Genomic DNA, 72,089 nt, shown 5'->3' with positions numbered 1-72,089 from the left:
CACTTTGGCAGACTTCTTCTCAATTCGTTCAAAGACGACTGCTACCACTCGCAATGTTCGACCCATGGCCCAATAAACTGGTAGTCTAAGAAGCGAATATTATCGTTCATTTTGGTAGAAAATCACCCCAAACTGTCACAGGATTAAGTCAAAATTTAAGGTATTTTGACAGATCGGGGAAATCATCTGCCCTTTTCGGACAAACTTATTGTTAGGCCATGGTTCAACCTATTATGTCCATGTTATCGGCGTACGGGAATAACATAATAACAATTCTGTTCAATTCTGTTTGCATGTCGTATGACCTTTTCCAGCAGGATGTTAAACAGATCACACGACAAACTGTCACCTTGTCTGAATCCTCGTTCGGTATTAAAGGGCTCCTAGAGAGGTATACAGTAGTGCTGTTTAAATTCAGAGGACGTAATAACAGTCTCATAAGAATACAATTCGCGAATTTCGGGATCGATGGATAGAACATTTGCGGAAGAATGTGTAATTGTTGTACCATATCACCCGGAGATCGAAGAAGTTATAGAAATAGGTCGAACGAATGTTGTCAAGGAGAGTCAAATTATAAAAAGCGTCCTCCCAGACACAGTAACAACTATTCGCATAATTACTAAGGAATTTGTCTTAACGTCAAGGAAATTCTGTCAGCCAGGCTAAAAGAGTGTGGATATTGTGTCATATCTCAGGATCGGTGTATAGTACGTGGCTATGGTGCAATGGTGTATAGAATACATTTGTGAGCGTATCTGAGAATTCACCACAAAAAATGACTGTCGAAAAGAGCAAAAATATATCATGTGTTAACCACATCTTTGAAATAGGGTTTACGGCTATTTTGGACATCTATCCTATTGTGCCATATTCCCAGGAGAAGGAGAAAGTTATTTTTTTAAAGCTATTGATGATCCCATCGAACTTATGGCTAGTTCAGTTGAGAAATCCAGAAGGAGAATTATATTCCATAATCGTTTTCATTTGACGTAATTTCGTTGTTTCTTGACCTCATATTACAATTCATTTTATATTCCAATTATCGATACAAAGTATTTGGTGTACTGCCAATGGAATTTGAACTCCCCTTTTTCAATGAAATAATTTTCGATTTCATACAAATTGACGTTATTCTAATCTCAAATATCAATTTTATAATATAGACGATTGAAATTGACGATTGTCGGAATGAGCTGCTATCAGCTAGACAGCATCGTATATATTTTATTTATTTATTTATTTTTTTTTTTTGTAAATTATATAAATTTTGCAAAAATTCAAATAACAATTTTGCGTCATAACATTTAGGTGTGTTGAATTTAATCAGCAATTAATGGGTGGTCGGTCGTTGGTGGTCGTCTTGCTTCTTCAGCTTATCATAAATCAGATAATCGTTATTCGAAGTCCATTCACTTTTATAATTTCAATATTTGTGTGAGACTTTTTATTTAATATATATTTTGTTTTTGTCGACCTATTTATTTGTAAGAAAAGGTAATTATAATTAAATGACGTATATACGGTATTTTGTTAAACGCATTAAGAAATAATCTGTCATTGACTAAGAATTAGTCATTATATGATTGTAAAATAAATTGAGGGCAATACAATCATGGGCTTTGTTGAGACATAAGACTACGCAAAAATGATTGTAAATTGTTCGTAATAGGAGTTAATATGTGATTCATGATTTTCTTGCACAATGGCGCCCAACGTGGGGACCTAAGGAATTCCGTCAAAAGTTGTTTTGGCATATTGCAGATGATAGAGAAATTTTTTGTCTAAAAACAAAATGTCCTCATCATTCACTTTAACAGTGGCGCCCAACGTAAGAACAATTATATCTACAAATATTTGGCCCCCATCTGTAAATTTATCGACTACTTTGCAGCCAGTGGCGGACTTTGTACCCCACAATGCATATAGCTTTTTTGCTAACATTTTTTGTTAACATTTGTTTTGGAATATTGCGGATGATAGAGACATTTTTTTGTTTAGAAATCAAATGTCCTCATCATTAACTTTAACAATGGCGCCCAACGTGAGAAAATTTATATCTACAAATATATATATATATATCGAATACTTTGCAGCCAGTGGCGGACTTTGTACTACACAATGCATATAGCTTTTTTGCCGGCGTTTAACAAATTAAACGATATGAAAATATGTATGTAAATAGTTTGATAATGGCAAATACAACGTTGGAATCTAAGTGGTGCTAACAAGCATATTCACACCACTCACTTAAAAAACAATTGTAGTCATTTATTTGCTCACTAGCTGCTGTTACGCAAAACCGAACATTCAATGTAAGAGTATTTTATTACATCGGTATATTAAGGGGGTTTCCGCAAGAGGAGAATACATTTTCCAATTAAAACGAAATTTAAAAATGGCGCCCAACGTTGGGATACAAGATTGTCCCTCAAAAAAAAAAATTCTTAAAAAAATCCACTCCTTGTCTGGGCCTTGAGAAAATATACTTACTTAGCTGGCTTGAGACAGAACTTTCGTTCTATAAGCCGAGCTTAGAAAAGTTTTCAGGCGCGTCGATCTTTTGCGCACTTTTTCCAAATTGAAACCCCATTTTTCGGCAATGTTGTCTTCGACTTGATCTTTCCATCGTATTCGTGGCCTTCCCCTTCTGTGTGAACCATCAGCTGGTTCGCTTTTATATGCCTTCTGGGCTGGGGCATCTTCATCCATTCTCACAACATGACCTAGCCAACGTAGACGCTGCAGCTCAATACGCCTAACTATGTCAATGTCCGAGAATAGCTGGTACAACTCATGGTTCATTCGACGGCGATATTCACCGTTAACGCAGATCGGCCCATAGATCTTTCGGAGAATTTTTCTCTCAAACACTCCAAAAGCTGTCTCATCTGCTTGCGTAAGTACCTATGCTTCACATCCACATAACTGAATATTCTTTAAAAAATCCACGCCTTGTATGGGTCTTGAAAAAATATTCTTTAGGAAAATCTACTCCTTGTCTGGGACTTGAAAAAATATTCTTTAAGAAAAACCACGCCTTCAAGAAGCCTTGAAAAAGTATTCTTTAAGAAAATCCACGCCTTACAGAAGCCTTGAAAAATATTCTTTAAGAAAATCCACGCCTTGTCTGGGCCTTGAAAAAATATTCTGTAAGAAAATCCACGCCCTGTCTGGATTTTGAAAAAATATTCTTTAAGAAAATCTACGCCTTGTCTGGGCCTTGAAAAAATATTCTTTAAGAAAATCCACGCCTTGTCTGGGCCTTGAAAAAATATTCTTTAAGAAAATCCACGCCTTCTCTGGGCCTTGAAAAAATATTCTTTAAGAAAATCCACGCCCTGTCTGGATTTTGAAAAAATATTCTTTAAGAAAATCTACGCCTTGTCTGGGCCTTGAAAAAATATTCTTTAAGAAAATCCACGCCTTGTCTGGGCCTTGAAAAAATATTCTTTAAGAAAATCCACGCCTTCTCTGGGCCTTGAAAAAATATTCTTTAAGAAAATCCACGCCTTCTCTGGGCCTTGAAAAAATATTCTTTAAGAAAATCCACGCCTTGTCTGGGCCTTGAAAAAATATTCTTTAAGAAAATACTCGCCTTGTCTGGGCCTTGAAAAAATATTCTTTAAGAAAATCCACGCCTTGTCTGGGCCTTGAAAAAATATTCTTTAAGAAAATCCACGTTTTGTCTGGGCCTTGAAAAAATATTCTTTAAAAAATCCACGAGAGATTTCTTCTCTCAGATGTGTCTTCTCTCCTTTTTATTTTTTTTTTTTTTTTTAAGAAATTTCTAGATTTTCCTCTTTTTGTTTTTTTTTTCTCAAAATCTTTCACAGATTTCTTGTTTTAATATTTTTCAAAATATATGTATGTACTTATATATTCGAATAGATGCGTAGTCTCATATGGAGGCCAAAACTGTGGGTGTGTTTCTCCAACGAAGAAGAGCAGCAACTTGTTGTTGTTATTTTTCAAATCAACAGGTTTCTAGTTTTCATACAAGTTTTTAAAATTTGTATTTCTTATTTTTTACTTGTAACCCAAAACAAAAACAACAACTGATTTCCCTATAAAAAGTTGTTTTTTAAACTCATTGTAACTTCCATGTAAGTCAGTTGATTGTTTGTGTTTTTGTCCACTTCTTCTTCTCCCCTTGTTTCTTTTTTCTTTTATTACCATAAACAAAATGAAAATCAGGTTGACCAAGTCAAGAAATCTTGTTGTCGGCCATCGTGGCCGCCATGGTATCCAAAACGCAACATAACACAACTGGGCACGTACACCCAATGCAATGCACTTTCAATGGTGCTTCTTCTTCTTCTCTACACAAATCACAACATGAAGAGTTATAATGAGAGAGGGGCAGAGAATGAGAGCTGTGAACATAGTCTGACAGACCCCCCAAACAAATAGTGGTGGACACCGTTATTATTCGTATACTCTTTTCAATGTATTTTAATTACTGTGTGTGTGAGAGAGGGAGGCCTGCCCCTTCTCAATTGCCTGACCACTTCTTTATTATTATCAGCACGAATGTTAAGAAAAATTCCGATAAGAATAAACTTTGGTTGGGTAATTGTGAACCCAAAAAAACTATGTTGAATATTTTGTTTTATTGCTTGTTGCAGAACCGGCCTCCCAAATATGGAGTTGTGGATTTTGACTTACCTCCAAACTTCCTTTCAAAATATAAACTTGTTGCAGTGCGTTTATATATGGGCCAAATAACAAACATTACTGTTGTTTGTGTTTTCTTTCTTTTAATTATTACAGAGAATTGCTGCATTCACTCTCTCATATGAGCGCACATAGTCCCTCTCTCTGTTGCTCAGCTGTGTTATTTTCTGTGTGTATGAGAAGAAACTAGTATTTTAGTTTATCTCCACCGCCGTAATAGATTTGGCCCCCAAAAAAGAAAAATAACAAATGTGTGGATTGAGTTGTTGTTGTTGCTTTGCTGCAACACAGTGGCTCCATAAAACATAACAACAATTATTGAGAGAATAGTAGAAGAAATATCACTACTATGTATCAAATGCCTATATCTTCGGTAATAGTGGGCGTATTGAGGTGAAACAAAAAGTATTTTGAAGCATAGAAAGATCGTATTGAATCAGAACTTTTTTGGTATTAATGATGTTTGTGTTAAGGTCTCAATATACAAGGATTTAAAAAAATATGTTTTAATGTATCAATGGGCGTTGATTTTTAAGAACAATTTTTTAATGTCTCAATAATAGTAGATTTTTTGAAGAATATTTCTGAAATACTATATAAGAGGGGATTTTTTAAAGAATATTTCTAGATTATATTAAAAAGCGTGGATTTTTTATGAAATATTTTTGAAGATCTGAAAGTTTTCTTAATTGTAGATTTTTTAACACTAGAAAGCCGAAGGCAGTCATTTTGACAGCTTTCCAATTTCAAGTAAAAAAGCAACTGTGCATTTAATGACAATTTTTTTTAAAATTTGGTGACTTTTTGTATCTCATAGAATTACGTTTATTATAAACAAATCACCAAATTTAAAATAAAAGTGTCATTAAATGTACAGTTGCTTTTTTACTTGAAATTGGAAAGCGGTCAAAATGACCGCCTTCCGCTTTCTAGTGTTAAAGAATATTTTTTGAAGATCTTTTTAGTCGTGATTTTTTAAGAATATTTTCTCAATAAGCGAGGATTTTTTACAGAATATGTTTCGAAGGTCTCAATAAGGGTGGATTTTTTACAGAATATTTTTAAAGGCCTCTATAAGCGTGGATTTTTTAGAGAATATTTTTTTAAGGCCTCAATATGGGTGGATTTTTTAGACAAAATTTATTTGAAGGCCTCTACAAGCGTGTGGAAAATATTTTTTGAAGTTCTAAATGTGAGTGGATCTGTTAAATAATATTTTGAAGATATATTTTAAAGGTCTTAATATGCGTGAATGTTTTACAAAATATTTGTTGAAGTTCTAAATATGCGTAGATCTGTTAAAGAATATTTTGAATATATATATATATATATATTAGAAGGTTTCAAATTCAAAATATGCATGGATCAATCTTTCAATGTTCTGCAAGGCCTTTGTTTAATAAAAGTATTCTGAGCTTGGGCAATATTTCGCAATATTTGCACCCTCTTGGCCGACCAGAGGTCAACAAATATTACTAATACTCAGCACAGCCCTTTTAATTACTTGTCCAGATTCCCTTCACCGTGGGTTGTGTAGTGATGTTCGGCTTTCAATTGTGGCCTATAGATCGAATCGAAAAAAAAAAAACACAAAACATATGTAAATATTTAAGTGTAACTCCCACATCCAAGTACATACAACAATATATTTGGTATCAATTTGAAGGCAAACCACACCTCTTGGATATACTATCAACTTCTCGGCTCTATGTCCTTCAGGGGTAAATCTATACGCTATAGAATACAAATTTTGTCATTTTTCACACAAAAGTCAGGGTCCATTTGACCCGCTAAATATTGACCGATCTTTGAGTCATAACTGCGGCCTGTGGAGCGACCAGAAAAACCGCCAAAAATTAGGTATTCGGTCCATTTCATCCCCTAAATATTAACTGATCTTTACCAAAAACAATAGGGGTCTTCATTGGACATTGCAAAATGTCGTGAAGATTAATCCATAGCTGTGGCCTGTATCGTGTTTACAAAATATAATGGACAGACGGACGGACACACATGTCTAGATCGACTCAGCTAGTCGAGATATGACCAATATTTCGCGGCGTTTCAAACTCTTGGGGCTGCACAAAGCCATAATACACTGACAACATAGTTGTGTAGGGTATGAAAATATTCTTTCAATCTTCTGCAAATCCTGGATTTTTTTAAAGAATATATTTTAAGCTTCTGCAAGGTGCAGATTTTTTAAAGAATATTTTTCCATTGTCTATAAAGCCGTTGATTTTTAAGGAATATTTTTCAAGGTCCAGAATATTTTTCAAGTGGTCTTTTTAAAGAAAAAAACTTTTTCGTGGGCCAGCAAGTGCTGGTTAAAAAAAATATTTTTTCAAGGTTCTGCAACGCGTGAATTAAATATTTTCTAAATTCTTTGTTTTTACTGTCCGGACCCACTGTACCACCAACGGTGCTGCTGCTGGTGATGATGATAATGAGAAAGAGCGCAATAATAATACCAATGTGACGACAACACCAACCAGCTGGTTAACTGGCCCCGCTGACTGGCAAGCAGCGGCTTGCTTGCTTACCGCTGCCTTCGTTTCGCTTTGTTTTTGTTTTATTTCCTCTGCTCCTCCTCAACACACAACCAGACGAAAAATCAATGAGTTTGAGACTTTTGTAGACCACCACGTCTGATATTTGAATCAGTTGGCTTTCGAGTGGCGTTCGTCGTGGATCAAACGCTTGCAAAGAAACGGATAGAAAACGAAGCGGAAAAGACTTCAAAAAATAAAACCGGAAAAAAAGAAATATTCAAACAAACAAAAAAAATTCATTGAAATTTTCGTGTTTTGTTTTCAACATTTTTTCCCAAACATTGACGTTAATTTGCTGTTAAAAAAGAGGGGTGAACAAAAGTAAAAGTGATTAAAACCCACAACGAGAGAAGAAAAATCGTTAATTTTGAAACAGAAACAAAAAACAGAAGAAGAAATCCCGAGAAGATTTTATAGATTTACTTTGCTGAAGGAAACACAAATTTTGGTTGTGAAACACTTTTTTAAGGTATGTCTATGAGTGTGTGTGGAAATATTTGTAATGTATTTTCTTCTTCTTCTTATTCCATTTCTAATTAAGGTTAGTTAATTCATTTAATAATAAAAAAATATTGTAAGCAAAAATACAACGGAATAGGAACCAGCCAGCAGGTTACAAAGTCCACTAGTATCGCTCTCGGCTACACTTCAAATGAATTGAAAAAATGTAAATGAAAAAAAAAACACAAAAACAATTGAGGAAATATTTTTTGCGTAATTCCAATATCTGTAGGGTACTTTTTTTTCGTATTCACAGTAATTAATATTGCTTATATTTTCAATTAATACCTAAATTAAATTCTGTTACAGAAACACAACAGGGGGCAATTTTGTAAATCAACTAAAAGTTCAAGATACAAATTTGGATTTATTAGGTCAGCCAACATGTTCATATGGAAATTGGTGGTTAGGAATTGAAAGCCTCAATGGAAAATTCGCGCCTTCGAGGTGATCGGAAAAAAATTCTAAAAAACTCACGGTTTTGTGAGGTTTTCGAAATGACGTTTTTCAAGAAGTCCTCATATATTGAGACTTTTTAAACAGATATTTTTAAAGGATTTTTAAAAAAATTTTGTACAAAATTTTTATTCAAGATCCATACATACAAACAACATGTGTATGTAAAGGAGATATCAGTGGAAACCGCTTTACATGAGGTAGTACACTACTATGAGGGCACCTTCGCTGAGAAGCGGTATGCATTGACATTGAAGGAGCCTTCAACAATGTCAGCACTAATACGCTTATCCAATCCTTAGATACCTTTCAAGTTAACCGGACATTCATAGACTGAATTAACTATATGCTAAGGACTCGATGGATTAGCTGTTGCATACATGACATAACAATCAGAGACAAATTAGGTCAGTAGAGTTGGGCAATCTAGTTCACTTAGCGGATCGATCTTTCTCGTTCCTTTTTTTAAAAGGAACTAGTTCCTTAATGTAGTTCCTTTGTTCCATATAGTTCCTTTACTCTATACAGTTCCTTTGCTCTTTATAGTTCCTTTGCTCCAAATACTGCCTTTGCTCCATATAGCTCCGAATCCTACATAGTTCCTTTGCATCTCTCTCATCGTTGTTTTTGTTTTTTTTCGTTTTTTTTTTTTGATATAGTTCCTTTGCTCCATATAGTTCCTTTGCTTCATATAGTTCCGACTCCTCTTCTCTTTCATCGTTCTTATTTTTTTTTTTTGTTTTTTCCATATATACTTCCTTTGCTCCATATAGTTCATTTGATCCATGTAGTTCCTTTACAGTTCCATACAGTTCCTTTGCTCTTTATAGTTCCTTTGAATCTCTCTCTTTCATCGTAATTTTGTTCTTTTTTTTCGCTCACATAGTTCCGTGCTGATTTGTTAATAAACTCAACGAGATAAGAAAAAAAGAACGAGAAAAAAAGGAAAAGAAAAAAGAACGAGATCAAAAAGGAACGAGATAAGAAAAAGGAACTATATTAATTAAAGAGCTGGAACTAGTTCCGATCGTTCCTTTCTCGGAATAGTTCTAATGAACTAGTTCGTTCCGAAACTACCCAACTCTATAGGTCAGGGAACACTACAGGGATGGATTTTGTTACCGCTCTTGTGGGTAAAGAAGAGCCCATCTTTCAAAACAAAACGATAGCCATATCAAACAAATTTAAGTATCTGGGAGTAATTCTTGACAAGAAACTAAAATGGAAAGAGCACATACAGCAAAGGGCTGACAAGGAGGTCCATAGATGCTGATCTTTCTGTCGAAGAACCGTAGGCTCTAAATGGGATTATTTCAATCCAAATATAATACACTGGATCTATAAGAGCGTTATTAAATGGACTCTTAAGGAACATAACCGATGAAGGGTTTGAACCAGTCTGTTATGTAGATGACGTTATAATACTTCCTAGGGGAAGGAATCCTAATTTACTATACAGGAAAGCCGAAGCGGTTGCTAAAAATCGACTACGATTGGGTAAAGCCGAGGGGCTTGAACGTAAATCCAGACAAAACGGAGATATGTCTTTTTACTAGAAAGACCAAAATAGGTCAGTATGAAGAGCCCATCTTCCAAAACAAAACGATAGCCATATCAAACAAATTTAAGTATCTGGGAGTAATTCTTGACAAGAAACTTAAATGGAAAGACCACATACAGCAAAGGGCTGACAAGGAAGTCCATAGATGCTGATCTTTCTGTAGAAGAACCGTAGGCTCTAAATGGGCTTATTTCAATCCAAATATAATACACTGGATCTATAAGAGCGTTATTAAATGGACTCTTAAGGAACTTAACCGATGAAGGGTTTGAACCAGTCTGTTATGTAGATGACGTTATAATACTTCCTAGGGGAAGGAATCCTAATTTACCATAAAGGAAAGCCGAAGCGGTTGCCAAAAATCGACTACGATTGGGTAAAGCCGAGGGGCTTGAACGTAAATCCAGACAAAACGGAGATATGTCTTTTCACTAGAAAAACAAAAATAGGTCAGTATGAAGAAGAGCCCATCTTCCAAAACAAAACGATAGCCATATCAAACATAGCGAAGTATCTGGGAGTAATTCTTGACAAGAACCTTAAATGGAAAGACCACATACAGCAAAGGGCTGACAAGGAGGTCCATAGATGCTGGTCTTTCTGTAGAAGAACCGTAGACTCCAAATGGAGTTTCAATCCAAAGATAATACATTGGATATATAAGAGCGTTATTAGACCAATTCTAACATACGTGTCTGTTGTCTGGTGGACAGCAATGGACAAAAAATGTAACGTAAAAGCATTGCAGAAAGTTCAAAGAAGGTGTTGCCTAGGAAAATGTGGAGCAATGCGTACCAACACCAACTATGGCCTTGGAGAGAATATTATATATACATACAATAGACATCCAAATAAAATATGAAGCGGCGGTTGCAGCTTTAAGACTCAAGGCAATGGACGACTTTAAAATGATGTAACTACAACTTTGTAAATAATGACAGAATGTTATCGATCTTATCGATAACGATAAATACATTTTGTAACCTAGAAAAGGGTATAAAAGAGCGAAGGAAATACAAGAAGTTGATCTTTAAGCAATCTCCATTCAAACACGATTCATCGTATCCATCTGATAAAATTGATCTGAGCCGTTTTGCAGTCCAACATAGCCAACGTTTCAATTGACGCCCTACGTGGATTTTTCATTGGCGCCCAACATGGGGCCTGATTCATTAACGCCCAACCAGGTCCTTTTTTCATTGACGCACTATGAGAGGTATTTTTCATTGACGCCCAACGAGAGGCCTGCTTCATTGACAGTCAAAGACAGGTCTTTTTATATATATGTATATATATTTTTTTTTTCCTGGCCCCTTCGTAATGTTACTGAGGTATTGTAGACTTCTAAGAGCCTCTAGGGTTCCGACCCATTTCTCAGATTAGAAAATAACTCCCGAACAAGTGAAGACAATACCTCCCGAAAAATGATTAATATCTTAATTACTTTTGTACGCCTTAGGAACATTTACATATTTCCCAAGGTATTTCTATTGTTATCAGATTTCTTCCCACATTGCTTTCAATTAAAAAAAAAAACATCTTCAAACAAAATTTGTTTTCAGTATTTACCGGCGATTCTAAACATAAAAATAATTTTGGCAAATACGAAACAAGAAAACTTAAAAATAATACCATCAGCTTCCACAAATACTCGCTGACCTACATTGGACGAGCGGGCACACACAATTTGTTGCTGTAGCTCGACGATTTTTTTTTTTTTTTGCATACACCCCACTCGCAAATGCCAAGAAATAAAAAAAAATAATCGCAAACACCATTCATTTTGGGGTGTCTAGTGATAATATTATCAGAAAACAAAAATGCTTATCTCCTGTGTAGTGTAGTCGAGACCCCCCAAAAATTAAATGACTTCATTTTTTATGTTGTTGTTATTGTTCTTTATTCCCGAAATTATCAGAAATTTCGCAAGCTAACACATGTGACCACACTGAATTTCGTAGATTTTTGGATTTCTTTGCAAAAAAAAGCTAATGGGGCCGGTCGCCCGCCCGTCAACATACTGCTGAACCGATTTTGCCATAATTATCAAAATACGCAAAACACTTTTTTTGCACAACAAATAAATAACAAAAATCGGACTTTGAACTCCTACAACGAAGGCGACTGTGCGGTGTCTGCTGTGCGGAAGGTTGTTTTTGTATGAGAAAATGCCATTCACAAGTTTTAGTAGACGCGGCATTTTGAGTTCTCTTCCAAATTTGTGTGTTTTTTTATCTCTCTGCCCCCATGGCATAATTTCCAGCTATCACGACGTTTAGCTAGTATGACTACTACTGGCATGTGTGTCAAGATGTTTTTGTGAAGAGTTTTTTTTTTTTTGCAAGTCCGAAGAAACAATAGAAATTGTTTTTGATAATTTGATATCGGAAGAGATTATAAAGAGGTGACAAATGTAGTGGTGTTGGATCTACTACTACGCAGTCTTTAACTTTACGTTCAAGGTCAGGCACAAAATGTACCCAAAATTTAGATAATCTATATCTATTTTGGTGGGTATTATAGAAATTGTATGATTTGGGAATGTTCTACAACAGACTTTCTAGATTTTAGAAAAGATATTCTCGGTTCTGTCTAAAACAAATTTAGGTGAATGGATATGTCTTCATACTGGTCTTTATAAAAAACCAATCGTTCCGAGCCAAACAAAGCAACGAAGACATATAGGAAATTAACAAAGGCGACAAAGTTATGTTCAAAAGAAATCCTTCGTCGTTTTGGTATCTTGCAGAAATCACTGAAAGCTCAAATGTGAACCAAAATCATATTTTGTTAGGAATGAAGAAGGAAGGTTGTATCGTAGAAATGAAGAACATATCAGAGTAAGAAATTAAACTTCAACATCGACCAATAATAACATTGAAAATGAATCAGACAACATACAGCAGTATCCTAATTTTAGAAATGGTATCGAAAATTGTAATAACAGTCTAAATTCCATATTACAAAATAATTTTAAAAGCCCACGCCAATATGGCTTGGCTTTTAAAATTTAATTTAAAAAAATCCACGCCCATATGGCTGGGCTTTTCAAAAATTAATTTAAAAAAATCCACGCCCATATGGCGGGGCTTTTCAAAAATTAATTTTAAAAAATCCACGCCCATATGGCTGGGTTTTTAAAAACTAGTTTAAAAAAATCCACGCTCATGTGGCTGGGTTTTTAAAAACTAATTTTAAAAAATCCACGCCCATGTGGCTTGGTTTTTTATTTGAAAAAATCCCCACCTCTGGCTGCAATTTTAAGAAATCCACGCCCATATGGCTAGGCTTTTAACTACTTACTTAGCTGGCTTGTGTCAGAACTTTCGTTCCATAAGCTGAGCTTAAAAAGTATTTCTAGGCGCGTCGGTCTTTTGCGCAGTTTTTTTTCAGTTTTCGCTTTTATATGCCTTTTGGACTGTGGCATCTTCATCCATTCTCATAACATGACCTAGTCGCTGCAGCTCAATACGTCTAACAATGTCGATGTCCGAGAATAGCTGGTGCAGCTCATGGTTCATTCGACTGCGATATTTACCGTCAACGCAGATCGGCCCATAGATCTTTTTGGAGAATTTTTCTCTCAAACACTCCTCATCTGCTTGCGCAAGAACCCATGCTTCAGATCTATATAATAGCACGGGCAGCGTCTTGTAGAGTGTGAGTTTGGTCCGGCGGGAGGTGGCGTTGGCCGAATTTCAAAACTGATGTCATTAGTTTTGTTTATAGCGGTACCAAGGTATATACAGTAAACCCCGCTTAATTGCCTCAGTTAACATTTCAAGATTTTTGAGTAATTATCCGTGGAAGGTAATTAAGCGAGCACGGTTATTTACCTCGCTAGGGTAATTATTTGTGGACCCCGGTTAAATACCCAGCAATGGTAAATATCGGTGGACACTTATGTTTTGTTTTTTCTTTCTTTTTTGCTTGAGATACTAATTGGAGCTTTAGTTTGATAGACACAGATGTATTTCTGGGAGACATTTCACAAAAACTTTCAAAACAATAGATTTTATGTGCACATGTGTGGCAAGTGCACTAGCAAATGTAAGTCATTTTAAGTGAAGTTGCCATATTTAAAAAATACATTGGGTAATTACATGGGACAGGTTTAAAGGAACGGTTACTTTGGGGTAGGTTATTTAGGGTCAAATAAATGAAATGGGTAATTTAAAGGGGGTAATTAAACGTGCGATTTTATAAGGGATTGTACTGAAAATAACTATGTATTCTGAAATCGGATTAATTAACCGTGGAAGGTAATTAAGCGTGGAAGGTAATTAAGCGTGGAAGGTAATTAAGCGTGGAGGTAATTAAGCGGGGAATACTGTAAAATCTTTGACCACCTCGTATCTGTAGTTCTCAAGTTCCACAGATGGTCCGAGACTACTGGACGTCGTGCACGTTGATACCATCAGCTTGGTCTTCTCGCCGTTTACTGCCAGACCCACTTTGGCAGACTCCTTCCCAATTTGTTCAAAGGTGGCTGTTACCGCTCTCAATGTTCGACCCATTATGTCGATGAGTGTCATTTCTGTTATGAGCTTTCCCAACAGGATGTTAAAAAGGTCACACGATAAATTTTTACCTTGCCTGAATCCTCATTCGGTATTAAAGGGCTCCGAGAGGTCCTTTCCGAATTTAACTGCTGATCTTGTTATCCTGCATAGCCGTATTAATTTTGCAGGAATACCAACCGTAGACATGGCTTTAAACCAGAGCTCCGATTTGCTCGATTTTACTCGCGAGTGAAAAATACTCCCGAGTGGGAGTACGAGTTTTTTAAGGAGTATACTCTTCACTCTTTTATTTTGTTTGGGAGTGCTCGCGAGTACTCCTTATAGAAGAAAAAGAGTGAGTTAAAACGTTCGAAATAGAGTAAGAGTTCACTCTAAGAGTGAAATCGAGTGGACAATTAAATTTGATTTTTTGGTTGTTTGTATGTGCGTAGTAGCAAACTGTTAATGTTGTTGATCTTTTGTGTGATGTGGGGACATAGATCATATACATCATTACACATGTGACGAGATGCAAACCAAACATCACAAAACAAACAAAGAACACAAACAACATCAAACGGAATAACGGTATCAAAAAAAAAAAAATAATAAATACAGTATTTGTCGTTTAATTGCACATCAAAATTTGCACAAATTTTTGTTCAATAAATCGAGGAACCAATTGTCCGAACCCGTTTACTATGAAATGAAATATCGAAAAATACATAATAAAAGAGTACTCGACAAGAGTGGAATCTGCTCGATTTAGAATTTCACACCCACTCGAATACGAGCGAAGCACTTGCGCTCTTATTTGAGTGGAAGAGAAAAATAGAGTATACTCGTTTTACTTTTTCTAGTCGCAGGAGTACTCCCGCTCGAATTCGAGCAAGTTTAACTCTTTACTCGAATTCGAGCGAGCATTTCGGAGCTCTGCTTTAAACACCTCTAAACGGATAGCGCTGTCAAATGCGGCTTTATAGTCGACGAATAGGTGACATGTGCCGATGTGGGTTTCGTGGATCTTTTCCAGGATTTGGCGCAGAGTGTCTGAAGCCGCGTTGGTATGGTCCAATAATGTCGTTAACCATTGGCTTCAGTCATTCACACATCACGCTGGATAGCACTTTATATGCGACGGGGAGGATATTTATACCTCTATAGTTGGCACATATCGTCTTGTCTCCTTTTTTGTCCATGTCCATGTAAAAATTAATTTAAAAAAATCCAAGAAATTTTGAGTTCCAGATATAGGTTAGGGGCCTTTTTTTCAATATGTATACAGGGAATATTTTTGGGTGTAATATGTAACTTTCTATTACCGGCATATTTTTTGGTTCATTTTATCATTTTCTTTAATCTTTAACAAAACTAATGATGATAAAAAATGATAGTCATATAACAAAGGTTGTCACTCCTCTACCCATCACTTGAACTTTGGATCTCCATGTCACACAATTTAATAGATTTCTGATTTGTTTTTCCAAAAACAACAACAAAATATTGATTTATTTGATTGCTTATTTTTTTTTTTTTTTTGAAGTGTTTACCCACATTTATATTTGTTAAATATTTTCTTATTGAAAAAATAGTGTTTATTGTTATCGCAATAGTTTGAAAACAAATTCGAAATACAATTCAATGAAAAAATACGTACAATCATATACAACATGTGTATGGAGAGGAGATCAATTGAATTTGATAAGGGGGCGAAGAAAATAATTACAAAACAATGAAAAAAATGAAAAAAAAACAAATATAACAATAAAAAATAATACATAATAGTTTTGATTTTAGATTCTATATATATAATTTTATAACACTTTATTACCACGAAAATTTTGCTAATAAATAACAAATTATTTATGATACTATTGATTATCATTATAATTGTAGGTTATATGGCAATTTGAAAACAAAAAATGGTGGTCAAATTTCTCCAAACACCACTCACTCACATTGAAATAAATATTGTAATTTGATGGGGTTCCATGACATTGAAAATAATCACCGTAATTTTTTTATTTCAATTTTTTCTTATAATAAAAAATTACGTTAAAATTAATAATAGTAATTTTATAATACCATTTTGAATAAAAAAAAATTTTATTCAAAAAATTATAAATGAAAATTACCTCACATTATTTAGACATTTCAATTTGTGTGTGTGTGTGTGTGTGTGTTTTTATACCCTACACAACTATGTTGTCAGGGTATTATAGCTTTGTGCAGTCCAAGAGTTTGTAACGCCGCAAAATATAGGTTCTAGACCCACCTTCAAGTATACCGATCATCATATCTCGACTAGCTGAGTCGAACTAGACATGTGTGTCCGTCCGTCCGTCTGTCCACTAAAATTTATAAATACGATACAGGCCACAGTTATGGGTTCTGGCCAATGAAGAACCCTATTTTTTATAAAGATCGGTTAATGGAACAAAAACTTTATGTTTGTCTGATTTTCTGGTCGCTCCAGAGGCCGCAATTATGTCTCAAACATCGGGAATTTTTAAATAGAGAAGAGGATTGTGCCAAAGAATAACCATGCCTGTTTTGATAAAGATTGGTCAATATTTAGCGGGTCGAATGGACCCCGACTTTTGTGTGAAAAATTACAAAATTCGTATATATTTGCCCCTGAAAGACATAGACCCGAGATGTTGATAGTATATCCGAGAGAAGTGGTTGAATTAATTTTCTATTTGGTTTTAATTCGAACCTACACTAATTCAAAAATGTCCCTAAAAATTTTTAAGTGAAAATCTCACAAATTTTTGATGATATGGCCGATTTATGGTGCTAGCATCAAGTGACAACAAGAGGGCTTCTCAAACTTAAAATGCATTTTTCTCCAAACAGCGTTTTTGCGAATGGCGGGCACGATAACTCAAAAACTAATGATCCGATCCGATCCCTTAAATATTTACAGTTGCTTACGTATTCAAATAGAGGGCAAAAATGTAGCGCTGATCACTTTGAAATTTGCCATGAGGATCCAATTATGGTCAAGGACAATACCGGTGATGATCAGAAAATAATATTGGGATGAGGTGAACGGAAAACTTAATTTTTTGTGTTTTTTCGAGTCGAACTATAGGCCACAGTTGAAAGCCGAACATCACAACACAACCCATGGTGAAGGGAATCTGGACAAGTAATTAGAAGGGCTGTACTGAATATTAGTAATATTTTTTTACCTCTAGTCAGTCCAGAGGGTGCAAATATCGAGAAATACTGCCCAAGCTCAGAATATAGAACCACACAAAGTTAGATTTTCGTAGAAATTGTGTAGGGTATCATATGGTCGGCCCCGTCCGACTATACTGCTCCACTCACTGATTTTATGATACCTTTTTGAATAAAAAAATATGATTTTATTCAAAAAAATGTAACTTAAAAAATTACCCCACATTATTAAATGTGTGTGTGTGTGTGTGTTTTATTATTCCGACAATGTCAAAAAATACATAATATCTAGATCTAGTTTAGCGGCAGCATACAATAAACACCATACAGACATTATGTTTGACCTACATGTATTAAAACATGTTATGGTTTCTCCTTAATGATATATTTAACCGGTTTCGTTGTTGCATGCATAAACAGAAGATTAAAAAATATTAATAATAAAATAAAAGATTAAAAAAAACAAATATGCTATGGACCTTTTAAAACTATTTTTTTAATCACGTCTTAGCTGGCCCTTAAAAATTTGTTTTTAACAGATTTAATCAAATGTTAGATCTTAAAAAAGAAAAATCTCCGCCCAAAACTGGACTTTAAAAATGTTTTTTTTTTAATTCATTTTAAAAAATCCACGCCCATAACTCGACCTTAAGGGGACCCCCCCCCATTTTCGGGGTCAAAATTTTTGTTGATATAATTCGAATCTACACCGATTTAAGAATGCCTCTACAAAATTTCAAGTGAAAATCTCAAGAACTCTTGAAGATATTGCCGATTTATTGTGTCAGTGAAAATCTTCCTTATTTTTTAATTTGTTTTTTGGTAAAAAATCGGCGATTTTCCAAAAATATTTTTTCAAAGGTCCACCATTTTGTTAATTTTAGATCGAATTCAATAATCCTAGTTCATACGAGAGCCAGACATGTACTCTTTCTAACACCGTTGGAATTTTCGGATTCCGATGTTCCAGTGAGGAGTTATCATGCCCGCCATCAAAAATAAGGACTTTTCTTTAATTACAAAAAACAACAACAAAACAATAACAAACATTTTTTGTAAATTATTTTTCTTCTCTTTTAAATCTTCAGTTATATACGTGCAAAGTTACAAACCTTAACAAACATTTTTATTCATTTACCAGCCCATTGAAAATCTTGAAAAAGTTATAATCGAGAATGGGGGGGGGGGGGGGGGGGGGGGGGGGGGTTCCCTTAAAAAAAATTTAAAAAAATCCTCGCCTGTGACTAGACCTTTAAAAAATAATTTTAAATTGTCCCCGCCTATATGACTGGACTATAAAAAATATTTTTAAAATTCATTTAAAATTTTATTTTAAATTGTACATTTAAAAAAATAGTTTACACCTAGGGATGTACCTTGCCTGGACATTTTAGTTTATGGTTTTCTTTTTCATTTTTTTTTCGTCAGACTTTTTTTACCTTCTTGGAGGGCCAACAACTGAATTCAGCCTTCGAAATTGTTTGCGAATATTTGTGTGTTTTTCCCCATTGGAATTTTCATGTTTTTTTCTCTTCTTCGGCTTGTTTTGTTACTATTTACCGCAAGGCCAGGCTTGTAAACAAACGAAAACCACTGAAATCGAATATCTGGATAAACAAACCCTGAAACGAAAAAGAAAATTAAAAAAAAAAAAAAACAAAACGTAAACAAATGACGTAGTAATGGAGGAGGGCGACGGTGTCACGAATTGATTAATGATTTTTTCAATTTCAATTTTCAATACAAATTATCTAGGGGCCCAAAAAATATTTATTTTTATTTATTTTTTTTTTTTTTTTGGGAGAGGTTTCGAATTTAATCTTACAAATAATTTGTATGTATGTGTGTCATAAGGTATGCAATTACATTTCCCATGACACTTTAATTTGATTGATTAATTTTCTTACGTTAAATAAAAATTTGCTTTTCAACGAGTTCGGTTTTCAATTTTTATATTTTTTGTTTCGTGTTTTTATGTGCATATATGTATAATATAAATATATTTAAAGAAGAAAAAAAAAAAACAAGTGGGTTTAAAAAATCGTTTTTGTTTATATTCCGTCTATATGCAAAAAAAAATGCCAATAAATTATTTTTTCGTGTGATGTTTTTTTTTTTATTTTGCAAAAATCTGTTTTTTTGGACTTTGGATTCAGTCAAAAAATATGCATCTATTTTATCTTTTTTTAAGATGGTGCTATAATATTTGAAACAAAAGAATGAAAATGTTATTGCTAAAATTAGCACCTCTCTATAGAAAAATCTTAAAATTGATTTAAATGTCTCAAAAATTAAATTAATTTATAAATTTTGTTTTCAAAAAATCACTGGACCTTAAAAAAAACAATTTTTAAAAAATCCAAGCATGTGGCAGGACCTTAAAAATTTTATTTAAAAAAATCCACACTTATATGGCTTTACCTTAAAAAAATAATTTTGTTTTTGCAAAATATTGAGGATGAATCTCAGTTTGTTGTTTTTATAAAAACAACAACTATTTATTTGTGGGAAATGTATGGCATTGTTAAAGGAACAAATAATTTCAAAAAATCCACATCTATGGTTGTTCCCATGGCAATAATTATTCACGACTGGACCTATGAAAAGAAAATTAAAAAAAAATCCATCCCTATGGCTGGACCTTTTACATTTAATTTCAAAAAATCCACGCCCATGACTGGTATTTTAATTATTCTTTTAAATCCACAACCATAACTGGACCTTAAAATGTATTTTTAATCCAGCCCCTATGGCTGGACCTTTAGAAATTAATTTCAAAAAATCCACGCCTATGACTGGGCTTTAAATAAATTAAAAAAAAAATCATTACAAAATAATTTTAATATTTTCACGCCTCTGGCAATCCATAAAAGAATATTTTTAAAATACTAAGGCCTCTAATAGTTCTTTAAAAATGTATTTTTTAAACCAGTGAGCGGAGCAGTATAGTCGGACGGGCCGAACATACGATACCCTACACAACTTCCACGAAAATATAACATTCTGTGTTTCCATTTTCTGAGAATGGGCAATATTTCGGTATATTTGCACCCCCTTGACCGACTAGAGGTCAAGAAATATTACTACTATTCAGTAAGTCCCTTCAATAGGGGTCTTCATTGTCCAGAACTCAACCTACATGCAAAATTTCGTGAAGATTGATCCATAACTGTGGCCTGTATCGTGTTTACAAATTATAATGGACAGGCGGGCGGACAGACACACATGTCTAGATCGGTTCAGCTAGACGAGATGTGACGATGGGTATACTTAAAGGTGGGTCTAGGACCAATATTTCGCGGCGTTACAAACTTTTGGTACAGGGTATTATGTCTTGGTGCATATGTTTGTAACAGGCAAAAGGAAACGAAATAGACCCATGGTTCCTTTTGAGAATATCCATAGAATCACTTTTTGAGTCGATTTATGCATGTCCGTCCGTATGTTAAGTTGTAAACACAGTATAGGTTGCATTTATGATCCGATTTGGATGAAATTTGGCATAGATCACTTATTTGGCCCAAGGACGAACCTTATTGATGTTGGGAAAAATCAGTTCAGTTTTAAATATAGCTCCCATATATATTTTCGTCCGATTTATGGCAAATGGGGCACCAAAGTCCCTATATATCTTTCGATTTGCACGAAATTTGGCACATTCTAGGCCTAGAATGATGTGAGTTAAGTTTCCTGAAAATCGGTTCAGATTGTGATAATAGCTCCCATATATTTTCGTCCGATTTAATGTATATGGTCCACTAAAGTCCCTATATGTGTTTCGATTTGCACGAAACTTGGCAACGCGTAATGAATTAGGCCTAGAATGATGTGCGTTAAATTTCATGAAAATCGGGTCAGATTTAGATCTTCTATTTAGATATAGCTTCTATGCATTCAAAAATGTTATGTCCTCCTATATTTTAACTCCTCAATCAAATTCAACTCCCTTCCTACATATCTCTCCAATAAATCAATAAAAATCATGCGGACAGTTTTGTTTTTTTGCACAGACATCTGCAATCAGATATTTGCAATAAAAAATAATAACAAAAAGTGTCCAACATACATTCAAAATCAATTTATTATTTTTTTTCTTTTATCATATCGCCAAAATTAATAATAATTTTTTGTTTTATTAACTGGTGGTCCCATGACTAATAAAAAAAATATAATTCTGCTGTCTGGCCCACATTCAGATTGTAACTGACGCAGTTTTATATATCAATCAGTTAAATACCCCTTTGAGAAACAATAAAATTTGAAAAAAAAACTCAAATCAAATCAATTTTATGTTAATTTTATTAAGGCGTAATAAACAAATAACACATTAACTTTATAATTTCAATTTGGGTTAAAATCGATTACGAAGGTTTATTGTCCTAATGGCGATTAGACTATATGCGATGGTAAAAATAATCGTAATGGGGTGGAGAGGAAAAATATTTTCTTTAAAAAATTATATTAACATAAAACCAGGATCTAAAAGTCCCTTACAAAAAAAAATTTTTAAAGTATCGAATGCTACCTGAATTAAAAAAAAAATTAAATCTAAGCTAAGTCGTTAAAACATTTTTTTTCTAAATATTCAAGCCTGTATTCCTCTTAACAAAAATGCAAATGTCCTTACGGAAAATTTTTCAAATTTAGTCCAATTTTTTATTTTTGTAAATTTTTGAAAAAAATTGTAAAATATTATTTTATTAATTTTTCATTACTTTCCATCTTTACAGATTTCTTCTCTTTTTTCCCGCCATAAATCACCCCGAAAGAAGGCCATAGAATCCATTTGAATTTGTTTGAGTGTGGGTTATTTAAGCCGGCACTATGGCTGAAGCCCATCAAGCCGTTGCCTTTTCATTTGCCATTACCCATGAGGGTTTTGACATCAACTACGATCAAGAGGTTTTAAATCTTATCTGGACCTCAGGCTATAGGTCATGGAAGAAACGTCTAGCAAGAGCCAGGGTAAGTTGGTCATATTCTCCTCGATATTCATAAGAAACCATTCTAATCAATTGCCTCTTCCTTTCAGAATGGCATACGCAATGGTGTCTATCCAGCCCATATACACAGTCTCTGGCTAATCACAGCCATTGCACTGGGTCTGCATTTTGCTGGGTTTCAAACACCCTTCAATATAGTTAATCGCATACTAGTACATTTACCTGCAAACACAATAAATTGGCAAGTGACAGCTTGCTTTTTAGCCTCCCTAGTTATATGGCTGGGTATATGCTTTACAATGCGCTATACACTGAAGCTACTGCTAATGTACAAGGGTTGGATGTATGAATCTCGAGCGCCGGGTAGTAAAGTGTCATTACGTACCAGACTATGGGCCGGTGCCGTTAAGGTATTCTCCAGCTGGAATAAACCGGGTCTATACAGTTTTCAAGGTTCATTGCCAAGGTTGACACTGCCATCGGTAAAGGACACCATGCAGCGTTACTTGCGCTCAGTACGCCCACTTTTAGATGATGAACAGTATCAACGCATGGAACGTTTGGCTAATGAATTTGAAAATACCATTGGCAAGAAGTTGCAGTGGTATTTGATTTTGAAAAGTTGGTGGTCCACCAATTACGTGTCGGATTGGTGGGAGGAATATGTTTATCTACGCGGTCGCAGTCCCCTGATGATTAACAGTAATTTCTATGGTACCGATGCCATATTCATGGATTTGACCCATAATCAAGCTGCCCGCGCTGCCAACATTGTATATTTGTTGTTGAACTTTAGACGTTTGATTGAGAGACAAGAATTGCAACCGGTAAGAGAATTTTTGAAATCGTATTTAATTTTGCTTGTCTAATTTGATAATTTCTTCTACATCAGATCATGGTTCAAGGCATTGTCCCCCTGTGCTCCTGGCAATATGAAAGAACCTTTAATACTGTTCGCGTCCCTGGTTTGGAAACCGATCGCATTGTCCATTACAAAGACTCCAATCACATTGTGGTGCTACACAAAGGCTGCTATTACAAGGTGTTGATTTACTACAAGGGACGTCTGCTGAGACCCTGTGAAATTCAAATGTAAGTCGAAAACTCAAAACCCACAAATAAATTCAAACAAATTATACCACTTTGTGACTATTTAAACTGAAAATGTATTTCTTCATTATATTTCTAGACAAATGGAAGAAATCCTAAACAGCAAAGCCACCCCATTGCCAGGTGAAGAACATTTGGCAGCACTGACCGCCTGGAATCGTTCCAAATGGGCTGAAGCTCGTAATACCTATTTTTCACGTGGCGTCAATCGTGTCTCCCTGAATACTGTCGAATCGGCTGCATTTGTTGTATCCTTAGATGAAGTGCCATTTGAATTTGATTTAAATCGTCCAGAACTGTTGGATAACTTTGGTAAAACCCTGCTACATGGTAATGGATATAATCGTTGGTTCGACAAAAGTTTCACAGTGTGTGTGGGCACTAATGGCCGTGTTGGTTTCAATGCTGAACATACGTGGTAAGTTCGAGAAGGAGATTTTTTGTAATGTTTCCTTAAAAATTTCAGGAAGGATTCTGTGTTAAAAAAAAGAGAAATATAGAAAATTCCTGCAGTAATTAATGTAGACCTGGACTACGACATAAGGCCAAGTGGTGTTCCATTGTCAGAAAAAGAATAGTAAATGTTTGTAGAAAGCCTAAATGTGGACAATAGAATAGCTCAAGGATTTCTGTAGACTTTAGAAGACCTCAAGGTATTGTATTGTATTCAGAAGTCCTTAGACTTTAGGTCTTATATAGTCTTTGGAAGACCTCTAGATCTTCTATGCTCTTTAGAGGACTTCTAGATATCACATTGATGTTAGCAGACCTCTAGGTCTTCTTTAGACTTTAGAAGACCTCTAGGTCTAAAGGTCTGTAGACTTTAGACGACCTCAAGGTATTTTATTGTATTCAGAAGTCCTTAGACTTTAGGTCTTATATAGACTTTGGAGGACTTCAAGGTATTCTATAGTCTTTAGAGGACTTCTAGATATCCCATAGACGTTAGCAGACCTCTAGGTCTTCTTTAGTCTTTAGAAGACCTCTAGGAATTTTACATACTTAAGAATATCTTTAGGTCTCCTAAAGACTTTAGAGTAACTCTAGGTCTTCTATAGTCTTTTGGGCGACCTCTTGGTCTTCTATTGACTTAAGAATATGAATCATCATCTCTAGGTCTCCTATAGACTTTAGAGGAACTCTAGGTCTTCTATAGTCTTTTGGGCGACCTCTTGGTCTTCTATAGACTTAAGAATATCTCTAGGTCTCCTAAAGACTTTAGAGGAACTCTAGGTTTTCTATAGTCTTTAGGGGGACCTCTAGGTCTTCTATAGACTTAAGAATATCTATCATCCTCTCTAGGTCTCCTATAGACTTAAGAATATCTCTAGGTCTCCTATAGACTTTAGAGGAACTCTAGGTTTTCTATAGTCTTTGGGCGATCTCTAGGTCTTCTATATTCCATTTAATGTCTAAATTCTTCTATTGTCTATAGGGGACCTAGGGGTCATCTATTGTCTATAGGGGACCTAGGGGTCTTCTATTGTCTATAGACGGCCTAGATGTGTTTTATTGTCTACAGAAGGCCTAGGTGTATTATATTTTCTATAGAAGACCTAGGGGTCTTCTATTGTTTCTAGAGGACCTAGGTATCCTCTATTGTCTATAGAGGGGACCTAGGGGTCTTCTATTGTCTATAGGGGACCTAGGGGTCATCTATTGTATATAGAGGTCCTTGGGTCTTCTATTGTCTATAGAATACATACTCTAGGTCTTTATAGAATATCTAGTGAGCTTTTATTTTATATAGAAACCCTTATTTGTGTGTAGATGGCCTTTATTTTGTATGGAAGTTTTCGATTCGATAGGGAAACAAATGCTGTTCTTTTATTTTTCATACCCATTAATTTTTCCCCCTTATATTAGCAATAATAATAAACCTAATTCTTTGTTTTGAAATAAAAAAGGGCCGATGCCGCTGTTGCTGCTCACATGTGGGAAAATATGATGATCGACGATCTTGTGCTCGATGGGTAAAGAATATTTTTTCCAAGAAACTTTTTTTTTCGATGTAAAAGTGGTGTTGGCCCCATATTCTGCGTTGTCAATATGCCCACATAAATATTTTTTTTCAAAATTTTGTTTTTTCATGCGCATTTTGGTTATGGTCATTTTTCACATTTTTTCTATTTTTTTTTTTTCTCTTTTTGGTTAAGGATTTTTTTATTTATTTCTTACAGGTTCGCCAAATAAATATTTATGTATATAATTATTTATTTATATATTTTTTCATTATTTTATTCATATTTTTGTTTATAAATATTTATTTTTTGCACCCTGTTGTTTTTAGGGCTGATGCACCGGTTATGGGTCATACATGGGAATATATATTTGGTGATGATATTTATGGGTAAAAAACAATTGAAAATATTGCTCAAAGCTGCTTGAAATATAACAATTCCTAATCATCTATGTTTCTAACAATAATAATAAGATTTTTATTTATTTTTAACATACTAACATTTGTTTTACAAATTTATTCCAACATTGGAAGCACCGTTATTTTTTGTAGACCTTCATCATCCAACTACTAATCCAAATCACCTTGAGTTCTAACTGTTGTCTAACATAACCATAAGGATCCGACAGGCAATTTTGTTTTTCAAAACTAGTTTTATTTATAAATTTAAACTAGAACATGGGCGAATATTATATCCGTCCATCGACACACCCAAATGTTGTCGATACACAGCACAGTATCTAATAAAATAAATATATAACGAACCATATCTTAAGTAGTTCAACAATCTGTCATATGTGCTTGGAAAAAAATGCAATAAAAATCTTGCATAAAACTTAGCTGAATAGGGTTAAAATCGTGTGGAATGCGTTTCCTCATGCCCGTACTATCGATTTTTGTGGAAAAATTGCATAATTTCCTTAGCTGAATAACATAAAATTTTGCGGAATTGTAGAAAAGATGCAGCAAATTTCTATAAAGTTGTGGAAATAATAAAATAAACATATAAAGAACCATTTCTTCAGACTGTCATATATTTTTAACAGTAATTTAAAATTAAAACCTTGCTGAATTGCATAAAACGTAGCTGAATAGGACTGAAACTATGCGGAATGGGTTTATTTATGTCTAGAATATAGATTTTAGTGCAAAAATTGCATAATTTCCTTTGTGGAATTACATAAAATTTTGCTGAATTAAAAAAAATTAATGAAATGAATAAAATTTGAAATTTTTTGTAAAATGAATACAATTCTAACCTTATCATGTGGAGTTTGTTTCACTAAAATAATTTTATTAAATTGTGTGACATAAATTCCTTGCAGAATTGCATAAAACTTAGCTGAATTAGGGTTAAAATCATATCGAATGGTTTTATTCTTGTCTGTTGAATAGATTTTAGTGCAAAAATTGCATAATTTCCTTTGTGGAATTACATAAAATTTTGCTGAATTGTAGAAAATTTGCAGAAAAATTCTCGAAAGTTGTGGAAATTATAGAATAAATTTATAACGAACCAATTCTTATTCATTTCATCACTTTGTCATATATTCTTAGCAATAATTTAAAATTAAAACCTTGCTGAATTGCATAAAACTTAGCTGAATGGGACTAAGAACATACAGAATAGGTTTATTCTTGTCTGCAGTATAGATTTTAGTAAAAAATTCATTTACTGAATTACATAAAATTTTGCTGAATTGAAAAAAATTAATGAAATGAATAAAATTTGATTTTTTTTGTAAAATGAATACAATTCTAGCCTTATCATGTGTATTATGTTTCACTAAAATAATTTTATTAAATTTTTTGCCATAAGTTCCTTGTTGAATTGCATAAAACTTAGCTGAATAGGGTTAAAATCATATGGAATGGTTTTATTCTTGTCTGTTAAATAGATTTTAGCTCAAAAATTGCATAATTTCCTTTGCTGAATTACATTAAATTTTGCTGAATTGTAGAAATGTTCCACACGAATACATGTTTAAGCCCAAATATACTTCAATTTGCTCCCCGCTCTAGTGTAGGCTATCTTATAAATTTTGACACAATTTTGAGTTTCATCTTCCTACAGGTATTACTTAAAAAAAACAGAAATAAAGCTTTTCTGGTAATGGTCTAATAATACTAACATCCATATGTATGTATGTGTGTGAATGTCTGTAGATATGTAGTTGCATTTAAAAACCAAATCATAATTATTTTAATACGGTGCTGATTTTACCTTTTCTTCTATAAAAATAAACTAATTTCCAATTTTATTTTTCCAAAATTTAGATATGATGAAAATGGCAATACCAAAGGTACCCCGGAATTCCAACCACCCTCACCCACGCGTCTCAATTGGCAATTGGAACCATGTTTGCCACAAATTGAAGAAGCCACCTTAGATGCTAATAAATTGATTAATGTAAGTGTGAAATTTCAAAATGTCTGTCTGCATAAGAAATTTTTCGAAAAAATGTCCCTCCTACCAAATATAGGATGTTGATCTCAGAATTTTGGTACACAATCAATATGGCAAGGGTTTCATGAAGAAATGCCGTCTATCACCCGATGCCTTTATACAAATGGCGCTGCAATTGGCCTATTATCGTGATGCTGGTCGTTTCTCGTTGACCTATGAGGCCTCAATGACACGTCTTTTCCGTGAGGGTCGTACCGAAACGGTAAGGCCATGTACCATTGAATCGGCTGCCTGGGTTAAGGCAATGGAGAATAAAGATAGCACGGTGAGTTTTTTTTATTTAAAACCTACAATTTTCTAATTGATTTCCTCCCTTTTTACAGTTGGATGAACGCATTTTATTGCTGAAAAAGGCCTGTGAACGCCATCAGTTGGGCTATCAAGATGCCATGTGTGGTCGTGGCATTGATCGCCATCTCTTCTGTCTGTATGTTGTCTCCAAATACTTGGAAGTTGATTCGCCATTCCTCAACGAGGTGTTGAGCGAACCATGGCGCCTATCTACTAGTCAAACTCCTCACGGTCAAACACCAAAAATGGATTTGAAAAAACATCCGAACTGTATCAGTTCGGGTGGTGGTTTTGGTCCCGTCGCCGATGATGGTTATGGTGTGTCGTACATTATTGCCGGTGAAGATTTGATATTCTTCCATATTTCGGCGAAAAATTCGTGTGCAACAACGGTAAGTAGTTATGGAGTGTATATTGAATTTTCAGTTCCGCTGGCAGTACTTTGAAATATTCATCGTAAGAATCACGATATACATTTCTTGCTCGGCTTTCGAAATTTGTTTAAAAACTAATTTGAAATTAAAAATTAAGAAATTAGGAAAACTTTTTTTAAACAAATTTAAAAAAAAATTAAATTATTTTTCAAAAATAATTAAATTTTTTCCAAAAAAATTTGAAATTTTGTTTAAAAATTTTTGAAATTTTGTCTAAAAATTTTGGAAATATTTTCTAAAAAATTCGGAAATATTTTCTAAAAAATTTGGATTTTTTTTCTAAAAAATTTGAAAATTTTTTCTAAAAATTTTGGAAATATTTTCTAAAAAAATTGGAAATATTCTCTAAAAATTTTGGAAATATTTTCTAAAAAATTTGGAATTATTTTCTAAAAAATTTGGAATTATTTTCTAAAAAATTTGGAAATATTTTCTAAAAAATTTAGAAATATTTTCTGAAAAATTTGGAAATATTTTCTAAAAAAATTTGGATTTCTTTTCCAAAAATAATTTCGATTTTTTTAAGACATAGCCCCCTTATAAAGGTGTTGTTCCGGTTTTGAGAAATTTAAAGTTTTTGCATTCTAAAACTGTTAATCAATACATTAATCTAAAAAAATTGAAAAAAAAATAATTTAAAAATTCAAATTAAAAATTTCAATAAAGAAACAAACAATTTTTTATAAGAAAACTTTTCTTAGAACAAATTAAAAAAAATTAAATTTTTTTACAAAATCATATTTTTATATCAAATAAATTTTTTGTTTCGAAAAATTTTGTAACCAAATTATTTTCCTTCTGCCATTCCAGGATGTACATCGTTTTGCTAATAACATTTGCAAAGCCTTGGCCGATATTCGTGCTATGTTCGAGGAACACATGAAAAATAATCCACCACCACCAAAGAAGGCGGCCGCCATTGCCAATGGTAAATGATGATGATGCAGATTATCATCATCAGAATGGCATGAAAGACATCGATCGTGATCATCATCAACCGAAAAACATTGCTGATGATGGATGTGATCATCATCATCAACGGCCAAGATGTATAATCCCTGGCTGAGAAAACAAAAAAAAAAACTCGCGTCCTCTATTATACAAAAGTGAAATTAATTTGTTGGAGCATTTGTTTTTATTTTCATATAAAATTTATATATTAGATTTTTTTAGCAATATTAGGTTAAATAATATTATTACTATTAAAATCTTTATGATTTTTTCATTTAATATAGACTATTATGAAAGATCATGTTTTTTTAGTTAAGTTTTGAAAAAACAAAATATCATGGCATTAAACATTTTTCCATCCATTTTGTTAGTTGTTAGTGAAAGTGTTCTATATTTATCATTATTCGAAAAAAAATTGTTTATTTTTGTTTTTATTTTATTGTTTTTCCTTAAGAAATTATGCTATCAATGCAATTATTAGTATATATGTATTTGGTTTCGTATCCCCCCCTTATTCACACAATTTTTTCCTTGTTTTACTCATCATTTCTATTCTTTTTTATAAATTAAGAAAAAAATAACAATTTGTTAAGATGAAACGAAAACGTTGTATAAACAAATTTTTAAATAAAACAAAAACAACAACTCATTATTTTAAATATAAAAAACACATTTTTTATTTTAATTCTCTTCCCTTCATCCAGCTATGGGATTTGCATGTATTGTCACACTATTGATCTTCTTTTCGGCATGCGGCCTATAGGTTTTTGGATTTACCGGTAACTTCTCCAATTCATCTAAGGCATCAAAACCATCAATAACACGACCGAATAGCGTATATTTCAAATCGAGATTTGGTTGGGCAGCATAGGTTATAAAAAATTGACTAGCATTGGAATTGGGTCCATTGTTGGCCATTGAAAGCATGCCACGATCCGAATGCTGTAATTTAAAAATAGAGCAAATATTATGCATTTGTCTTATTGAAAGTGTATTGTACAGAGACACTTACCTTCAAATGATCTTTGAACTCATCTTCAAATTTATGACCCCATATTGATTTACCATTTTTACCGGTATTTGTCGGGTCACCACTCTGCACAATGAATCCCTTAATATTACGAATAAATGCACAACCATTATAATAATCACTGGCACACAAAGCCAAAAAGTTTTCACATGCCTTGGGACAATCTTCACAGAATAGTTCCAGTTTTATATCTCCAACATCTGTGTGCAATGTTACGGACTGTACGGAGGAAGAACGACGATTTTATCAAAAAAAAAATATTCATAGGCTAGAACTCGGATTGTGAAATTTCAAGGTGCACCAAAAAACCCCTAAAATGTCGATATGGGGGCGGAACTTTTATATGGGGCCTATGTCCAAACATAGACCTATATCAAAATAATCCTGCAAACAAATGTTAACCATTCATGAAACCGGAATGGCAAACATCAATGTTTCAAAGTTCTTCAAGATACTGAAAATGGTGTGGGACTTTCATATTGCCAAATTATGATCTCGGAACAACTCTAGTTTAGTAAAAACGATCAAATTTTTCTGAATTTTTTTCCAGAGGTAGGTATTTTTACCCTAATTATGGGGATATCTTTTTTTCTTGGGGGACGTACCCGGTTACCCGGTTATTTGACCCGGAAGTTCGGGTACGGGTACCCGGTTATATCCGGTTCTACGGATCCGGTTAATATAATATGGGTATCATTTTAAAGGTTATAAAAATACCTTTCCATTGAGTGGTAATATGATGGGGTTATCTCAAACCATTTTGGGGATATAGTCAAAAAACTTGGTTTTGGTCCCCGATTTTTTTGAAAAACTCCCTAAAAGTCGAACTTGGGTCCATTATAGTCCCTCTCCAAACAGGACCCAAATGATAGACCACAATTTGCCCTTTCCAAAATGGTGCGATATGTGGCTGTATCTGTTGTGGATCAAAAGATATGGGCCTTAGAACCCTATAAAAACAAGGAATATCTTTCTACATGACAGAATCTCCTTTTAAATAGCATGGTGTTTTTTGGGTGACCGGCCTTCGGCCGGGGATTTAAGACTTTCTCCTATGGACAGATACCAACACCGGCTACGCGAAAGAAATTCCTTCTAAATAGAATGTTTTTAGGGTAGCTGGCCTTCGGCCGAAAATTTAAGACTTTCTCCTATGGACAGATGCCAACACCGGCTACGCGACAGAATCTCTTGTTAAATAGAATATTTTTTTTGGGTGACCGGCCTTCGGCCGGGGATTTAAGACTTTCTCCTATGGACAGATGCCAACACCGGCTAACGCGGCAGTAACTCCTTCTAAATAGAATATTTTTTTGTGTAGCCGGCCTTCGGCCGGGTATTTAAGACTTTCTCCTATGGACAGATACCAACACCGGCTACGCGACAGAATCTCTTGTTAAATGGAATACTTTTTTGGGTGACCGGCCTTCGGCCGGGGATTTAAGACTTTCACCTATGGACAGATGCCAACACCGGCTAACGCGGCAGAAAATCCTTCTAAATAGAATATTTTTTGTGTAGCCGGCCTTCGGTCGGGGATTTAAGACTTTCTCCTATGGACAGATACCAACACCGGCTACGCGACAGAATCTCTTGTTAAATGGAATATTTTTTGGGTCAGTTTTTTGACTATATCTCCAAAATGGTTTGAGATAACCCCATCATATTACCACTCAATGGAAAGGCATTTTTATAACCTTTAAAATGATACCCATATTATATTAACCGGATCCGTAGAACCGGATATAACCGGGTACCCGTACCCGAACTTCCGGGTCAAATAACCGGGTACGTCCCCCAAGAAAAAAAGATATCCCCATAATTAGGGTAAAAATACCTACCTCTGGAAAATTTTTCAGAAAAATCTGATCGTTTTTACTAAACTACAGTTAAGCCATGATCTCTAACGTAATTTCGACAGACGGGCACAAACATGACTTTGTCGAAAGGGGAATTTTATTTCGATTAATATGGAGGCCCCAGATGAATATATTCAACTCTTCCAAAATATATTTTTCATAATTTCACTTAAGTCATTTCTGCAGGCAACGGCTTTGGAGCCCTACCCGTAAACACCACGGCTTTCTTTTTGACACCTGCATTTCTTTTAATTAGCCATAAACTATTTAAATTCTGGAAATACTTACCATTTTTTATTTTTTTTTCTCTTTTTCTTTTGTTGTTGATTATTTATTGATAAAATAAACTGTGCGACAAAATATAAAACTTTCGACTTCTGAGCAATTTAATAACAAATTTCTTCTTCTTTGCTGATATGCATTCACTATAAATTGGTAGCATATAGAGGGTGTTGCCAAACACATGTTTCCCTTGCCGCCACAAATGACTTGACGTATAACGACACCATCTGTGTATTTATGTGTGAGACTTATTGTGAATTAACACTATGGGGGTTCACATATGAAAATCGTTAAAAATCTAGCTATGAAGAACAAGCCACGAAAAATATTTAAAAAAAAAGAAAAAATACACTACTTTGATGAAACCTTTAAAAATATTGAAAAAATCCCACGCCTTTTATTTAACAAAACCAAGGAATTTAAAAATAAATACATTCCTTTCGAAAAATCCTTGGAAATTTTTTATTAAAAATTTTTAAAAAATCTAACACAAAAAAGGCAAAATAATTTTTTGAAGAATACGAATAAGGAAGAGAAGAATAACATATTTGAAAAAAAAGTTCCACCCCCACTTACGTGACTCCTCAATTTCAAATAAACAACACATTTTTTTGGGTGAGTAAATATTTCCTTCTTTGTATTTCAATTATATGGAGAGCAAGAGTGGTTTCTATTTCAAATAATGTTTGTGTGTAATATATTTCCATATAAAATTAAAGTGTTTTGAATTAAAACAAAATAATAATTGCTGTTGTTTTACAAAGAAATGGAAATTTATTAAAGAAAGAAACAAAATAATATAAATTGAAAAATAATAAAAGTGAAAATTAAAAAAAGCAAATTTTGTTCTGAATGAAAATTACAGTACAAGTAAATCAAAAAATTGAATTATTATATATGTATTGTATGTTGTTATCTTAAATGATATATATGCTATATGTGACAAAGAAAAAAACACATTTTTCAATAGACTTACAAAATATAGACATATATAAGATGGAAAAGAATAATAATAGAAGACAATATAATTGATTAAAACCACACATAAAAATTCATTAGAACAAAAATAAAGAAAGAAAAAAACAAATTATAATAATAAAGAAAAAAAATCTGAATATTAAAATAAAAAATATTAAAAAAATAATAATAAAATTTGGAATAGTTTTGTTGTATATTGTTGTGAATAATAAGCAAAAAAAATATTTTTTAGAAAGCAAATTTGTTTTGTTGATATATGTGTGTTTATAATGTTGCAAATATATAAGAAATACTAAAACTAATACATTTTTTTTTTTTGGGATTTTTTATTTGATTTTTAATTTTTTTTGGTGCAGTTTTCTTTGCATTTTTTTAGTTTAATTTTTTATTTTACCAATTTTTTTATTTGTGTGGTGGTGATATATTGAATTTTTGTTTACGACATAATTAGCTTTGCTCTTAACATTGATTACGAAATTTCTCCCCAATCCAGAACAAGATAGCTGGAAAAATCTGATGGCAAAACCCATCCCCGGATGATGGATGGTGGAATTTAAAGAAAAATATGCAATTTGTTGAGTCCTACTAGCGGCCGGTAATATGTGTATATACTGGCCTTGTTGTTGTTGTTATACTAAATTATATTAATTTCAAAAGTTTTGCATATTTCCTTTATTTTGGGGGGCGGTGTTTTGCCATGTTTTTAGCATTTTGCATGCTTACTCCTCAATACGATAGATAAGGAAGAAATTCTCGACATCTTTAATGGCGGCTGGTGGCGCCTCGGGAGCTTTTCTGGACAACGGTTCAAATCCCATTAGCAAAAAGCTTTCCAAGATACGGGCACGATCAGCACGATCCTTACGTACGCACATAACAACAGCATCCACCTCCAATTTATCTTCGGCAAATTCCAAAAGTGACAAAAAGGTTTGTTGCGATGCCTCCGGTGCCAGCTTGTCTGGCATGGCCACGTACAAGATGTCATTGTCGGGATTTAGAACGCATTCCCATTTGGTGAATTTCGTCTCGGTGACGTGCAATTTGATCGAGATGCGTGTTGGATGATCTTGATTTAAGATCTGCTTGACTATCTCTTGGCAATCGTCATCCGAATAGATGGATTGTACATCCGAGTCCGAGCAATCCGATGATGCCGATGAAGTGCTAACGCTTCGAGAGCCACCACTGCTGTTGCTGCCATTATTGCTTCTGTCAAATACACTGCTGCCACCAGATGAATCGACAGAAGATTTTCGAGTGTAACCTGGGGGAGTTATAAGAAGATAATTTAGTATTTCTTAAAATATAGCTCATAAATGTGTGCAGGCAGCAATACGAACCTGTTAAGAGAGACGCCCTATCGTGATCTGTTCTGTGGTGGGTAGGGACATCAGGACCACCACAGAGGCCCTACGCCGAGAGAGATACAGTAGGACTCAGTCGACATGTTCGTAGCGCAAGAAGAGGTGGAAATCGTACGCAATTTACTCTCAGCGCAATTAGCGCCAAGAACAGATTCCGTAAACTCTCTTCTACTACTACTACTACTTAATGGGTCGCTGAAAATAATTAAAAAATAGAAAAATATGAGAATTGTGTATTGGGATTGAAAAATGAAATCAATTTGTTAAAGAAAAATCCATTTTGCAGTGTGCATTTATAGATCATAGTTATTTTGTTTAGTGTTGTGGCCAATTTCAATTTTTATTAAACTATTTTGTTAAAAATTATTATAAAACTAAAGCAGTCTTTTAGAGGGGATTTTCTTTTCAAAAATTTGTATAAGAAAATATTTTTTTATATTTGATATATATTTGATATTAAAGTAATTAAAAATAATATTTTTTCTTCCAGTGTTTTAGCCGAAGTTTAAATTTGGGGTTATAATTCAAAACAACTATTTTGATAAAAATTATAAACAAGAAACAAACAGTTTATTAGAGATATTTGTTCATATGAGAAAAACAAAGTTTTTATTTAAATACTTGAAAAATTATATAAAATAACAAAAATATCCTAAATTACTGTAAAACAATAAAGCAAACAAGTGTTGCCAACCAATGCATACACACAGCATTCATTCACAATAGAGCACACCCAAGAAAGAAAAATACAACACTGTCTGTGCTTGACATGTGAAATGGCACTCGCTCACGCACACACACTCTCCGCAAATTCAGCAATAGAAGAAAAACATGGCGCTGTATTAACTGTCAAATACCCACTCACACAGAAAAAAAGCCGTACAACACTGGGCACTTTAATCGTTTTCTTCTTCAACAAACGACCCGAAAGCAAAATATTTTGCAAATTAGTGCTAAAATCTAATAAATATTTTAATACAATTTAATAAAATTGTATAAAAAAACACAGCCATGTCGATTGGTGTACCCATAAAAGTTCTGCATGAAGCAGAAGGTCATATTATAACATGTGAAACAATAACTGGTGAAGTATACCGTGGAAAACTTATCGAGGCAGAAGATAACATGAATTGTCAAATGACACAAATTACGGTAACATACCGAGATGGCCGGACGGCACATTTGGAAAATGTCTATATACGCGGATCGAAAATACGTTTTCTTATACTGCCGGATATGTTGAAAAATGCACCCATGTTTAAGAAACAGACGGGGAAGGGGCTGGGTGGAACGGCGGGTCGAGGGAAAGCGGCCATACTTCGGGCACAGGGTAAGTGGACACAAACCTATTAAATGTTGTCCGCACCTACTAAGAAAGTTTTTTATTTGTTTTCTAGCACGAGGCCGTGGACGAGGTGGTCCTCCCGGTGGTGGCAGAGGCGGACCGCCAGGTGCCCCGGGCGGTGGTCGTGGTGCTTGGCAAGGTGGTCCAACTGGTGGTCGTGGCCGCGGTGGATTGTAAATTGAATTGCAAAACAACCGACGCGTTTTTTTAATTTGAATTATTTGAATATAAAAATTAATTTTAATTGCTCCCCTCTTAGTTATTTAAGTCAAACTTGAATTTAGAGTTATGTGTGAAGTTAACCAACACAGCCATCCCAACAAAAAAACAATGAATTCTTTTTCAACACCAGTCAACATTCAGGAATCTTGCTACAAAAAAATTAACTATACACAAACAACATTAAGCTAAAGAATAGTAAGTTTTCGAAACCATTATATTAAGAACCCTAGGGTTTTCAATAAATTTGAAAAAATGAAAAAATAATTTAGTTCTTATCATTTTAAGGGAAGAGCGAAAAAATATCCAGTCTCATAAATAAAACAGAGGGAATTTGATTAAAAGAAAAAAATCCCTGAAAGTTTTGAAACTTCAAAAGCTATGGTGGTCACAATGAGAATTGATGACATAGATGTAAACTGAAAAAGAAAAAAATCCTCTGAAAGTTTTGAAGAATTATTTTAAAGCTAGACGAACACAATAGTGTATTTATAAACCATTGGTTGAAACCACCCATTTCAGCATTTCAATGGCATCAAATGTATTTTCTCGTCTAGCGCTTCATATTTAGAATTATACCCTAATTTTGTGCGTCCCCGAAATATGCTGACCTTAGAAATGTTGTATATTAAAAAATTGGGTAAACCCCGTTTATGTTTTATAGTCCTCGGAGCTCCACGAAAACGGTTCTGTAATATTTTGATGAACAATTTTGTACAAAATCCTGCAGGCCTCAGGACTTATGAAGTTTTTTATACAATTTTTTCTTTTGTACGACTCAAAAACCTTTGGAAATTTTAGTAGACCATGGAGCAAAAAAGTCATAAAGCTTGTACTAAACCTCAGTGATTCTCACAATACATTTTCTATATACGCCTAAGATGCCAGTGAAAATCATTTAAAACTATTTTAACAATTACAAATATTTTTTTGTATACCTTAGAGAAAATATACATTCTTTCGAGGCCACACTTTTTTGTTGTAGTTTAAAAGATCCACGATTTTTTTATAAATTTCTTAATGACATATCTTAGAGGCCACGAACATATTTTTGCAGATTCCATAACCTTTAAAAAATAATATATTTTTTTGTCAAATTAAAAAAAAACTTGTATCTTACCAAAAAGAAATGGAAGGCCCATTGGACAACACGATTGTCCCCTAAACAATCTATAGGGAATATTATTTGCGTCCTGTAAATCAAAATAATTTTCGCCAGACAACAAAAAGAAAAACCCCAAAACCAATCAATCATAACACAAAATAAAAAAATACAATTAAGTGTTAGATTGTTGTTCGACGAATACGATATAAAGAGAGCAATTCCATGACAGTAATAAAGAAACTAGACTGTCGACAGATAGCTCTCTTCATATTTGTAATTCGTGATCTAGTTTTTGAAAACAAAACAAAAACAGCAGATCGAAAAGGAAAAATGTTTGTTAATGGAGAAAAAATTCTCTCCGGTATTTTTAGACGGACAAAATATTTTATAGAGACAAAGGACATTTGAACAATATTTAGTATGTAGAAAAAGGAGAGGGGTTAGTAAAATTGTTTACAAAAAAGTGGATAGAGATGAAGAAGAAGGGAAACATTTATTGAGGCTTATCGAATATCATACAAAGAGAGCAATTCCATGACAGTATTATATTTGTTTAACTGGACTGTCGACGGACAGCTCTCTTTATTTATATATTCGCTTTGCAAATTGACAATTTAATTAAAATTTCATTAAGTCATTGCCATTAAGCTGTAAACAAAACTGAAAAACAAATTTAGTATTTTTATGGTAAATAAAAAAAAAATTGATATTAAAATAAATTCCCAAAATGACGTTGCATTTGTTTATCTCATCACTCAAAACCAAAGAGTATATAATTTCTCTGTCTGAGAATTTGTGATTAATTTGTTATTTTTTTTGCAAAGAAACATTAGCATTTTTCTCAAGATGTACATACACACAAATTTATATATACACCACCTATGTCGTATATAATAAAATGTTAAAAAGAAATGAAAACAAATCAACAACAAGAAAAAAATTGCGCACTTGGCACACATTTTTTGTTGATGGTATTATCGTCATGTATATAATATTATTTTTTATAAAGAATGCACGTATAATTATAATTTGTTGTTGTGATACACAAAAAAATATTTCAGATTTTTTTTTATAATTTTTTTATCTATGAAAAATTAACACGTTTCAAAAATAGCTTTTTTAACCCTGACTGCATATTTTTTGGGTGAATTATAATTAAAGAATTTTTTTAATATTACAATTTATTTTTATTAAAATGTACTATCTTGAATTTAAGACAGAATTTCATCATAAATTTTATAGATTGTCTCTGGCATCCAATAAACAAACTCAAACACATGACGCAAATAAAGATAATTTTCTTAATTACTTTTGATAAAGAGGTAAAGTGTGTTTTCATTGTTCGGCTTCGTCAAGGCCAATTATGACAATCTTAAAAAAATAACAACAAAATTTGAAATCAATTTTTATATTCCAAAATCACATGTAAATTAAAAAAAATTGATGCAATGTAGTTTCATATTGCGTCCATATAAATGTATTTTCAAAATATCCCACTGTAAGGTCCGAATGAACAACATTTTTTGGAAATTTAATTTAATATTTTTGTAAAACTGAAAGGACAGGGCCTCAGGGACCTTTAGAAATGTAATGAAATATTTTTTGAAAGGACAATAAACATTTTTTACAAAATATGCAGGCCTCTGTAGCCTATGGTAATTTTTTTATATTTTTTGTAGTCCCAGGAGTCTATGGTATATTTTTTATTTTGATTCCCATCGTAGGCTCCTTTATGTAAGGCAAGACTGAAAGGACCAAGAATAATTTTCAATAAAATTTTTCAGGCTTTAAGGACACTTTGGAACTTTTTTTTTATAAATGTTTTTGTAGTCCCGCAGAATTAAAAGGACCACAAACAATGTTCTACAAAATGTTTGGGCCTCAGGAGGCCATTGGAAATTTAAACTCCTTGTACATTAGAACTTTTTGTCGGGGTTAACCTACTTTATGAGGATTTATTTGACATATATGCAAAGGAAATGACAATTGAAACCCACTGGGTTAACGAAATCCGATTAGATGTAAACGTACTGTTAATTTAATTTTTAAAGCATCGAAGGTTTTTTTTATTTTCTCTATAATATTTTATATAAGACTGAAAGGACGAAGAAGAAATGTTTATATATTTTTTGTAGTCCCTTGGTGGGGCACGAAACCATTTCTATAATATTTGGTAGAATTGGAAAGGACGAACAATTTTCTAAAAAATATGAAGGGCTTTAGGAGGAGGATTTTTTGAATGTTCTAGATTGCAGATTATTATTTTTTATTTATTTACTTTTTTATTTTTATTTATTTTTTTTTTGAGTCAAAAAAAAAAAATTGCGCCAAATTTTGGTTATGGCCTGAGACCCATAAGAAGTTATTTAATATTTTTTTTTACCTTAGGGAGGCCCACAGCTAATCATTTTCTACAAATTTTATGCTTATGAACATATTTTCATTATATTTTGTAAAACATATTTCGTAAAACACATAGGCCCACGACGAAAAATGTGATTATTGTCCTCAGAGGTTTTGGAAAATAATTTGTAGCGAGTCCTTGTGTCCTCTATCTACAGTCGGATTCCAAATGAGGTACTTATCCACCTTTTTATTTATTTATATATTTTTTTTTTGCACACATTTAAATCCAATTTTGGTTGTATTTTCATCAGTCAATGGGGAAAAGAAAATTTTTTTGCTCCAAATTCTTTTAGGAAATTAGGCAAGCTTTCTATCAAATATTATGTAGGCCCGCATTTAGATATCTAATTCATACTACGGTTCTTCTAATTTTTAAGATTTTTCACACCAATTGGCTGTAATTTGATATTTTTTGGGAGACAAACTTCCCACCAAAAATTATCTTCATAGGTTCGCATTTAAATATAGCCACCAATATTCAATATTTTTTTGTTTTTGGATTTTAGTAATTATTGTCCTTGCAATAAATCCATACCTAGTATTATTATCAAAATGCACATGATGATTATCACAGTCGGTAATGGTAATACCAATAGCAGCTGCCATTACTATTTACAACACCAACAACAAAAAACTTAATATAAGTTGATTGGATTTCAAATTTCTTTGAAATATTTTTTTAAGGATATGTCCTTTTAGAATATTTTTTTTTAATTTTTATTGATTTATTTTATGTTATATGTTAATTAAAATTATATCACAGTTATGTTGCCTGGGGTATTAGAATTAGGTTTCTTTCTATGAAAACCAGGGAAAATACTCCCTTATTATGGTTTTATATTTATTTTAATTTCGTATTAAATTTAAAATGTCTGTGCAGGAAATTGTTAAACATTTGCTGTGATGGGAGGACTCGACTCGACGATCACAACAATTTATGTGAAAATTTAATGGATATATTTTTTGTTTTGCCTTGAGAGACGTTGTTTAAAGTTCTGCGCGTCCGATTAAAGACTAAACTGAAATTGTCTTAAACAAAGATTTTTATAAGAAAAAATTGTTTTTTTGTATAATAACTAAACAAGCTAAACGACAAAGCAAAACAAAACAAAATAAAACAGGGGACACAAACAAAGATGGGTGGCGGTGATGATGATAATGTTGGTGGTGGTGGGCAGGCAAACAACAAAATATGAAAACACAATTTAAGAAGAGTAGGCAGGTGGTTGGGGTAAACCTGCAGTGCCTGCATGAATGAATGAATGGCTTTTAACCGGTAACAAAAAAGACAACAACATATTCCCGATAATAGGAAGATATCAAAAGAGGGTGGATGGGGCACAATGCATTTCTCAATGTTTGTAGGTAAGGTAGGTATATGGTAGGCTCTAATGTCTCAACTTGTGAGGGATAATCAAAACAAACCAAAGAATCTTCTACTACGCCGTAAAAATATTAAATTGAATCAGTCAACCGACCGGCCATTCATTATGTAAGGAAATAAATGTTGTACACAACAACATACGATATATACACGTCATTTCGTTTTTGTCATTTTCTCATTTTCTAACAATGCAACAACAAATGGTCGTAAACCCCTTATTTTGTAATAGACAGCAAAGCAACCCAGGAAAGGGGAGGATGAGGAGGCAGTGTGTGCCATTAATGTAAGATTTTTAATTGATCGGATTGAGTCGACATGGTAGATGTTTTCATTTCCTTGCATAACAAGAGAGGCCTATCGTGTAAAACAATAATGAAAAACAAAAAACTGCAGACCTCCATCCGCATATTATATTGTAATAAACAGATTTATTGAAAAATAAATACGCAGTTGGCACAAATAAACAAAAATATGACGTTTAGGTTTTTTTCTTTTATTTGTGATATGTGGAAAAGGGGAAGAAGAGAATAGATGGGATGGTTAGGATGTTTTCTGCAACTAATTAGATTGTTTAGCAAACAAAAATGTATACAAATTTAAAAGAAACGTGTCGCGAATTTGGAAAACGAAAATAGATCCATTCTTTTACAAAAAAGAAGGGCATTATTCATGTAAATGTAATTTCAACATATAAAATTTCAATCAATTGAATAGGAAAATGTGTCCTAAATTTCGAAATTCCGAAAATTGGGAGACTACTCCAAAGGATGACCAATGTTAAGAAAATTTTCTCACAGGTTGTATTTTATTCCCCTCTCTCATTGGTTGGAGTATCAGATGATGATATTAAAATTGCCACAAATGACGAAGATGTTCCGAGATTTCAAATTGGAGTCACTTCGGTTGGATATAGGGATTATAAGGAGAGGACTTTTAAAATTAATATAAATTTTAATTGTTCTTAATTTTATTCTCATTAATCCTATATTGATAATACTCTACATTAAATATTGATATTAAATATGAATATTGTGATTTCAAAAACAGATGAAGAGTCAGATGGCATTAATTAAAATATATAAACTTTATTTCGAATAATTAGAGTTTTTTCAAGTTTAATGATAAAAATTAATCCATACTACTTATTTTTAACCATACTACTTATGGAAAATCCTAATTTGAGTGTTAGCAGATATCAATATTCTACATAGTGGTGATTTTGTTATCTTCCTATAGTTAATATTGTTATTTTAATATCACCATAAAATATTGAATAATCTATAACATTTTATTCAACTCAATATAATACAAATAAAAACCGATGGCGCGTGTTTATATTCTAATTATTGATTATACACTCTTTTTTGTTTGCCTTCAATGAGCGACTTTTGTTTAAATATATAATAAGTTAATGGAGAATAAGAGGTAGCAACAAAAAAGGTAATTGGCAACAAACAAATAAACAAAGCAAAAAAAAACATAGCTTGTTAACAATAAAAACAAATCATGCTATTTGTTTTACTACAAAAGTACAGTCATCATTATAATTCAACAACAACAAAAATATTATTACCTTTGCAGGTAAGGTTTTACGTGTTTTCCCCCAAAAACATTTATTTAACGATTAGATTAAATTAATAAGAAAAAGAAATAATAACAATATAATTGTATGTATACACATAATAAATAAAAGGTATTAAAATTAACCCTCTTTCTAATCGGAGACGGAAGTGATTTAAAAATTTTAACTATTGATCTGGAAAAGGTATTGCTGATCTATGTTGTTGGTATTTTTCATAATGTAAAAAATAATTTCAGTATTCTGCTCGAAGAGGGTTAATAGTATAAACAAAAAAACTGCGAATTTCCCCACACACCACTATAGCGCTTGTTTAGCAACAACAACAATATATACACACAGAAACCGAAATAAAATAAATCATCAGATTACAAAGAATAAAATTGTTGCTAGGCAAAATTTGATTACTTTGAAAATAAAAAAACAAATCCAAAAACGCTTGTTTTAATTTACATTGGGTGGGACAAGATAAAGTTTTAAATATAAGTATTTTTTATAAAAAAAAAACAAACAAAAAATTGACTAGTTTCATATAAACCATACCAAGGTAGGTATTCAAAATAAAAACAACAAAATAAATAAGTAAATAAAATAAGAAAACTACATTTCAGCACAATATATAATAAAACATTCTGAAGAAAATTTAACTTGTCCAAGGGTCTATATATCTTTAATATGATATGAGATAGGTGGATCCCCTACAAAAATTACAAATTTATAAGCACTTCAATCAATATTCAAGAAACTTTTGCTTTTCATATCCCAATAATATTGTTCAGAACTCAGTCCAAAGTTATTTGTATTTTAATATAAAATGCGTCTAGGAAACCAAATATAAACAAAAACTAGTAAAAAAAGTTTCAGTCGGTGTACCCAGCAGCCTATGGTTTGTGGAGGTCTTCGGAATTGCACACAGATTTTATTATTAGTTTTATATAAGATATTTGTTTTTATCAAAGAGGTTTCGGATTTATTCAATTAGCTTCAAATTTAATCATATGTTTAAAAAATATATATTGACAGATCGTGAGGGAGGTACCGGAAGCTGTGGACAAATAGGTCCCATCTTCATACTTGATCCAGGCTTGGTAAAGATAATAGGTAGTACAAAGTTTGGTTCAAATCGGATAGTCCGTTCCCCTGATAATGGATTTAGAAATATTGAAAATGTTGACTGTTTGTGGGGGAGGTACCGGAGGGAGTGGACTAATGGATCCCATCTTCGGACTTAATCTAGACTTCGTAAAGATAATGGTTTTTGCAAAGTTTGTTTCAAATCGGATAGACTGTGATATTATAAAATTAATTTTCCGCACAATATTTACCATTTTAAACATCATCGAAGTTAAACTAAGTTTGAAAGAAATATTACGATGAGCTAAATTTGGACGGAAGAGAGATAGACAGACGAACGGCATTTGCAAATCGGCTCTGAAACGGATTTGGTTCAAAGAAACATGGGGTCTAAAAACAATATTTCGATGAGGCACATTTTCACCGTATGAAAGTGTATGTACCCTCACATTCGGCTGAGTGTATAAATATGAGCAACTGAAGTAACTCTCATCACGTGCTCTTTGCTCTGCATACACAAAAATTAAGATAATAGGTGGTACGGTACCGTACCTTATCTCCTGATAAGAGTATCATCTATTCAGGTGTATTTTTGGTTAATTTTTATCATTTTTTTTCTAAAACGTAAATTCACAATCTTTCTATATAAAATGTTATTCCAACACACTATAAAGATTAGATGAAGAATAATTACTACATTATTATTATTATGAGTATAGTGAGAGGGTAATTTTGTATTTTCCAGTACAGTCTAAATGATGCTAATCACAATAATATTAATCAGAGTTTTATAATTTTTTTATCACATGTCGTAGTCAAGGTGTATCTTTTTATTGGAGATTACTTTTCCATGATGATGATGATAATGATAATAATAATGGTGATGGTGTTTGTTGACGGAGAACGACGACAAACATTTCAGATAAGATAATCACAAAATTTACGTAAATATAACTCAGCTGCCAAAAAAGTAATTGCGTATGTGTTTAACGTTTTAGAGCATGTTTACCTTTTCAGAAAGAAAAATAAAAAATGTTTTTATATAAAAAAATATTACATTCTCTGAGATATTTTCGAACACGATAAAGCTAATGTTTATCTTGGTAATTATAACTGTAGATGCATACCCCCCATCTTGTAATGGAAAATTCCACAGAATTCTAGTGATATCATCTTGTAAGAGAAATGTATATGTTATTTCAACAAAGTAAATCTTAAAACAAATAGTGTGTATCATATGATTCAAATCTGTTAGATATAAAGTATGTTATCTAATTATTTGAGTGTGTACATTTTCAATAGATTATGTGCCAGTTATTCTAGTTGATTTTCAAAATATTCAAATACTATTAATTGTTGGTAATTCGTTTTCATGTTCGTTGTCAAGAAACAAGGCTCGCTTTTTTATTTTTACACGTTTTTACTAAAATTATTTAAAAAATTTATTTTATAATATATACAAAATACAAATTAAATAACAAATTGACATTTTTTCTACATTGTTGTTCGTTTTGGTTATAAAACAAATTTAAAAAATATTTTTTGACCTTTTTTTCGAAATTGCAAACCTCTACAGTATTTTTTTTTTCATTTCCCTTTTATGAAAAATAATAATGATTCATTATTTATTTTTTGTTTAGAATTTCAATAGCTTGCGTATTTTTTTGCGAACACGTGAATGTGTGCTATTATATATACATATATAATTAATGAATATATGTGTATACATGGGCAATCATGTGCGGTTATATATGTAGCCTGTGTCTCGTCGTCTGTCTTTCATTTTTCATGGAATTTCGTTGTTGCTAAAAATATAAAAAAAAACTCATATACGATAGATTGGTTATCAAACGTATTGCTGCTGATTGGGTACGACATGTGCGCTGCACGACTCGTTGTATTGAAGAAAAAATTATAAACATTGTTTAGAAATTAAATTGTTTTTTTAATTATGAACTTTTGTCCATATAGATATTTTTTACACAATGTAATAAAAATTCAAAACCAAAATTGCATATAAAACAAAGCAAAGTTTGTATTTTGTCCATATAGATTTATTATTTTACACAATAAAATAATAAAAATCAAAATCTATAAACCAAAATTGCATATAAAACAAAGCAAAGTTTGGTTCAAATCGGACATTCCAATCGCCTGATATTTGGATTCATAAATAATAAAGATGTTGACCCTTTTGTTAGGGAGGTACCAGAAGGAGTGGACCAATGGGTCGCATCTTCTAACTTGATGTAGACTTGGTAAAGATAATAGGTTGTGCAAAGTTTGATTCAAATGGGATATTACATTAGCCTAATAATGGACTTATAAATATTGAAAATTTTGACGCTTTTGTGGGGGAGGTACTAGAAGGAGTGGGCAATGGGTCCCATTTCCCTACTTGATCTAGACTTGGTTCAGATAAAAGGTTGTGCAAAGTTTGGTTCAAATCGGAAATTCCATTCACCTGATATTGGATTCTTAAACAATAAAAATGTTGACCCTTTTGTGGGGGAGGTACCAGAAGGAGTCGACCAATGAGTCCCATCCTTCTACTTGATCTAAGCTTGGTAAAGATAATAGGTTGTACAAAGTTTGATTCAAATCGGACATTCCATTAGTCTACTATTGGATTTCTATGAGGCACATTTTCACCGTACCAAGGGGTATATATACCCTCATCAGCCATAAGGCGCGAGGTATAAAAATCACACATCGTATTAGCAAATACAACAATGAATATAACAACAATTATAAAAAATACGTATGTATGTATAACGACACTTGCCTCACATTCTATTACTACTTTTTTTCTTTATTTGAACTTGTTGTTAATTATAAGTGACTACATAAATATCGTACATATATCATAGCCTTTGTTATCACACATACACTACAACTGTCATTGAATGTAGGCTATTGCAGCAAATGAAAACAACAGAACAATATTGTAAACATCTAGAAAGTGTTCGAATTTTCATTTTTTTAATTGATTTGCAAGCGAGTGTTGTTTTCTCAAGTATTCTTTATTCCTCCATTTTTATTGTTGAATGCTTGCTTGTGCTGTAATTAAAGCTAATTGATATTTATCAACTTGTTTATATACTTTTTTATTATGCATTCTTTATCATGTTCTCTTCTTCAACTGAACAATAACCTCATCTCAGCCAGGCAGCCAGCAATCTGTTGAATATTTTCATACATATATACCAGGCCGCCATTAATAGAGAACTTTTCTTAAGTATTGATTTGTATATCACGTGACAACGAAAACGATGTTGATGAGAAGGTTCGTTCATCACCACTCTGTTGTTTTGTTTTTACGCAAATAAAATAATTCTTACTGTAGACATTTATTTAAGTGGGGTAAATAAAAAAGAATAGAAAATTTGTCTTATTTTCTAAATTTATTTTGAATTGAAATTATTAAAAAAAATGTGCATTGACTACCGACTTTATAGAAATCATATTTTGAGTTTTGTTAAAATCGTTTAAGATTTAGACGTGACTTCCATATAATTTTTTTTCATTTTTTCATCTGAAATTCCCAAAAGTCGCTCTCCAAAGAATTAAGGTTTGTTACAAATGTCCGGGAATTTTGGATAGCTACTGAGTAATGTTTACCATGACGTATGTCAACATTATTTAAATCGTTTCAGAAGAATTACGAATGGCCTCTGTATATATATATTCGTCGATTTTTTTATAAATCCGTCTTCCAAATGACCCACGTGTGTCCCATTGACACGAAAGTATGCGTAGCGTACTTTGTATTGATTGATACAAGATTCCTGTGTGTATTGAGTTTTGTTGAAATCGGCAAAGATTTATATGCGAATTTTAAGATTTTTAAATCAACCTCTCGCCAAATTTTTGCATAGCTAACTAAATTGAGTATAGAATGATGTGTGCCAAATTTGTTGTAAATCGATTGAGATTTCGATATAGTACCAATATACAATTTTGTCCATTTTCACGTAAATTTTGCATATCGCAATGAATTGGGACTGGAATGAAAAGTACCAAAGGAGGGGGCAGACGGGTCCAAACTTCGGAATTGATCTATGCTTGCTAAAGAAAATTTACGAAGCCGATTTAGTTCAAATCGGACATTCCATTCGCCTGATATTGGATTTTTAGATATTTAAAATGTCAACCCTTCGTGGGGGGAGGTACCAGAAGGAGTCGAGCAATGGGTCCCATCTTCAGCTTGTTAGGAATAATAGATTGGATAGCCCGTTTGCATGTTATTATACAACTATTTTTAAGCGTTATTTTGAGCATTTTGTGGTGAAGGTACCAGGAGGAGTGGGCCGATATTCTCCATCTTCGAACTTAAACTAAATTTGGAAAAATATTAAGATGGGCAAAGTTTGAATTTTGACCATTTTGTCGGGGAGGTAACAGAAGGAGTGGACCGACGGACATGTGCAAATCGACTCCAAATTTTCTGAAACGGATTTAGTCTATCAAAGTGTATAAACCCTCATTAGCCTAAATATTTTATATTGCGTTTTCGGTTTCAATTTAGGTCTTGTTCCCATATATAAATCAGCGGTATTAAAAAAAGTCAACGTTTGTTCGATTGACTTGGAATTTCATATAGACTTGTGATTAATTTCTATACTGACGTTTTTTTAGGTTCGATTTAGGTTTGGTTAGGGTGTTCTTCGAATATTGTTGTCCTACTCAAACATTCCCTATATTGTTTTTATATTTTCTTCTGATAAAAATTTGGATTTTTCTTCATATCAGTATGTGGCAAAATACTACCGTACCGTTGTGCTCCTCAAGCATTGATCCTTAACCGATTGTTTTTTTTTTTATTTTCTTCTATATGGCAATTATTAGAAAATATAAGATCTAATGAAATTTATATATTTTTTTTCTAATCAGAAAGTGACAGTGTTGAACAGTACTAAATTGACAAGAAGCGTGTGAGAGTGTAAGTAAGAGATAATCATCAACAGTAACTGACCAAAAGAGAAAGAATGATAATACGTGTTTAGTGGCGGAAAAATGACCCCAAGCTAAGCAGAGATAATTTATTTAATTAATTATTTATTTTTTGTTATAAAACTGCGCTATACAGAAGTTGTTGAACATATAGAAACAGTAATCATATTAAACAATGACGACTGCATTATGATATTTGCATTGTAAGCTAAATAAAAACAGATAACAAATTGTTGTTATCTAAAAAAAATAAACAAGAGATAATTTTATGACCACCAGGCAAGGCAAGTAAAATATTGAGGGGGCGAGGTGGGAAGAAAGCAAACAACTGACGACATACATATACATACTGCAGAAGAACAAGTTGAAGAAAACAAAAAAGAAACAAAAACAAATGTATAAACAAAACATCAACTTGTCACGTTCTCCATACACGGCCAGCCAACCCAGTCAGACCTACTCGAAAATGTATTTATATAATTAAAAAAACAAAGAGGAGGCAAACAGGCAGGTATACACAGTCAAGCCAGTTAGTATATATTATAGACATTTTAGTTAACCAGGCTACTAACGGCATTGTTGTTTATCAACAAAAAAAAAAAATACACACAACCACCAGGCCAGGCCGTTCAGTCAGACCAATTATTGGTGGGGTGTTATGATATACACACACATAAAAATATATATTATAATAATATAAACTGTTGTTGTCTACATGTCATAAAACAAGTATAACAATAACAACAACAAAAATAAAACAACAATAAAATATAACTCCATGTCGTTTTTTTGCTTCTTTAAATCTTGTCATATTATTATTATTTTTTTGCCTTTAAACAATAAAGCCAGCGCGATAAGCATTTAAAATGTGTGTATGAGTGGAAGGAAGGGAGACTGTGTAGAAAAAATAGAAACAATATTCTGCTCCAAAATAAAGTGTATCCTCTCTATATAAAAGCAGATAAATTTGTTGATATTGTGATGATGATGTTTGTTGTTGTCGTTGTTGTTGATGATGATAAGAAATAAAAGTAAATAATGATAAGTATTAAAGTGGGTTGCTGCAAGAAATTACGTCTTAAAGTTTAAGTAAATATCAACCATGGAGATTCTGGAATTTTCTTGGAATTTAGTGACTGAATGATTTACGTAAATGATCATCATCACCATTGGAGTTGTATGCATTTGTGGGAGTATGACTCAGTGTTAGGGAGGGAATTTCATGGAAAAATAACGATAAACAAGCTAAAAAAGTGTCAGATGTATACCACCGGCCTACGGTTTCTGGTGGTCTACGAATTACTACACACTGGTTTTATTATGTCTTTAACAAATAGTTTACCATCTGTGGAGAGGTACCAGAAGAGGTTGATATCTAGAAATATATGCTTAAATGTTTGTGGGGGTAAATAACAAAAGCAGCGAACCGATAGATCCCATTTCCGTACATGTTCAAAGGTTTATTAAAACTATTAAGATTTGCAAAGTTTAGATCAAATCGGATAATACCTTCGTTTGATATTGCATTAATAAATTTACAAAATTTGTACAAATTGCGGGGGAGCCAGCCAGCAGTAGGTGTGGACCGATGGGTCCCATTTTCAGAATTATTACTTATTATCTTTGCCAAGCCTATGCAAATATAATAAGTTTGGTTCAAATACGATAAAATTAATTTTCAGCAAAAACCATCAATCAGTGGACCCATCTTCAAACATTAATACAGTTTGATAAGAAATATTACGATGTGCAAAGTTTGAAATCGGCTCCTCCATTCGAGAGATGACAGACGAACGGACAGACATTTGTAATTCTACTCCAAATTGTCTGAAACGAATTGGGTCCAAAGAAATATGGGGTCTGAAACCAATATACAAATGAGGCCTATTTTTGTGGTATTTTTTCTATAGGGAAAATTTATCTTGAGGTTTTCAATAAGATTTTTATATTGGAAAAAGTCAACCTGATGGTCCCAGAAAATGTTTTCTTTAGAAAAATGATTAGTGAGGGCCTGATGAATTTTTTTCTATAGAAAATGTCTTTCTAGGCATCAATGGATAGGTTCTATAGAATTAAAGGTTTATTAACGGTCCCAGATAGTTTTTCTTTAGAAAACAGCATCCTGAGGGTCTCAGGAATTTTTACTACAGAAAACGTTCTTCCTTGAGGTCGTAGGAATTTTTTTATATAGAAAAAGATATTCCTATGTGGCTTCTGAGGATTTTTTTCTATAGAAAAGTCTTTATGGGCATCAAAAGAGAGGATCTATAGAATAAAAGGCTTCTAAAGGGTCTCAAATTCTTTTTCTATAAAAAAAATTCCTGAGAGTCCCAGGAATTTTTTACTATAGAAAACGTTCTTCCGTGAGGTCTTAGGAGTTATATAGAAAAATATATTCCTAAAGGACTCTTTAAGATTTTTTATAGAAAAAGTCTTTCTGGGCATCATAGGAGAGTATCTATAGAATAAAAGGCTTCTTAAGAGTCTCAGATTCTTTTTCTATAGAAAAAAGCTTCCTGACGGTCTCAGGATTTTTTTACTATAGGAAAAGTTCTAAAGGCTTCCGGATTTTTTTCTTTTATAGAAAATTATCTTTTATAGAAAATGGGCTTCTGGAATTATTTTTTAAAAAAAGACCTGCTGACTGTCTCACGAATTTTTCTATAGAAAAATAGCTCAGGAACAGTAAATATTTTCTATATAGTGCTGAAAGTTCTGAAGGGTCTCAGAAATTGTTCATGTCTTTTTTCTAATTACCCCCCAAATGATGTGGCATTTTAGGGTTAAAATTACATTATCATTTCAACATTAAATTTCACTAAAAATATTATAGCATCTACCGGAATTTTGTTATGGAAATTTCAAGTTTTATTTTGGGATTTAAAAATTTAAAAAAAATTCAGATACAAACATTTTAATTTAATTTCATGCTAATATTATAAACAAATATGGAACTCAATTCATTCCCTCAATAATGTAAACATTTGTTTTTAAAAGTAAATAAATCTCTAAAAACGCGATAATTCGCCCATTTTCTTTTTGCCAAACACAATGGAAACCTTTCTGGAATTTCGAGAAAAAAAATTAATTACGATATGGCAGCCAGGCAGGGAGGCAAATAGAAAACGACGAGTCGATAAGAAACAAAACAATCAACAACAAATATCCAATAAGGGTGAGAGCGAGTGAGTGAGAGAGAAATACACAAAACAAGACATATTCCAATTAGAAGAGAACAACTTTCCAATTGAACGAAAGAAACTGAGTAAAGTGGAGACGTTTTTTTAGGAGAGAGAACTATGTTTATCTATCTCATTCACTCTCAACAATGGAAACAAAAAATAAACATATTAATAAAATGGCTGAAATACGACAAGAATAAAAAAAACATGAAAAAAAACGAACGAACAAAAACCATAAAATAATATTACAGAAAATGGAGGGGAATTGGAATTAACAAAAAGAAAATTAGATTACATTTATATTTGGTTTCTTTGAAAAATTAGAAAAAAAGTAAAGAAAAACAAAATAAAATTCTCAACAAAAACGCAAACAAAAATTTTTGTGGAAACTTGGAAATGGAAATTTGGGGTTCGGTCCACATAAAAAATTTTTAATAAGAAAAACTTGTGTTTTTGTTTATTGAATTTAATTTTTATTTATTTCTTTACTTACAACAAAATACTTTCCCCTCTCTTAATACTGTTGTGGTTTTTGGTATTTGTTGGTGTGCTGTTGCGGTACCCAACCAACAAAATAATTGAAGGTTATTTTTTTTGGTTTGATTTTTTTACTTGCAAGTATTTTTAAAACGAAACGGGTTTAGTTCCTTTTATTTTCTTCTGTTGTTTTTGTTGTTGTTGCTTATTTCTTGTAACTTAATTGCAATGAATACAAACAAGTAGACCGACAGACAACTTTGCCGTCAAAATCATCATTTACGCCACACACATTTGTTGTATATATACTTATGTGTACTATATATGCAGAGACGTAGAAAATACACACACTAGTGTATATATTTGTGTGCGTGTGTAATCTATATAATATTCTGCTTCTTTATAACCCACAAATTAATTTACAAACCATCATCATATTTATTTTTTTATTAAAAAAAACTAACGGCCATCACACTCTATGAAACGGAAAAAGGATATTTTCACCGTTTCTTTTTTATTTCTCTTTTTGTACACCACCACTACTTTAGCAACAATTACTCATCATAATCACTGCAAAATTTTTCTTCTTCTTCATAATTCTTTTTGCACTGAACTTTTCTTTCTTGCTTTTTTTTCGATTTACTTACAGTTTATTATTCATTTGTGATGGCATTTTTACTCTTAATGGTTGCAATTTATTAGAACACAAAGAAGAAATTGTTGTCGGATGTTTTATTGTAAACTTTTTGTAGTTGTTGTTTTTCACACACTTCTTCACTTTTTGCTAGACTAGGCTAGAGAGTCTTTTTTCTCAAGTGGCAATATCGTTGTCGTCGATTGTTTTGAAAAGAAAACTGACGATATTTGTTCAATACGATTCAATTTATAGAATTTCTTCGTTAAATTTGGGTTTTATTGGAAGTCGACTTTGGAGAGTTGACAACTACAAGAGAAAGAAATATGTGTAGAGATATGAGCAACTGAACAGTAATTAGTCGGGTAATAGGGATGTTCACATGTGGTAATATATCATCAGATAGGCCTTAACAACTTATAAATTACAATGTTTTCAAAAGAGAATCGTAAAGTTGCACGTATAAACCAGACAAAGCGTGAAATTAAAATATATATATATATATATATTTTATTGATAGTCCATGAAAAATATTTCTTTCAAAAATCACGGATAAGATAAAGCATGAACATTTATTTTTTTTATCTCACTTTTTTAAAAATCTCAGAAAAATGTTTATAATAAAAATATTCTTTACCATAACATTTTTCGAATTATTTTAACATTGTGTAAACCTACCTTGTGGCCTAGCATCAGTTGCCTCATCCGTCGCGTCATGGTGGCCCTAACATCAAATTCCCTTATTATTTCGAAACATTAACAAAATTTGAGAATGAATGCGTAATCTTTTCAAAAAATTATTAAAGTTCTTCAATATTTCCGATTAGTTGCTGCGGCACATTCGATAATATACGTAATGTCGATAACAAACCTTTAGCTCTTATTTTTATGATTTGCTCACAATTCTGTGCGCAATCGATATAATTGTCCTTTGTTTACTTTAAAATTCAAAAAATTTGCTTTTAAAAAATTACTTCGATTTAGAAGGCAGTATAAATGTTGCAAAAATCTATTTATAACTTGCGAAAATCGACTTAAGTGTGCCTTGTTAGATTCGTCGACAATCGACCTAAATATTCCTATAATATTCAATTGTTATTGACCGTTAGTTAGCAGCGGCAATGGGGATGGCGCGGAGCCGTGAGTAGTGTAGCTGGCTGCCGTGCATACGAAAACTCGAGTTCGAATCCCGGTAGATGAAAAGTGGCATTTTGGACATTTTTATAAAAAAACATACACGCCATACCATTTCAAATACCACTACTCAAAACCCCTCTAGCCTAAACAAAAATAAAAATTAAATATGGACAACCGGAATATAAAAGGGCAGAGAGAAAATTTATTCATTCGGTCTTTTCAACATACATCGGGGAAATTCTCAATCTCATCCATCTACCTCCATGATTTCAAACATTTCAAAATCTGCTAGATCGTCTTCATCATCAACGACCATAGGCTCAATGACTTGGTTCGCCTCATCACAAGACATTGCTTCAATATTGCCCACCTGTTGCTGGGGCACAGTGGATAGTAAATGTTCATTGCAGGGCAAAACCATAGCTAGGTTGATGGTTACTGCTGCTGGTAGTATTAAAACGATCATCATGATTTCTGCTAGTGCTTGGTTGCTTATAGAAATAGCTGGACGCTCAGAAATATTTCCAGCCAATAACTTACTATATATTAACAATATAAATAAGGCCAATGACAAATCGTCAGCATATGAATTTGTTCAAGCAGAAAATCAAATCAATTTCGTGAACCCAATGAGACGGGCATTCGCCGCTAATACTATTCTAACAATATAAATAAGAACAGAATCGTCTGCACAACAAGCGGTGGCTGATGTGCAAGCCGTTAGGCTGCGATGGAGTGCTAAGCAGAGAACCACATCAACTTCTGAATACGACCAACGAATTTAATCAAGTTTACTATATAATAGTAAGAAAATAAATATACGCACTTGGCAAGGAAATAATTTGAATCAGTCCTCAAAGGGTAGAAGCAGTGAAGCCATGCAATCTCAGATCAGAATGTCAGTGGATGTAACAAAGTATTTCAATGTGACTTTCGAATACACATAAGGTGCTTACTCTCATCAGATTAAATCCATCCAAAGTCACCTGTCAGCAAGCAAAAAATAAAAACCAAAATCGCCACAACTAATGGATAACCGGAATATGGAAGTGCAGTGAATCAGACTAGTCAACATCCATTAGACAGATTTTCAGCCTTAACTATCTACCTCCATTATTTCAAACATTTCAAAATCTGCTAGATCATCTTCATCATCAACCACCATCGGCTCAATGGCATGGGTCGCCTCATCACAAGACATTGCTTCTATATTGCCGACCTGTTGCTGCGGCACATTCGATATTACTTGTTCTTCACAAGCAATTACATTGCAAGGCAACACCACAGCTAGGTTGATGGTTACTGCTGATGGTAGTATTACAATCATCATGATTTCTGCTGGTGCTTGGTTGCTTGTAGATATAGCTGGACACTCAGAAATGATTCGAACCAATAACTTACTATATTAACAATATAAATAAGGTTAATGAGTCCTCGGCGTGTAAAATTGTCCAAGCAGAAAATCAAATCAACTTCTGAATATGAATGCTTTCTAAACCAAGGAACCTCTCGCTCCAATGGGACTGGTAATCGCTGCCGATACTATACTAACAATATAAATAAGAACACAATTGTCGGGATAAGAAACAGTCGCTGATGGTGCAAGCCGTTGGTGTGCGATGGGGTGCCAAGTAGAGAAACACATAAGCTTCTGAATACGACCAACGAATTTCATCAAGTTTACAATATAATAGTAAGATATTAAATAGACGCTCTTGCCAAGGAAATAATTTGAATCAGTCGTCAAAGGGTAGAAGCAGTGAAGGCATGCAATCTCAGATCAAAATGCCAGTGGACGTGACAAAGTATTTCAAAGTATTTCCTCTAGCCTAAACAAAAATATAAATTAAATATGGACAACCGGAATATAAAAGGGCAGAGAGAAAATTTATTCATTCGGTCTTTTCAACATACATCGGGGAAATTCTCAATCTCATCCATCTACCTCCATGATTTCAAACATTTCAAAATCTGCTAGATCGTCTTCATCATCAACGACCATAGGCTCAATGACTTGGTTCGCCTCATCACAAGACATTGCTTCAATATTGCCCACCTGTTGCTGGGGCACAGTGGATAGTAAATGTTCATTGCAGGGCAAAACCATAGCCAGGTTGATGGTTACTGCTGCTGGTAGTATTAAAATTATCATCATCATGATTTCTGCTAGTGCTTGGTTGCTTATAGAAATAGCTGGACGCTCAGAAATATTTCCAGCCAATAACTTACTATATATTAACAATATAAATAAGGCTAAATAACAAATCGTCAGCATATGAATTTGTTCAAGCAGAAAATCAAATCAATTTCTGAACCCAGTGAGACGGGCATTCGTTGCTTATACTATTCTAACAATATAAATAAGAACAGAATTGTCTGGACAACAAGCAGTCGCTGATGTGCAAGCCGTAAGGGTGCGATGCGGTGCCAAGTAGAGAAACACATAAACTTCTGAAAACGACCAACGAATTTCATCAAGTTTACAATATAATAGTAAGATATTAAATAGACGATCTTGCCAAGGAAATAATTTGAATCAGTCGTCAAAGGGTAGAAGCAGTGAAGGCATGCAATCTCAGATCAAAATGCCAGTGGACGTGACAAAGTATTTCAAAGTATTTCCTCTAGCCTAAACAAAAATATAAATTAAGTATGGACAACCGTCTCATTGGGTTCAGAAATTGATTTGATTTTCTGCTTGAACAAATTCATATGCTGACGATTTGTTATTTAGCCTTATTTATATTGTTAATATATAGTAAGTTATTGGCTGGAAATATTTCTGAGCGTCCAGCTATTTCTATAAGCAACCAAGCACTAGCAGAAATCATGATGATGATAATTTTAATACTACCAGCAGCAGTAACCATCAACCTGGCTATGGTTTTGCCCTGCAATGAACATTTACTATCCACTGTGCCCCAGCAACAGGTGGGCAATATTGAAGCAATGTCTTGTGATGAGGCGAACCAAGTCATTGAGCCTATGGTCGTTGATGATGAAGACGATCTAGCAGATTTTGAAATGTTTGAAATCATGGAGGTAGATGGATGAGATTGAGAATTTCCCCGATGTATGTTGAAAAGACCGAATGAATAAATTTTCTCTCTGCCCTTTTATATTCCGGTTGTCCATATTTAATTTATATTTTTGTTTAGGCTAGAGGAAATACTTTGAAATACTTTGTCACGTCCACTGGCATTTTGATCTGAGATTGCATGCCTTCACTGCTTCTACCCTTTGACGACTGATTCAAATTATTTCCTTGGCAAGATCGTCTATTTAATATCTTACTATTATATAGTAAACTTGATGAAATTCGTTGGTCGTTTTCAGAAGTTTATGTGTTTCTCTACTTGGCACCGCATCGCACCCTTACGGCTTGCACATCAGCGACTGCTTGTTGTCCAGACAATTCTGTTCTTATTTATATTGTTAGAATAGTATAAGCAACGAATGCCCGTCTCATTGGGTTCAGAAATTGATTTGATTTTCTGCTTGAACAAATTCATATGCTGACGATTTGTTATTTAGCCTTATTTATATTGTTAATATATAGTAAGTTATTGGCTGGAAATATTTCTGAGCGTCCAGCTATTTCTATAAGCAACCAAGCACTAGCAGAAATCATGATGATGATAATTTTAATACTACCAGCAGCAGTAACCATCAACCTGGCTATGGTTTTGCCCTGCAATGAACATTTACTATCCACTGTGCCCCAGCAACAGGTGGGCAATATTGAAGCAATGTCTTGTGATGAGGCGAACCAAGTCATTGAGCCTATGGTCGTTGATGATGAAGACGATCTAGCAGATTTTGAAATGTTTGAAATCATGGAGGTAGATGGATGAGATTGAGAATTTCCCCGATGTATGTTGAAAAGACCGAATGAATAAATTTTCTCTCTGCCCTTTTATATTCCGGTTGTCCATATTTAATTTATATTTTTGTTTAGGCTAGAGGAAATACTTTGAAATACTTTGTCACGTCCACTGGCATTTTGATCTGAGATTGCATGCCTTCACTGCTTCTACCCTTTGACGACTGATTCAAATTATTTCCTTGGCAAGAGCGTCTATTTAATATCTTACTATTATAAGTATCTGTAGAATGTTCGTTTTGGGCCAAATTAATTGCGCTACGCTAATTGCTTTATGCAAATTGCCCTACGCAAATTGATTTATGTTAATTGCTTTATACAAATGACGTAATAGGTCTATATTGATGACTCATCCATCTCTTTTCCTCTTGGTGTGTTGTGTGATCATATTGTGTTCTCTCTCTTTCCCTCTTATTGTTTTATGCCGTCCGTCTGTTCAATATTTTCTTTCGTCTTTCCCCAATGTGGTCCATTTATAATTGATTTATGCTAATTGCTTTACGCAAATGACGTAATTGCCGTCCGTCTGTTCAATATTTTCTTTCGTCTTTGCCCAATGTGGTCCATTTGTATGACCTTGATGACCCTGAAAGTTTATTGGTCTCCGAAATCAATAGCGCGTGTGTCCCATATTTGTTCTTTCCCCCCTTTGTTCCGTATATTTCCCGTAAGCGTATGTGTTTCCCCCTTTCCCTATATTTGTTCTTCCCCCTTTGTTCCGTATATTTCCCGTAAGCTTATGTGTGTTTCCCCCGTTCCCTATCCACTTGTTTTCTTTTTTGTCTTGTCCAATGTGGTCCATTCGTATGACCTTGATGACCCTGTATCAATACCGCTTGTGTCCCATATTTGTTCTCCCCCTTTCTTCCGTATTTTTTCTGTAAGTGTCCCCCCTTCCCTATTCACTTGTTTTCGTGATGCAGTGTCGCAGTGCGGCCACCGCTCTTGCCTACATTTATCCCCCCTTCTCTACCTACTTGTTTTTTCTTGGTTGCGCAATATTGTGAAATACATGAAGCAGTGTCTCATATGATTGTCTATTGGAACAAGACTCAATCCGATCATGGGTATCTTATCAGAAAGAATTTGTTTCTGTGTATGAGTTCTTTGATCTGTTCAATGCATACATGTTGTTGTTAGTTCTTCCAAAATGAACAACTCGATTGAATCGACTGTTTGTAGTTTGTTATAATTTACAAGATGTAATGTCTGTCCATTGAAGCATATTTTTGGGCGTCCATCGCCATTATCAACAACATGCGTGCGTACCCAGATTCTATGGTCATCTTAATCGATCTTTTTGATGTGTACATGTTGTTTTTCAATATTTGTCGCCTATAGTCAAAAGAGTTTTTTTGTTGTTTTTTTTGCCTTTTATTTGCCTCATATATACAAAATATTCCTAAAGATTTTTTAAATCAATATAAAAAAAGCAATATAAACAAATCAATTGTTTTTCATTGGGATGGAATAAATAAATATAAGCAACCAAGCACTAGCAGAAATCATGATGATGATAATTTTAATACTACCAGCAGCAGTAACCATCAACCTGGCTATGGTTTTGCCCTGCAATGAACATTTACTATCCACTGTGCCCCAGCAACAGGTGGGCAATATTGAAGCAATGTCTTGTGATGAGGCGAACCAAGTCATTGAGCCTATGGTCGTTGATGATGAAGACGATCTAGCAGATTTTGAAATGTTTGAAATCATGGAGGTAGATGGATGAGATTGAGAATTTCCCCGATGTATGTTGAAAAGACCGAATGAATAAATTTTCTCTCTGCCCTTTTATATTCCGGTTGTCCATATTTAATTTATATTTTTGTTTAGGCTAGAGGAAATACTTTGAAATACTTTGTCACGTCCACTGGCATTTTGATCTGAGATTGCATGCCTTCACTGCTTCTACCCTTTGACGACTGATTCAAATTATTTCCTTGGCAAGAGCGTCTATTTAATATCTTACTATTATAAGTATCTGTAGAATGTTCGTTTTGGGCCAAATTAATTGCGCTACGCTAATTGCTTTATGCAAATTGCCCTACGCAAATTGATTTATGTTAATTGCTTTATACAAATGACGTAATAGGTCTAAGATATTAAATAGACGATCTTGCCAAGGAAATAATTTGAATCAGTCGTCAAAGGGTAGAAGCAGTGAAGGCATGCAATCTCAGATCAAAATGCCAGTGGACGTGACAAAGTATTTCAAAGTATTTCCTCTAGCCTAAACAAAAATATAAATTAAATATGGACAACCGGAATATAAAAGGGCAGAGAGAAAATTTATTCATTCGGTCTTTTCAACATACATCGGGGAAATTCTCAATCTCATCCATCTACCTCCATGATTTCAAACATTTCAAAATCTGCTAGATCGTCTTCATCATCAACGACCATAGGCTCAATGACTTGGTTCGCCTCATCACAAGACATTGCTTCAATATTGCCCACCTGTTGCTGGGGCACAGTGGATAGTAAATGTTCATTGCAGGGCAAAACCATAGCCAGGTTGATGGTTACTGCTGCTGGTAGTATTAAAATCATCATGATTTCTGCTAGTGCTTGGTTGCTTATATTTATTTATTCCATCCCAATAAAAACAATTGATTTTTTTATATTGCTTTTTTTATATTGATTTAAAAAATCTTTAGGAATATTTTGTATATATGAGGCAAAAAAAAAACAACAAAAAAACTCTTTTGACTATAGGCGACAAATATTGAAAAACAACATGTACACATCAAAAAGATCGATTAAGATGACCATAGAATCTGGGTACGCACGCATGTTGTTGATAATGGCGATGGGCGCCCAAAAATATGCTTCAATGGACAGACATTACATCTTGCAAATTATAACAAACTACAAATAGTCGATTCAATCGAGTTGTTCATTTTGGAAGAACTAACAACAACATGTATGCATTGAACAGATCAAAGAACTCATACACAGAAACAAATTCTTTCTGATAAGATACCCATGATCGGATTGAGTCTTGTTCCAATAGACAATCATATGAGACACTGCTTCATGTATTTCACAATATTGCGCAACCAAGAAAAAACAAGTAGGTAGAGAAGGGGGGATAAATGTAGGCAAGAGCGGTGGCCGCACTGCGACACTGCATCACGAAAACAAGTGAATAGGGAAGGGGGGACACTTACAGAAAAAATACGGAAGAAAGGGGGGAGAACAAATATGGGACACAAGCGGTATTGATACAGGGTCATCAAGGTCATACGAATGGACCACATTGGACAAGACAAAAAAGAAAACAAGTGGATAGGGAAAGGGGGAAACACACATAAGCTTACGGGAAATATACGGAACAAAGGGGGAAGAACAAATATAGGGAAAGGGGGAAACACATACGCTTACGGGAAATATACGGAACAAAGGGGGGAAAGAACAAATATGGGACACACGCGCTATTGATTTCGGAGACCAATAAACTTTCAGGGTCATCAAGGTCATACAAATGGACCACATTGGGCAAAGACGAAAGAAAATATTGAACAGACGGACGGCAATTACGTCATTTGCGTAAAGCAATTAGCATAAATCAATTATAAATGGACCACATTGGGGAAAGACGAAAGAAAATATTGAACAGACGGACGGCATAAAACAATAAGAGGGAAAGAGAGAGAACACAATATGATCACACAACACACCAAGAGGAAAAGAGATGGATGAGTCATCAATATAGACCTATTACGTCATTTGTATAAAGCAATTAACATAAATCAATTTGCGTAGGGCAATTTGCATAAAGCAATTAGCGTAGCGCAATTAATTTGGCCCAAAACGAACATTCTACAGATACTTATAATAGTAAGATATTAAATAGACGCTCTTGCCAAGGAAATAATTTGAATCAGTCGTCAAAGGGTAGAAGCAGTGAAGGCATGCAATCTCAGATCAAAATGCCAGTGGACGTGACAAAGTATTTCAAAGTATTTCCTCTAGCCTAAACAAAAATATAAATTAAATATGGACAACCGGAATATAAAAGGGCAGAGAGAACATTTATTCATTCGGTCTTTTCAACATACATCGGGGAAATTCTCAATCTCATCCATCTACCTCCATGATTTCAAACATTTCAAAATCTGCTAGATCGTCTTCATCATCAACGACCATAGGCTCAATGACTTGGTTCGCCTCATCACAAGACATTGCTTCAATATTGCCCACCTGTTGCTGGGGCACAGTGGATAGTAAATGTTCATTGCAGGGCAAAACCATAGCCAGGTTGATGGTTACTGCTGCTGGTAGTATTAAAATTATCATCATCATGATTTCTGCTAGTGCTTGGTTGCTTATAGAAACAGCTGGACGCTCAGAAATATTTCCAGCCAATAACTTACTATATATTAACAATATAAATAAGGCTAAATAACAAATCGTCAGCATATGAATTTGTTCAAGCAGAAAATCAAATCAATTTCTGAACCCAATGAGACGGGCATTCGTTGCTTATACTATTCTAACAATATAAATAAGAACAGAATTGTCTGGACAACAAGCAGTCGCTGATGTGCAAGCCGTAAGGGTGCGATGCGGTGCCAAGTAGAGAAACACATAAACTTCTGAAAACGACCAACGAATTTCATCAAGTTTACAATATAATAGTAAGATATTAAATAGACGATCTTGCCAAGGAAATAATTTGAATCAGTCGTCAAAGGGTAGAAGCAGTGAAGGCATGCAATCTCAGATCAAAATGCCAGTGGACGTGACAAAGTATTTCAAAGTATTTCCTCTAGCCTAAACAAAAATATAAATTAAATATGGACAACCGGAATATAAAAGGGCAGAGAGAAAATTTATTCATTCGGTCTTTTCAACATACATCGGGGAAATTCTCAATCTCATCCATCTACCTCCATGATTTCAAACATTTCAAAATCTGCTAGATCGTCTTCATCATCAACGACCATAGGCTCAATGACTTGGTTCGCCTCATCACAAGACATTGCTTCAATATTGCCCACCTGTTGCTGGGGCACAGTGGATAGTAAATGTTCATTGCAGGGCAAAACCATAGCCAGGTTGATGGTTACTGCTGCTGGTAGTATTAAAATTATCATCATCATGATTTCTGCTAGTGCTTGGTTGCTTATAGAAATAGCTGGACGCTCAGAAATATTTCCAGCCAATAACTTACTATATATTAACAATATAAATAAGGCTAAATAACAAATCGTCAGCATATGAATTTGTTCAAGCAGAAAATCAAATCAATTTCTGAACCCAATGAGACGGGCATTCGTTGCTTATACTATTCTAACAATATAAATAAGAACAGAATTGTCTGGACAACAAGCAGTCGCTGATGTGCAAGCCGTAAGGGTGCGATGCGGTGCCAAGTAGAGAAACACATAAACTTCTGAAAACGACCAACGAATTTCATCAAGTTTACAATATAATAGTAAGATATTAAATAGACGATCTTGCCAAGGAAATAATTTGAATCAGTCGTCAAAGGGTAGAAGCAGTGAAGGCATGCAATCTCAGATCAAAATGCCAGTGGACGTGACAAAGTATTTCAAAGTATTTCCTCTAGCCTAAACAAAAATATAAATTAAATATGGACAACCGGAATATAAAAGGGCAGAGAGAAAATTTATTCATTCGGTCTTTTCAACATACATCGGGGAAATTCTCAATCTCATCCATCTACCTCCATGATTTCAAACATTTCAAAATCTGCTAGATCGTCTTCATCATCAACGACCATAGGCTCAATGACTTGGTTCGCCTCATCACAAGACATTGCTTCAATATTGCCCACCTGTTGCTGGGGCACAGTGGATAGTAAATGTTCATTGCAGGGCAAAACCATAGCTAGGTTGATGGTTACTGCTGCTGGTAGTATTAAAATCATCATGATTTCTGCTAGTGCTTGGTTGCATATAGAAATAGCTGGACGCTCAGAAATATTTCCAGCCAATAACTTACTATATATTAACAATATAAATAAGGCTAAATAACAAATCGTCAGCATATGAATTTGTTCAAGCAGAAAATCAAATCAATTTCTGAACCCAATGAGACGGGCATTCGTTGCTTATACTATTCTAACAATATAAATAAGAACAGAATTGTCTGGACAAAAAGCAGTCGCTGATGTGCAAGCCGTAAGGGTGCGATGCGGTGCCAAGTAGAGAAACACATAAACTTCTGAAAACGACCAACGAATTTCATCAAGTTTACAATATAATAGTAAGATATTAAATAGACGATCTTGCCAAGGAAATAATTTGAATCAGTCGAATCAGTCAGTAATTTATATTAACAATATAAATAAGGCTAAATAACAAATCGTCAGCATATGAATTTGTTCAAGCAGAAAATCAAATCAATTTCTGAACCCAATGAGACGGGCATTCGTTGCTTATACTATTCTAACAATATAAATAAGAACAGAATTGTCTGGACAACAACCAATCGCTGATGTGCAAGCCGTAAGGGTGCGATGCGGTGCCAAGTAGAGAAACACATAAACTTCTGAAAACGACCAACGAATTTCATCAAGTTTACAATATAATAGTAAGATATTAAATAGACGATCTTGCCAAGGAAATAATTTGAATCAGTCGTCAAAGGGTAGAAGCAGTGAAGGCATGCAATCTCAGATCAAAATGCCAGTGGACGTGACAAAGTATTTCAAAGTATTTCCTCTAGCCTAAACAAAAATATAAATTAAATATGGACAACCGGAATATAAAAGGGCAGAGAGAAAATTTATTCATTCGGTCTTTTCAACATACATCGGGGAAATTCTCAATCTCATCCATCTACCTCCATGATTTCAAACATTTCAAAATCTGCTAGATCGTCTTCATCATCAACGACCATAGGCTCAATGACTTGGTTCGCCTCATCACAAGACATTGCTTCAATATTGCCCACCTGTTGCTGGGGCACAGTGGATAGTAAATGTTCATTGCAGGGCAAAACCATAGCTAGGTTGATGGTTACTGCTGCTGGTAGTATTAAAATCATCATGATTTCTGCTAGTGCTTGGTTGCATATAGAAATAGCTGGACGCTCAGAAATATTTCCAGCCAATAACTTACTATATATTAACAATATAAATAAGGCTAAATAACAAATCGTCAGCATATGAATTTGTTCAAGCAGAAAATCAAATCAATTTCTGAACCCAATGAGACGGGCATTCGTTGCTTATACTATTCTAACAATATAAATAAGAACAGAATTGTCTGGACAACAACCAATCGCTGATGTGCAAGCCGTAAGGGTGCGATGCGGTGCCAAGTAGAGAAACACATAAACTTCTGAAAACGACCAACGAATTTCATCAAGTTTACTATATAATAGTAAGAAATTAAATAGACGCACTTGCCAAGTAAATAAGTCGTTGATGAGTAAAATCGTCAGCATGTGAGGGCATACTGGTAGTAGAATAAAATTCGATATAGTGTACTATATAATAGTAAGTCGGTGCCTACCCTGCAAGTCGTCAGAATATGAAATCAAATCAGAAAACCAAGAGAAAATTAAATCAGGTTCTGAATATGAACGCTTTCGACACCAAGAAAACTTTCGATCCAATGAGAAGGGCAATCGCTGCTGATACTATACTAACAATATAAATAAGAACAGAATCGTCTGCACAACAAGCGGTGGCTGATGTGCAAGCCGTTAGGCTGCGATGGAGTGCTAAGCAGAGAACCACATCAACTTCTGAATACGACCAACGAATTTGAACAAATTTACTATATAATAGTAAGAAAATAAATAGACGCACTTGCCAAGAAAATAAGTCGTTGATTAGCAAAATCGTCAGCATGTGAGGGCATACAGATAGTAGAACAAAATTCGATATAGTGTACTATATAATTGTAACTCGGTGCCTACCCTCATCAGATTAAATCCACCTGAAGGCCTCCCTTGTCTACACGCTACAAAATTAAAAACTACAATCGCCATCATCGACATTACTACCTGTCAACCGGAATATGAAAGTGCACAGAACATTCATTCGTCCTAATTAACATCGATCGACAAATTCTCATCTTGGTTTCCAATATTTTCACATCAGTTAATAAGTTGTCGACTAGGTCGTTGTCATACCCATCAGCGATCCAATGACCGCTGACTTCGTTCGTGTTCATATTCTGCAATAAAGGTTAATCTAAAGCATTTTCATTTAGCAGCGATACACCAGCAATCTTAACTGATGGTAAAATTCATACTGCAATTTGTCTGTCGAATCCTGTTATAAAAATCATCATGAACACCATGTTTGACAGTTCTCTTAAAAAATCACTGATTTGCTTTGCCTTAGCTTAAAAATAGAGAATGCTAAATGAAATACCCTTCAATTAGGTCAGTATTAGTAGAAACGTTTATTAACTAAATTATTAAAAAAAAAATTACAACGTAGAAAGACAACAAAAATTAAATTAGGAAAATCCGATATAGCTGAATGAAAATATAAAAAAATTAAGCAAAATTAACAAAAAGTATGTTAAAAAATATTCTGATGTTAAGAAGTTTATTGTAACTGAAGATAGTTTATTTAAGGAAAAATGTGTATTGTATAAAAAATTAGATTACATCACCACGTCGCCTTCGAGTACTTCTTAAATTTATTTCGCTTGTTGTTGTTGTTGACTTGATTGCCGAATCCAATATGTTTTTGTTGCGTGTACGACTACGCGATTTTGTTACAATCGGTTTTGTAACTTCTACCGTCTTTAGACTGGGCGAATCTTCTAAGATAATGATGGGGGTGGGTTTCTTGGGTGATTTGCGTAAGCGGGTACGACCCCTTTTCGATTTATCGCCTAAATCTAGATTTTCTAATTTTGTTATTAAATCTGAAGTATTTTGTGGTTGATTCTCTTTGGTTGGTAAATTTTCCATTGATGATGATGTTGAGGATAGTGAAGATGATGAGGATGAGGCTAAGATGGAGGACGGTGGGGCATGTTTAGTGGTGGCTAAGGATGGTGTGGGATCTTTTTTGGCTATTTTCGGTTTTGAGGATTTGACTAAAGGTGTTTTCCTTGAATATGTTTTGGTAACTTTCGGGGTTGTATATGATGACGACGATTCCTTGGAAGGCTTTGTTTCTCTATTTTTGTTTACCACCACCATGTCATCATCATCCGAATCTACTATTATTTCAATGTCATCTTCACAAATATTAAATTTCGGTTTTGGCTTCGTTTTTGTTTCTGGACTGGAATTACTGCTACTATTTGTTGGAAGATGTTTGCGTTTACAAATTGATGCCACACTGCTAGCGGTAGGTTGTTTTTTATTTGCGTTTTCTAAGACATTTTTCTTGTTGCTTCTTGTTACTTCTTCGGGTGAGATATTGAATTTTTTGGTAATTTTGACCTTTTCATTACCTAAGATTATTCTGCTCTCTGTGTGTGGTAGTGGTTGTTTGATATTTAATGCCTGCTGTACAGCCGATAATTGTAATTTAAAATTCACCCTATAGACAACATCAACTTTCCATTTCATTGCATCACAAATTTCCAGGCCATAGTTAAGGCATTGCAATGCCTTGTCATGTTGACCATTGGCCCGTAGATAGTTAACATAATGTTGCATGGCCATAAGTTGTATACTTTTAAAAAAGTTTCGATTAAAGGCATTTTGACGCATTTCCAACCACTCTCTACCTTTTTCATAGAATGGCTGCAGTTGCACGTAATCCTCAACGAGAAAATAAAGACGAGCATTCAAACAGCCGATTAGAAAATAAGTCCAATCCATAAGTTCATTTTGTGGCAGTGTTTTGCTATCGATTTTAAATTTAAAATAATTTTTTAAATTTGTTATTTGAGCCTCAGGACGTAAATGTAATTTTCCCTGTTATGCAAATTGGAGGAGGAGACGAATTCTGATTATTTTAATTTGAAATTAAAATTATTTTAATTTTGCTTACCGTTTTAATGGGCGATAATTGCACCTGGGCCAGGCGTCGTGCAGCCTCTATGTCATTATGATGATTTAGTGACGACAGTATGTCATTGTGAATCTCCGATAACACGGGGTTATTACATTTCACCTCATCCGTGGCGGTTTTAACAGAATTCCCCACCAATTCTTTTAAACCTCTAATACCCATGACATATTCAATTATTTTCATTTTAGTCTGAAAATCAAAAGAAACTAAATTAAAAAAATACACATTTTTCAAAATCTCACTGAAAAACTCACCTGAGCCTGATCAACATATTCCATTTGTAAATTAATCCACATCCATGAACACATAATCTGTGCCAAACGCAAAGCAAAACCATACTGCACGGCACATCGACAGGCCGCAATGAAAATTGAATTAAGGAAATTATCATACAAACGATTAGCTGAGCATTCGGCCATGTCCTGGGTCATATTTGAAATTAACATATTATAGGACAAAGCATCGCCAGAACCAAAAGAAAAATCCCGCAAACGATCCAATGTCCTTTCCATTTCATCCATTAAGCATTGATTCAATAACAAATTCTCAGCCTTCTTTGGCACAGCAGGAGTAGCATCACCAGCCGTCAATTGGCGATAATGCTTCCACAATAGACGATATCGTATTATATCTAGTGTAAACATAACAATATCGTAACATCCTTGACGTTCGCTAATTTCCTCATGTTTCTCTTCGACAAACTGCAACAATATTTGGGCATAATTATATCTCCCGCTGTTGGCATAGTAGTAAGCAATCTGCAAGGTGGCCAGAAATATAGCATTTTGCCTACGTCTTGTCAGGCTTGCTAGTTGTTCCAAGCCCTGGGTTATATGCGGTAAATGTAATTGAATTTCTTTTTCCAAGTCAAGGCAAGAGGTGGCATCGCCTTTTTCATATAACATCGATAGCTCACAAAAGAATGTAAGACTTGTTAGGGCCGAACAACTATTCAACACCAGTTGTGAGATTTTATAGTGTAACAGCCAAACATTTGAGGCATATTCCAGATAATTGCCAAATTGTAAATACTGAGCCAATGTTGTAAGATCATCGATAATGGCTTCCCAGTCGAGAATGGCATCTTCACTGGATATTTGTTCAATATCGAACTGGAAATAAAAGAAAGATGGTGAATTAAAAATGAATTTTTCAACAAGACAAACACATATTTCTGATTTTTTCAAAGCTTTGATTTTGAAATAATATTTTTTTAGCACGTTTATTATTTATCTTTTCTACTCACCCTATCGTAGAATTCTTGAAAAGCAACAAACCCATCATAGGCCAGCTTAACATATTGCAATTCATTACAAATGGTCATCTTTTCCATTTCTTTATTCAGCAACAATTGTTCCAATTGATTTTCGCCGAAATCTTTTGTCTCCAACGGGGTCGTTTGTGATCGTTGATTGTGATATTCTTGCAACAATTTCGTACACGTATGACCATATGTTAAGTGATCCAAACGACTCAGTCCAGTTTTGGTACGTAAATACTTATGTATGGAATGGAATTTTGGTACCTGAGCGGTGGTGAGTTTTGTGGCTCGTGCCGTTATCACAAAGTCATAATACGATTGGCTAGATGCTATTAATGATTGCATTAAATTTAGATTCGACCTGTAATATTTGACAGTGTGTTGCACCTCCAACCAGTGTAGAAGTTTTTTGCGGCATGGTTTCAAGTGTGGCCGCAATGGATTTGTGCTACGCATTAACGAATGCAATATACAATTTTCATGTGGTGGTATGACGACGGGGGTGTCCGTGGTTTCTTTGGTTTGACGTTGTTGTTTTTGGGCCTGCTGTTGTTCCTCTTTGAACGCATCACTATAGTACATACTGATTTGTCCACGTATTTGGGTGAAATCTATTTCCGAATTTAAATGCAGCAGAGAGCCAATGTAACATAACTGCATTTCACGTATTTGTGCGACATCTGCACCGAAACATTGTACTGTGGCTTTATAGATACGCCTTACCAGCAAAGGCCACTCGGTTTCGGAAAATTTGTGATTTATTTTCAAATATAATTCAGCTAATTTCATGCAAGTTTTCACCTGTTTTGCAGTGCAGGCACTAACAGCAGCCTGCTTAAAACGTGTCAATAAGAAGGCTATATCTTGCGATTTATCATCAATGCAGTCCATTTTGTCAATTATTTTAAAGGCATGACTGATAATTAGCAGTAAGGGTTTTTGTAACAATTCCGCATAGATGTCCTGGAAGAAATGAAAATAAAAGAGAAAATTATATCAAATGTAACAGAAAAAAATATGGCGTGGATTAAAAAAATAACTTTTTCAAGTCGTGGATTAAAAAAAAGGTATTCCGAAGATTAAACTTACCTTCATATTACTATCCTCTCCCCCCAAATCATCATCCACCACACAGACAGCATCCTCCTCTTTGGGTTCATTTTTACAATTTTGACAATATAAAACAAACGTCGATAAGGCAGCATTGGCAAATGTTAAAATGATATGTTTACGAAAACTGGAACAACAGCGGATATTATTTAATTTTGTTTCAGCTACAATACAAGGTGCCAATTTCATTGTTTCCAATAGAAACATTAAGAGAGCCTGATACGATTCGATATGTTTCATTTGTTTCCAAAAACCACCGAATATCGATGTATTTTGCATCTGAGTATGCAAGGTACTTATGAAGACCAATAAGTCTTTGAACCACAATTGATTCATGGCATTTTTGGAATATATCTCAAATCGAGATTTAAAGCCATCACAACATTTTGTAATGGCATCTACAAATCCTTCGTTGGGTCTTTGGGTGCTGCATATTATTTTCAAATATTCATAAAGTTGTCCAAATAATTCGGCTATGACTTTGTCTGATTTTAAATTGCTATCCACAGTGCAATATTTCAAGAGTAGTACAGACAATTGTGTTTGAAAATTATCAATTGTATCGAAGACAATGAAATTATTCAAAGTTTCAATTATAAAGTGGGCTTTTTGTTGCGTTTCCTCTTTTGTTGGTTGAGGCAGACGTTGTTGGCTTTGCAGCCGAAACAAAGCGGCAAACATGCGAGCAACCTTTTCCGTCGCTACAGAACTAAATAATTTTTGCATTTTTGTATATCCCGTGGGAAACAGACACTGCAGGCACTTTTGTAGCACATCCTTAATTTGCAAATTAAATTCTTTGTTTCTATCTAACATTTGTTCAAACAGAACCTGCAGATTTTCCACAATGTGATTCAGTTCTGTGTGACCATTTTGCAGGAACATTTGATTACAATACATAGAAACAAAGGCCAAACAGAGATCTTCCGTTTGTAGTTTACTAGGCGGCAGATCACAGATGTAGTAATAGATTTTAGAGGCATACTCACAATGTTTCTGAAAAAAAAAAAATAGGAAAATAATTATTTATAATAAATCGAATTTGGTTAAGATTGTCCTCCATCCTCACCTTAGCAACCAAATGATAATGGAAGTAGCGTAAATTATTCACATATGCCGACCAATATTTATCACTGCATTCCGGTTTCAGACTATCCCCAAAGATCTCTGTTATAATTTCACAGTATATCTGCGGATGTTTTAATTCACATTTAGCTATACCACTGAGGATACAACAGGCAAACATAAGCTGGTGTTTCGTTGCAT

The 72,089-nt window shown here is 33.7% G+C and overlaps 5 protein-coding genes across 5 annotated transcripts in view; 2 read left to right on the top strand and 3 right to left on the bottom strand.

Annotated features, from left to right (window-relative positions):
- The first annotated feature begins 22,258 nt into the window (after positions 1-22,258).
- Positions 22,259-29,576, top strand: LOC133324867 (carnitine O-palmitoyltransferase 1, liver isoform-like). The gene is made up of 9 exons (XM_061533696.1): positions 22,259-22,400; positions 22,468-23,205; positions 23,271-23,470; positions 23,568-23,906; positions 25,396-25,461; positions 27,726-27,858; positions 27,932-28,180; positions 28,239-28,598; positions 29,451-29,576. The coding sequence occupies exons 1-9, from the start codon at positions 22,260-22,262 to the stop codon at positions 29,574-29,576; spliced, it is 2,352 nt and encodes a 783-aa protein (XP_061389680.1). The 5' UTR covers position 22,259.
- Positions 29,577-30,287: 711 nt separating this feature from the next.
- Positions 30,288-30,864, bottom strand: LOC133324866 (peptidyl-prolyl cis-trans isomerase-like 3; the record flags this gene model as incomplete). Its single annotated transcript, XM_061533695.1, has 2 exons — positions 30,288-30,533; positions 30,604-30,864. Coding segments are annotated over 2 exons (507 nt in total), but the record flags the coding sequence as incomplete, so codon positions are not given.
- A 3,585-nt stretch (positions 30,865-34,449) lies between these two features.
- LOC133324850 (ornithine decarboxylase antizyme) lies at positions 34,450-53,591 on the bottom strand. Its single transcript, XM_061533681.1, is given in 4 exon segments — positions 34,450-35,007; positions 35,084-35,135; positions 35,137-35,302; positions 53,479-53,591. Coding segments are annotated over 4 exon segments (792 nt in total). The 5' UTR covers positions 53,505-53,591; the 3' UTR covers positions 34,450-34,459.
- Positions 36,119-36,629, top strand: LOC133324856 (small nuclear ribonucleoprotein Sm D3). Its single transcript, XM_061533687.1, has 2 exons — positions 36,119-36,437; positions 36,505-36,629. The coding sequence occupies exons 1-2, from the start codon at positions 36,119-36,121 to the stop codon at positions 36,627-36,629; spliced, it is 444 nt and encodes a 147-aa protein (XP_061389671.1).
- Positions 53,592-67,077: 13,486 nt separating the features above from the next.
- The window catches only part of LOC133324865 (protein three rows-like), a 5,121-nt gene continuing 109 nt past the window's right edge, over positions 67,078-72,089 (bottom strand). Inside the window, exons 1-6 of the mRNA XM_061533694.1 lie at positions 71,893-72,089; positions 70,803-71,819; positions 69,699-70,676; positions 68,707-69,564; positions 68,432-68,641; positions 67,078-68,355 (exon numbers count right to left, since the gene is read on the bottom strand). The exon at positions 71,893-72,089 is cut by the window's right edge and continues 109 nt beyond it. Of these exons, the coding sequence (XP_061389678.1) occupies positions 67,078-68,355; positions 68,432-68,641; positions 68,707-69,564; positions 69,699-70,676; positions 70,803-71,819; positions 71,893-72,089 (4,538 nt within the window). The remainder of the gene's footprint in view (positions 68,356-68,431; positions 68,642-68,706; positions 69,565-69,698; positions 70,677-70,802; positions 71,820-71,892) is intronic.

This window comes from Musca vetustissima, unplaced genomic scaffold (assembly GCF_032173495.1).
Source record: "Musca vetustissima isolate MV318-11 ecotype Yass unplaced genomic scaffold, APGP_CSIRO_Mvet_v1 utg4643, whole genome shotgun sequence".
NCBI lineage: Eukaryota > Metazoa > Arthropoda > Insecta > Diptera > Muscidae > Musca > Musca vetustissima.
Note: the sequence above shows the minus strand (reverse complement) of the source record. Positions and strands in the feature narration are given on the sequence as shown.

Excerpts from the sequence above, each read along its gene's own strand:
- LOC133324867 (XM_061533696.1), top strand. The coding sequence starts at position 22,260 with ATGGCTGAAGCCCATCAAGCCGTTGCCTTTTCATTTGCCATTACCCAT. Across the intron at positions 23,471-23,567 it reads AGACCCTGTGAAATTCAAAT|ACAAATGGAAGAAATCCTAA; the intron begins GTAAGTCGAAAA and ends TTATATTTCTAG. Across the intron at positions 28,599-29,450 it reads AAAATTCGTGTGCAACAACG|GATGTACATCGTTTTGCTAA; the intron begins GTAAGTAGTTAT and ends CTGCCATTCCAG.
- LOC133324856 (XM_061533687.1), top strand. The coding sequence starts at position 36,119 with ATGTCGATTGGTGTACCCATAAAAGTTCTGCATGAAGCAGAAGGTCAT. Across the intron at positions 36,438-36,504 it reads GGCCATACTTCGGGCACAGG|CACGAGGCCGTGGACGAGGT; the intron begins GTAAGTGGACAC and ends TTTGTTTTCTAG.